The following is a 72089-nucleotide window of genomic DNA, read 5'->3' as shown; positions in this document are numbered from 1 at the left end:
CTTTCATTTTTGAACTGTATTCAGAAGGCATTGTGACATATTCCTGGGTACAGTGCCAAGGTTATGTGAGTCTCCTGCTTGCACTTTGCCCACAAACGGCATTGTAACGTATCTTTAGACCTATCAACTATTTGATGTGACTTATTTTTTTAAAGTGAAAGCAAGTTTATTAGAGAAGTAAATAAAAGAATATCTACTCCATAGACAGCGATGCCCTGAGGGCTGCTCGTTGGCTTTTTTTATGGTTATTTCTTGAATACATACTAAACAAGGGATGAACTATCTGTGAGTTTTCCAGGAAATGGATGGGCAGCTTCCAGAAATCAGGGTGCCTCTCCTTTTTACACTATATAAGATACCCTCTTAACATTGTCATGACATTTGTAAAGTGTCATGGTGCTGTTGGGAGTGTCTTTCAGCATACTAATGCATTACATTTAGCATATAATGAGCAGTGAGGACTATCAGAGATCATTTTCATTGCCATTTTTCTTTTGGTGGGTTTCTGCTGTCTTTTGTACCACATCCTCTTCCATCAGAAAGATCTTTGTGAAAGGTACCTTATACTGACCTCTTGTCTTAGGTCCTGTGACATAGAATGCCTAATCATCTGGGAGTGCAGGAATTGGGTTACTTCCTTTCTTTTTGAGGTCCCAAGATAACTGATTATCTTGATCTGATTATCTTGCCTGTCCCCCTCTCACAGGTTAAATTTCAACCTATGCTTTTTCCCCAGCTCACGGGCATTATGTCCATGCTCATATAGAAAACCAGCCACTAGGAGTGATTTTGACTCTGTTAGCTAGACTTTGAGTAGTGTGTAAAGTCTTCAGTCTCCTACATTTAGAAGGATAATGGAAGTTGATAAAATGTAAGCATATTCTATAAATACTTTGAGTAATACAGACAGTATAATAAGGGCCCAGCACAGAGTGAGACTGTGACTCTCATAGGCATACCAAGCCAACAATTAGGATCATCACTTCCAAACAAGAAAGCAGCACACTGGTGAGGTCCTGAACCTCACATGCAGGTGCAGTCCACAGTTAAAATTTTGATTGTCACATGTAGATCTGAGAACAGGTTGAACAGTGACTGATTTCTTGATTCAGCTCAGAGGCATGGTGATGACTTGCATCCCCGGATCTAGCCATAGGAGATCTGTTGACTCTCGTAGGTAGCCTTAAAGCAATGGGCAAGGTCCTGAGCTTTCTACTTGTATGAAGGTCACAGAAGATTACAAAACTCACGCATATTGTATGACTCCTTGAGTGGTACACAGAGTGTCATAACAGACCCCAGCACAAAGTTAAAATTGTGATTCTTACAGGCATACCCAGCCAACAATGAGGATTGTCCCTCTCACACATGAACAGAGACCACTGGCGAGGTCCTGAATATGGCACATGGATGCGGTCCCCGGTTGAAATTGTGCTGTTCACACTCATCCATTACTGGGTGCTGGGTTCATGGTATATGCATTTTGTAAAAATTTATAAAGCTGTTATTTTATAATATATGTGCTTTTTATGTGTGTAAAATTAAAAACATAATTTTTGATTTTTCTATGTATCTCATATTTCTTCCACAATCAATTTTTGTCACATACTTTTCTGGAAAATAGATAATTTCATCTAAATTTTCAAGTTTAATGTCATGACATTTAAAAAAAAATTATGTTTGAATCTTGAATGTATCTCTAAATATCCTCTTTTGTCCTTTGTAAAATTTTTATTCCCCTTGAAAGTTTATCTACTTTATTATTACATTCAAAGAACAGCACTACTTTTACTCACATGTTATTATCGCTGAGTAACAAATGAATCAGAGAAGTTGAGAAACTTGCCCAAGGTTACACAGGTACTCTGAGCCTGTTCTAACCATTGTACACATGGTGTCATCCAGGAAAACACATGCAATACTATCTCTAAAGGTCCATAAAATCACATCTATACACATGCAAATTTGTGTAAAAACAAAATGAACTTATACAGAGTATTCCTGCAGAAAGGCACTGGTTGAGGGTCTAGAAGGTCACATAGAAGAAGCCTTCTCTGTTTTTGTTGTTTTGTTGTTTGTATAAAGATAAGGTCTTGCTATATTGTCTAGGCTGATCTCAATCTCTTTGGCTCAAGCAATCCTTCTGCTTCAGACTCCCAAAGTGCTCTCTGTCATATTTTAAAAAGTACTTATTGGGTCAAGTGTGCTGGCTCATGCCTGTAATCACAACATTTTGGCAGGCCAAGGGGAATAGATTGTTTGAGTACAGGAGTTTAAGTCAAGCCTGGGCAATGTAGTGAGATCTCATCTCTACTACAAATAGAAAAAAAAAAAATAGCTGGGCATGGCGGCACACACCTGTAATCTCATCACTTTGGGAGGCTTTTTCTTCTATGATTAAAAACAAATCTTGGTGTCTGGCAGCCGGGCACAGCCAGGTAAGGTGAGGGCAGGAGGCAGAATCTTGCAATCCATGGGCTGCATTGGCTTTTTCAACATTTCTTTTTCTCCCCAGCTACACAGAGAATTTCTTCAGTGTTTGATCTTATGCATCTTTGAATCCAAGCATCTCATTCTTTGCCTTATACATATTAAAAATGTATTCACAGTTCGTAAAACATAATCTATCAAGAAATATTCTAAACAAAAACGGTCTCTTTATAGAACCTAGTAATGCACCTTAATTCCTTACAATTTGTGTTAAGAATTACTAGTATAGTGATGTTTTCTAACATGTAATAAGTACTTTTAGATGTTTAGCGCTTGTGATATATTATAAAAACCTTCTCAAAATTAACCTGCGACTCCAAAGAATATGTATGGCCCAAACAGTTGTTTTCTTCCCAACACCAAGGAATGGCATACAAGGCTGTCTTCAAGTTGAGGTCAGGTCATAAAGACAAATTTTTAAAAAGAGAAAAAACTGTCTGCAAACTTGTTTCTACACATTGGTCTTACATACATTTCTCCATCAATTTTATTAATTCTGAATGAACCACATCTCCTGAAGTGGTACAAATAATTGTTTCAAATTGTAGAATCCCCAGGAAACAGAAAGAAGCAAAAGCAAACTCTCCCAAAGAAAGTCACATCTATTCCAGACCTTGATGAACCTTGCAAATTTTCCATTATGTGCAATGACTAGCAAGCAATCAAATATAACAAAGTTGACAATAAATCAGATAATGTGAAAGACACCAGAAAAAAATATAACAGAAACAAATTTGCAAAGACATCCAATATTAGAGTTATTAAACACAAAAACTCAAAAACAACTACGCTTACCATAGCTAAAAAAGACAAATGAAAGTTTCTGCAGGAAAGAAGAAATGATATAAAGATTCTAAAAATAAATTGTAAAATGAATAATACAATAATTAAAAACTAACCACATTTGGACTTACATGTACAAGACAGAATCAGTAAACTAGATGCTAGATCAGTAGAAATTAGCACATATGCAACAAATATCAGTCTCAGAAAAATGCCTGGTAAGTATTGCAAGCATTCAAAATTTAAAACTGAAAAACATAAGGTTGATAGTACTTAACCTTTCTCAAAAGTAAAAGCACTGCACAACTCAATTCCTGAGTTAATATTAAAGCTTGACTGAGACAAAACAAGGACAATTATAGACAATCTCATTCATAAAGACAAAAATTTTTTTTTTTTGAGACTGTCTATTGCTCTGTTGCCCAGGCTGGGGTGCAATGGCCCAATCTCAGCTCACTGCAACCTCCGCCTCCCGGGTTCAAGCGATTCTCCTGCCTCAGCCTCCTGAGTAGCTGGGATTATAGGCACATGCCAGTATGCCAGGCTAATTTTTGTATTTTTAGTACAGACGGGGTTTTACCATGTTGGTCAGGCTGGTCACGAACTCCTGACCTCATGATCCACCCGCCTTGGTCTCCAAAAGGGCTGGGATTACAGGCGTGAACCACTGCACCTGGTCAAGACAAAAATTTTTTAAACCAATTACAAACAAAGTGACTCTTTCTCTGTATAAAATGAATAAAACCATCAATAAGTTTATCTCAAGAGTACAGGATAAGTTGAACACTGTATAATCTACATGTCTACATAAAATAGGCACAGTCTACATGTAGACACAGTTACATGTCTACATAAAATAGGCTTGGTAACTAGAAATAAAAGAATATTTTATTTTACTTTCTAAATATACAAGGTATTTCAAATAAAGTACAGCAAACGTACATAATAAACTACTGAAAGCTTGTATTTTAATGTCATAAATGTAATAACTACGTTGGTGTTCAAGATTTTTATTAAACATTGCATCCATGGTTTTAGCCAACAAACAGGTTAAAATGAGAAATCAGTTACACGATTATACTGGCAAAGCAGAACTAGTCGATAAACTAATAAACTATTGGTTCTACCTAGGTAGATTGGATCCTTGTAAAGCAACTAACACAATAATTGTGCATATATATCGAGGATTTAAAACTTCTAGGAGAGGCCCGGTGGGGTGGCTCATGCCTGTAATCCTCGCACTTTGGGAAGCTGAGGCGGCAGATCATGAGGTGGGGAGTTCGAGAACAGCCTGGCCAATATGGTGAAACCCTGTCTCCACTAATAATACAAAAATTAGCCGGGCATGGTGCCTTGGGAGGCTGAAGCAGAAGAATCGCTTGAACCTGGGAGGCGGAGGTTGAAGTGAGCCAAGATTGCACCACTGCATTCCAGCCTGGGTGACAAAGTGAGACTCTGTCTCAAAAACAAAAAACAAAATATAACAAAAACAAAAATTTCCATGAAAACATGAAGAACAATATTGTTATTATAATTGTGGGAAAATAAAAACTTCTTAGACATCGCACAATATAAAAATTATACATAGGCTGGGAGCGGTGGCTTGTACCTGTAATCCTAGCATTCTTTGAGGCCCAGGCAGGCAGATCACTTCAAGTCAGGGGTTCCAGACCAGCTTCACCAACATGGTAAAACCCTGTCTCAATTAGAAACACAAAAATCAGCAGGGTGTGCTGCGCATGTCTGTTGTCCCAGCTATTCGGGAGGCTGAGGCATGAAGAGCGCTTGAACCCAGGAGGCGAAGATTGCACAAAGATTGCAGTGAGCTGAGATTGCGCCATTGCACTCCCTGGGTGATAGAGTGAGACTTTATCTAAAAAAAAAAAGCATTAAAATATTTATAAATTAGACTATATCAATTTTAAGAATTTTTGATTATCAAAAACATAAAAGCCTGTTTTAATAAAGATGGTGAAAAGGCAAATCATAACTGGGGGAAAATCGTTTAAAAACACATAGTACAAAAAATTAGTATTTAGAAAATATATATTACAGAATATGTATGAATAAACAAGGAAATGGAAAACATAAATAGGACAGATGACAAGTCTTAAAGCACAAACTTATGAAAAATGTTAACTTCATTAGTAACTATGGAAATGCTCAATAAAACTATAAATAGTATGTCTTTCTAATTAACCATTTTGTCAAAAAATTATGTCTAGCAATTCCAAGAGTTGGTAAAAGCTATGCAATATCTGGAATGCACAAATATCCACTGGCAATAGACTTGATTTATAAATTGATGTATATTTACACTATGCAATAGTGAAAATGGAGAGCTATAGCTAGGCAAAGCAACATGAAAATAAAACAATTATAAATAAAAAAGCAAGTCAGATGAAAACTCATGCTAGCATGTATAGACAGGCAAATAGTATGTAACGCTGAAACATATACTGTTAATAGACAAAATTGCACAAAGTACATAATAACACAAAATTCAGATAGAGGTCACTATTGGGTAGGAGGTTAATAGAAGACTTTAGAGGTATTGACAGGAGTGTGTGAGGATTTTATGCAGCAAGACTGAAAGTTTTATAAGAATAAAGAGCAAAATTTATTTTTTCTCCATTTTATCTCCTAAGGCTAGCAGAAAGTATGGCACAACGTGTGTGCTCCACACACATTTATCAGTTAAATGAATAAATTCCCCTTGTAAACGGTCGAGCTGTGCAAACCAAGACTTTATTATTGTTTAGTTGATACAATCAAATAGAAGGTAATAAACTGTAAAATTCAGAAAGCACTGTTGAAAGTTTGATGTTACTTCGGCATTCTTAGGTAAAATAGAGTAAAATTTTTAGTTTCTAAGTTTGTGACCATTATAAAATTAAATTGCCACGTGAGAATGAAAAATGAAATCTTACTTTAAGCGAGCATAATTTGAGAGGAAAAGGTGAAAAGAGAAAAGAAAAACTGAAAACTCGGTTAGGTCAGATATGCCAGTTCTATTCTATACTTTCTTTTTTTGGAAATAGTTCCCTCCTGACGCAGAGGGAGGCTGGCTGGGGCACCCTGGGCCCCTCTGTCCTTGTCGCGGTGGCAATGACTGATATCTGCTTAGGCGCGAGGGGTGCGGCCCTGCGCTGGGCTTGAGCCTGCCCGGTCCAGCCCCTCCTCACTTTCCTGGACTCTTCACGATGTCTACCCGCCCCCGCACAATCGTGAGCGTCCCTCTGGTGGAAGGGGAGGTGGCAGCAGAAAACCAGTGGGAGGAACTGGCCCCGCAGGTCCAGGAGGGCTCGCCCAGCTGTGGGAAATGCCCTGGTTGACGGCGGATTTCCGTGCACCGAGCTGAGCCCCGACCCCGGCTTTGAGCCCAGGGGTCCCCGCGCTGGGCGACCTTAGGCGTGGGTGCTCCGGCTGCTGCGGTGGTTCCTGCTGTGCTCAGCTGGGTCACGACTGGAACTGGTGCCCGCCAGAAGGGAAGGAGGTGCCCCGCAGGCGGGAGGAGGCGGTAGCCGTGGTCCCTGTAAACCAGGCCTTGCTGACAAATCTCAGACGCCAAGAACAGAAGAACGGAGAGTTTCAGCCAAATGGACGAACTGTTGGAGCGGCTGAGGGTGAAGCTGCCCAAACTCCTCAAAGCGGAGCAGCGAAGCGAACACCAGAGGAGAAGAAAAATGAAAGTCAAAGAAAATTAGCAGGAACCAAAGGCAGATGCTAACGCAGTGCAAAACAGTTCACACCATGATAGAAAGAGTTGATGAGTCTCAGAAACTAATCTTAGTGACAGAGCGAAAGGACAGCAGTGAACGTGGTAAGGTGCTGACGATTCTGGTCCACTAGGACAGTAAATACCATCACAGTCACCACACAGTGAGTTACACCTGCATCATTTCCTATTTATTCCTAAATGAATAAAGGTGATTCTCATCACAAGTGCAAATAAAAAGTTATTTATCTTTTTTTTTAAACTGAAGTGTCATGCTTTAACTTTTTTTTTTTAGTTCTTATAATTTTGAAAATGAAATTGACATTTGTATGGCTTATGAAGTTTTCGATAGTCTTGCATTAGTTGAATTGTTCTAAGTAAGTATATTGTAAACTAAGAAGAGTAAACTGTATGTGTTTTACATATTAAAGGCTCAAAGTAACAAATAATGTATCTGTTTATGATTTGAAAAGTTCAAAGTTTGATTATTTATCCATACATACACAGAATAGTGTATCATGCTAAAACATTTGTTTTTTAAAGTGGGAGCCATAGTTCCTGCCTGTCTGGATATATTTTGGACTTTTGTATGTTAAATATAAAGCAAAAAAACTTTATTATGTTTCAGAAAATCTTAGATTGGTATACACAAACAAACTTCAAAGGAATATCATATGGTGTTCCTTTAAATTAAGCATTTAAATGAAAGCACAGCAAGGCTTTCTTAAGATGCTAATCTGCTCTATATAAAAATTTCTAAAAGATTGTAAAAGATTTGTAAAAATCGGAGATCCATTCCAAGATAGCCAAATAGGAAGAGCTGTGGTCTGCAGCTCCCAACATGATTGAAGCAGAAGATGGGTGATTTCTGCATTTCCAACTGAGGTACCTGGTTCATCTCATTGGGACTGGATGCACAGTGGATGCAGCCCATGGAGGGTGAGCTGAAGCAGGGCAGGGCATCACCTCACCCAGGAAGCACAAGGAGTTTGGGGATTTCCCTTTCCTAGCTAGGCAAAGCCGGAACAGACTGCACTTGGAAAAACAGGACATTCTCATCCAAATGCTGCACCTTTCCCAAGGTCTTAGCAACCAGCAAACAAGAAGATTCTCTCCTATACCTGGCTCAGCTGGTCCTGCACCCATGGAGCCTTGCTCACTGCTAATGCACCAGTCTAAGATCAAATGGCAACACAGCAACCTGGCTGGGGGAGATGCATTCAACATTGCTGAGGCTTGAGTAGCCAAACAAAGTGGCTGGGAAGCTCGAACTGGGCAGAGCCCACTGCAGCTCAGCAAGGCCTACTGCCTCTATAGACTCCACCTTTGTGGGCAGGGCATAGCTGAACAAAAGGCAGCAGACAGCTTCTGCAGATTAAAACGTTCCTGTCTGACAGCCCTGAAGAGAGCAGTGGTTCTCCCAGCATGGCATTTGAGCTCTGAGAATGGACAGACTGCCTCCTCAAGTCAATCTCTGACCTCATGTAGCCTAACTGGGAGACACTTCCCAGTAGGGGTCGACAGACACTTCATATAGGCGGGTGTCCCTCTGGGACAAATCTTCCAGAGGAAGGATAAGTCAGCAATATTTGCTGTTCTGTAATAATTGCCATTCTGCAGCATCCACTGGTGATACTCAGGCAAACAGGGTCTGCAGTGGACCTCCAGCAAATTCCAATAGACCTGCAGCTGAGAGACCTGACTGTTAGAAAGAAAACCAGCAAACAGAAAGGAATAGAAGCAACATCAACAAAAGGACATATACACCAAAACCCCATCTGTAGGTCACCAACATCAAAGACCAAATGTAGATAAAACCACAAAGATGGGGAGAAACCAGAGCAGAAAAGCTGAAAATTCTAAAAACCAGGACACCTCTTCTCCAAAGGATTGCAGTTCCTCACCAGCAATGGAACAAAGCTGGATGGTGAATAACTTTGATGAGTTGACAGAAGTAGGCTTCAGAAGGTCGGTATTAACAAACTTCTCAGAGCTAAAGGAGCACGTTCAAACCCACCACCAGGAACCTAAAAACCTTGAAAAAGGGTTAGACAAATGGATAACTAGAATAAACAGTGAAGAGAACACCTTAAATGACCTAGTGGAGCTGAAAACCATGGCATGAGAACTTCGTGACACATGCACAAGCTTCAATAGCTGATTCAATCAAGTGGAAGAAAGGCTACCAGTGATTGAAGATAAAATTAATGAAATAAAGTGAGAAGACAAGGTTAGGGGAAAAATAGTAAAAAGAAATGAACAAAGCCTCCAAGAAATATGGGACTATGTGAAAAGACCAAATCTACGTCTGATTGGTGCACCTGAAAGTGATGGGGAGAAAGGAACCAAGTTGGAAAATGCTCTTCAGGATATTATCCAGGAGAACTTCCCCAACCTAGTGAGGCAGGCCAACATTCAAATTCAGGAAATACAGAGAACACCACAAAGATACTCCTCTAGAAGAGCAACTCCAAGACACATAATTGTCAGATTCACCAAGGTTGAAATGAAAGAAAAAATGTTAAGCGTAGCCAGAGACAAATGTCAGGTTACCCACAAAGGGAAGCCCATCAGACTAACAGCGGATCTCGCAGCAAAAATCCTACAAACTAGAAGAGAGTGGGGGCCAATATTCAACATTCTCAAGGAAGAGGATTTTCAACCCATAATTTCATGTCCAGCCAAACTAAGCTTCATAAGTGAAGAAGAAATAAGATCCTTTACAGACATGCAAATGCTGAGAGATTTCATCAGCACCAGGCCTGCCTTACAAGAGCTCCTGAAGGAAGCAATAAAAATGGAAAGAAACAACGGGTACCAGCCACTGCAAAAACATGTCAAACTGTAAAGACCATCAATGTTATGAAGAAACCATCAATTAACCAGCAAAACAAACAGCTAATATAAAAAAGACAGGATCAAATTCACACAAAACAATATTAACCTTAAATGTAAATGGGCTAAATGCCCAATTAAAAGACACAGACTGGCAAATTGGATAAAGAGTCAATACCCATCTGTGTGCTGTATTTAGGAGACCCATCTCACATTCATATACACACATAGGCTCAAAATAAAGGGATGGAGGAAGATCTACCAAGCAAATGGAAAACAAAAAAAAAGCAGGGGTTGCAATCCTAGTCGCTGATAAAACAAAATTTAAACCAGCAAAGATCAAAAGAGACAAAGAAGGATATTACATAATGGTGAAGGGATCAATACAACAAGAAGAGCTAACTATCCTAAATAGATATGCACCCAATACAGGAGCACCTAGATTCATAAAGCAAGTCACCAGAGACCTACAAAGAGACTTAGACTCCCAAACAATAAAAACGGGAGACTTTAACACCCCACTGTCAACATCAGACAGATCAACAAGACAGAAGGCTAACAAGGATATCCAGGACTTGAACTCAGCTCTGCACCAAGCAGACCTAACTGACATCTACAAAACTCTCCATCCCACATCAACAAAATATACATTCTTTTCAGCACCACATCACACTTATTCTAAAATTGACAACATAATTGGAAGTAAAGCATTCTTCAGCAAATATAAAATAACAGAAATCACAACAAACTGTCTCTCAGACCACAGTGCAGTCAAATTAGAATTCAGGATTAAGAAACTCACTAAAAACTGCAAAACTACATGGAAACTGAACAAGCTGCTCCTGAATGACTACTGGGTAAATAATGAAATGAAGGCAGAAATAAAGATGTTCTTTGAAACCAATGAGAAAAGACACAACATACCAGAATCTGTGGTGCACATTTAAAGCAGTGTGTAAAGGGAAATTTATAGCACAAAATGCCCACAAGAGAAAGCAGGAGAGATCTAAAATTGACATCCTACAATTGCAATTAAAAGAACTGGAGAAGCAAGAGCAAACAAATTCAAAAACTAGCAGAAGGCAAGAAACAACTAAGATTAGAACAGAAGTGAAAGAGATGGAGACACAAAAAACCCTTCAAAAAATCAATGAATCCAGAATTTGTTTTTTTGAAAAGATCAACAAAATTGACAGAACACTAGCAAGACTAATAAAGAAGAAAAGTGAAGAATAAAATGGATGCAATAAAAAATGATAAAGGAGATATCACTACTGATCCCACAGAAATACAAACTACCATCAGAGAGTACTATAAACACATCTATGCAAATAAACTAGAAACTGTAGAAGAAATGGATAAATTCCTGGAAACATACACCTTCCCAAAACTAAACCATGAAGAAGTTGAATCTGTGAATACACCAATAACAGGTTCTGAAATTGAGGAAATAATGAATAGCCTACCAACAAAAAAGGACCAGGACCAGATGGATTCACAGCAGAATTCTACCAGAGGTACAAAAAGGAGATGGTACCATTCCTTCTGAAACTATTCCAATCAATAGAAAAAGACAGAATCCCCCCTAACTCAATTTATGAGGCCAGCATCATCCTGACAAAAAAGCTTGGCAGAGAAACAACAAAATAGAATTTTACACCAATATCCCTGATGAACATTGACGCAAAAACTCTCAATAAAATACTGGCAACCCAAATCCAGCACCACATCAAAAAGCTTATCCACCACAAGCAAGTCAGCTTCACCCCTGGGTGAAGACTGGTTCAACATGTGCAAATCAATCCAAATCAATAAACGCAATCCATTACATAAACAGAACCATCGACAAAAACCACATGATTATCTCCATAGATGCAGAAAAGGCCTTTGACAAAATTCAACAGCCCTTCATGCTAAAAACTCTCAATAAACTAGATATTGATGGAATGTTTCTCAAAATAATAAGAGTTATTTATGACAAACCCACAGCCAATATCATACTGAATGGGCAAAAACTGGAAGCATTTCCTTTGAAAACTGTCACAAGACAGGGATGCCCTCTCTCACTACTCCTATTCAACATAGTGCTGGAAGTTCTGGCCAGGGCAATCAGGCAAGAGAAAGAAATAAAGGGTATTCAGTCAGGAAAAGATGAAGTCAAATTGCCCTTGTTTGCCGATGACTTGATTATATATTTAGAAAACCCCATCATCTCAACCCCATGTCTCCTTAAGCTGATAAGCAACTTCAGCAAATTCTCAGAATACGAAAGTTTTCAATGTGTAAAAATCACAATCATTCCTATACACCAATAACAGACAGAAAGCCAAATCATGAGTGAACTCCCATTTACAATTACTACAAAGAAAATAAAATACCTAGGAATACAATTTACAAGGGATGTGAAGGACCTCTTCAAGGAGAACTACAAACCACTGCTAATGAAATAAGAGAGGACACAAACAAATGGAAGAAATTTCCATGCTCATGGAAGTCCTTGCCCATTCCTATGTCCTGAATGGTATTGCCTAGGTTTTCTTCTAGGATTTTCTTCTAGGGTTTTTATGGTTTTCTGGTTTTAGGTCTAACATTTAAGTCTTTAATCCATCTTGAATTAATTTTTGTATAAGGTGTAAGGAAGGGATCCAGTTTCAGCTTTCTACATATGGCTAGCCAGTTTTCCCAGCATCATTTATTAAATATGGAATTCTTTCCCCATTTCTTGTTTTTGTCAGGTTTGTCAAAGATCAATGATTGTAGATGTGTGGTGTTATTTCTGAGGCCTCTGTTCTGATCCATTGGTCTATATCTCTGTTTTGGTACCAGTACCATGCTGTTTTCGTTACTGTAGCCTTGTAGTATAGGTTGAAGTCAGGTAATGTGATGTCTCCAGCTTTGTTCTTTCTGCTTAGGATTGTCTTGGCAATGAGGGCTCTTTTGTGGTTCCATATGAACTTTAGTTTTTTCCAATTCTGTGAAGAAGGTCAATGGTAGCTTGATGGGGATGGCATTGAATCTATAAATTACCTTGGGCAGTATGGCCATTTTCACGATATTGTCTTCCCATCCACGAGCATGAAATGTACTTCCATTTGTGGTGTCCTCTTTTATTTCATTGAGTAACTCTGCTTGAAGAGGTCCTTCACATCTCTTGTAAGTTGGATTCCTAGGCATTTTATTCTCTTTGAAGCAATTGTGAATGGGAGTTCACTCATGATTGGCTCTCTGTTTGTCTGTTATTGGTGTATAGGAATGATTGTGATTTTTGCACATTGAAAAATTTTGGGCCGGGTGCGGTGGCTCAAGCCTGTAATCCCAGCACTTTGGGAGGCCGAGACGGGCAGATCACGAGGTCAGGAGATCGAGACCCTCCTGGCTGACACAGTGAAACCCCGTCTCTACTAAAAAATACAAAAAAACAGGCCGGGCGCGGTGGCTCAAGCCTGTAATCCCAGCACTTTGGGAGGCCGAGACGGGCGGATCACAAGGTCAGGAGATCGAGACCATCCTGGCTGACACGGTGAAACCCCGTCTCTACTAAAAAATACAAAAAAAACTTAGCCGGGCGCGGTGGCGGGCGCCTGTAGTCCCAGCTACTCGGGAGGCTGAGGCAGGAGAATGGCATAAACCCGGGAGGCGGAGCTTGCAGTGAGCTGAGATTCGGCCACTGCACTCCAGCCTGGGCGACAGAGTGAGACTCTGTCTCAAAAAAAAAAAAAAAAAAAAAAAAAAAAAAAACTAGCCAGGCGAGGTGGCGGGCGCCTGTAGTCCCAGCTACTCGGGAGGCTGAGGCAGGAGAATGGCGTGAACCCGGGAGGCGGAGCTTGCAGTGAGCCAAGATCACACCACTGCACTCCAGCCTGGGCGGCAGAGCGAGACTCTGTCTCAAAAAAAAAAAAAAAAAAAAAAAAAAAAAGAAAAATTTTGTATTCTGAGACTTTGCTGAAGTTGCTTAGCAGCTTAAGGAGATTTTGGGTTGAAACGATGGGGTTTTCTAAATGTACAATCATGTCATCTGCAGACAGGGACCATTTGACTTTGTCTTTTCCTAATTGAATACCCTTTATTTCTTTCTCTTGCCTGATTGCCCTAGCCAGAACTTCCAACACTATGTTGAATAGGAGTGGTGAGAGAGGGCATCCCTGTCTTGTGCCAGTTTTCAAAGGGAATGCTTCCAGTTTTTGCCCATTCAGTATGTTATTGGCTGTGGGTTTGTCATAAATAACTCTTATTATTTTGAGATACATCACATTAATACCTAGTTGACTGAGAGTTTTTAGCTTCAAGGGCTGTTGGGTTTTGTTGTATGCCTTTTCTGCATCTATTGAGATAATGATGTGGTTTTTGTCATTGGTTCTGTTTATGCAGATTAAGTCTGCAGAAGCTGCCTTTTGTTCAGCTATGCCCTGCCCCCAGAGGTGGAGTCTAAAGAAGTAGGCAGGCCTCTTTGAGCTGCGGTGAACTCCACCCAGTTTGAGGTTCCCAATGGCTTTGTTTACCTACTCAAGCCTCAGCAATGGCAGACGCCCCTCCGCCAGCCTCACTGCTGCTTTGCAGTTCGATGTCAGAATGCTGTGCCAGCAGTGAGTGAGGCTCCACGGGCATGGGACTCTCTGAGCCAGGCATGGGATATAATCTCCTGGTGTGCCATTTGCTAAGACCATTGGAAAAGCACAGTATTAGGGTGGGAGTATCCCCATTTTCCAGGTACGGTCTGTCAGGGCTTCCCTTGGCTAGGAAAGGTATTACCCCAATGCCTTGAGCTTCCTGGGTGAGGCGATGCCCTGCCCTGCTTCAGCTCACGCTCTGTAGGCTACACCCAGTGTCCGACAAGCCCCAGTGAGATGAACCCAGTACCTCAGTTAAGAATGCAGAAATCACCCATTGTCTGAGTCACTCATGCTGGGAACTGTAGACTGGAGTTGATCCTACTTGGCCATCTTGGAACCTTTATCAACTAGTTATAAGTATTCTTAACTTACAACAATATAGTTGTTTGCATCAGTGAAACAAAAATCCATTTTCTATTTTTTTTTTTTTCTGGGACATAGTCTCACTCTGTCTGTGGTTGGCACGCAGTGGCATAATCTCAGCTCACTGCAACCTCTGTCTCTCAGATTCAAGTGATTCTCCTGCCTCAACTTCCTGAGTAGCTGAGACTACAGGCATGCACCACCATGGGCAGCTAATTTTTATATTTTTAGTAGAGATGGGGTTTCACCATGTTGGTTAGGATGATCTTGATCTCTTGACCTTGTGATCTGCCCACCTCAGCATACCAAAGTGCTGCAATTACAGGTATGAGCCACTGTGCCCAACTGAAAAATCCATTTTCTTCTGCAGTGAAACACAATAGAAAAATGCTAGTTCTTTTACCACAGCTTTAACTGGAAGGATGTGTTTTCCTTTAAGAAATCAAGTTTAAGTTGCAAAGCCAGTAACAGCCTCTTGGGAAAGCTGGTCTCATACCTTGTCTACACAGTCCTCATACAGAATTCCTGGCCTATGGTGAGTAAAAAAAACGTCACTTTGTAACAGAATCAGAAACAGTCTGCTCTTGGAGCCTCAGAAACACAGGAGTTTAACCAACTCACAGGTATTTAAGCGTACAAATCCATGGCTTGGCCCAGCTTTAAAAAGTCCTATCTAAGATTTCTTTCGGAACAGAGTTCCATCAAAGCCTATCAAAAAGGCCTATGGAGAGATAGTTATTCTTGCTGCACTATGGCCAAATAGGCTGAGCATAATACTAAAGTCTATTTTGCAAACAATTCAGACTCTTGTGAGTTGTTTTTAACAAAATCTTAAAAAAAAATTATGCTTTAAAACTTATCATACATTTCTCGTGAACTTCTAGTCTCATTCATTGTTTTAAAGTTTTTGATGACATTTTAAACTAACCCTGCTTATTCCTGAAAGCCAACCAGAAATCTCTGCCTGTGGCTCAGAAAAAAAAGAAAGGGATGGGTAATGTAAAAATCTAAATCAATACTCTAGTTCTAAGCAATTATTCTGTAAATCTGGCTGGGTGATGGTAATAAATAAGGTGCCAATAACTCACAAGTTTTTTTTTTTTTTTTTTTTTTTGAGACGGAGTCTCGCTCTGTCGCCCAGGCTGGAGTGCAGTGGCCGAATCTCAGCTCACTGCAAGCTCCACCTCCCGGGTTTACGCCATTCTCCTGCCTCGGCCTCCCGAGTAGCTGGGACTATAGGCGCCTGCCACCTCGCCCGGCTATTTTTTTGTATTTTTTAGTAGAGACGGGGTTTCACCATTTTAGCCAGGATGGTCTCGATCTCCTGACCTCGTGATCCGCCCGTCTCGGCCTCCCAAAGTGCTGGGATTACAGGCTTGAGCCACCGCGCCCGGCCCACAGGTTTCTTTTATCAGAAAGTAAGATCAAGGGAGCTAACCAAAGCCAAGTCTCATGCCCCCAAATCTTAGCAAACATAACTATAGCTACCAGTTATCGGGGTGTGTCAGCAGCCTCAACATTTTTAGACTTTTCCTACCCTCCTTATTTCATTTCATTGCATGTCCTCTACTAAACCAGATTGTTTATTTTTCCCTAAAAACTATCAAGCTCCAAGTGGTAATGCAAATGGAATGATGCATAAACACGTTTCTTTTGAGACACTTAAACCAGCCCTGGAAGAAATTCTAGCTGCTGTTTTCTACACAGCACCCCTCTCCAGCGAGGAATAGCCAAAAATATCAATGCCTATTCTCCCTAACAGAAGTTAGGGTCTCCACTCCTGAGAGGTGACTGAGAGGGATTAGCTAGCTAGCCTAAGGTAGACAGCGAGGGAAGGGTCCTCAGAGAGCCCCCAACCCATGAGTCAGTGCCTCATAACCACATACCTACCAACCTAGGCAAAATGGCACACACCTGAAATCCCAGTGACTCAGGAGGCTGAGGTATGAGAATTGCTTGAACCTTGGAGGTGGAGGTGGCAGTGAATTGAGATCACGCCATTGTGCTCCAGCCTGGGTGACAGAACGAGACTCAGTCTCAACAAACACACACACACAAAAACCTCATCTTTCATCAATATTTTAATAGTTTTATGTCTGAGTACTTAAGCCTCAAGGACAGGACCCTGGATGATGATAAGAGCATATTTAAATTCATAAAGTAAAAAATGACCATCGGAGTCTAATAAGTGATGAATACAGCAACATAATACTTCACAAAATCATTCCGGGTATGTTTGACAAACAAGAAGGTTGCACAGGACCTTCTTCTGCTACTCATGTGAAGTGTTCTTCTCTCTCACTTTAGTCTCAATTCCCAACCTTACAACTACCTCATACTCACATACACAGAATGAGAAAAATTAAGAAGGCCATGATTCACATTTTATTCTATTATGTCGTTTCCATATTGCTGTTATAATTGTGTTGAAGTGCACCCTCTTTCACCAGAACACTTTTGTGAATGTGAATACACTGACACTGGAGAAGACCAGCTCAGCACACTCACCTGAACGATCCCTTTGCTTTACAGGCATTAAAAATGCCTTCGAGGAGTGACAGTGACTGCGGATTGAGTAGAGTTATACATTGAAAAACATTTGTCAATTGTTTGAAGATTACATTGCACAGTCTACAACTTTTAAAATATAAAATGCATAGCATAAACACTGCAGAAGAAAATAGAATAAAAATGAGGGAGTTGACCACAAAAGACAGCCAAAGCTGTATTATAGCAATATAGAAAAATATATACCTACTGTCAGAAGAAGGTAACTTGAAGTATTTCAGAGATGTTCTCTAACAAACTAAAAATATTTTTAGTTTTAGATTCTGTAAAAAATATTTAAGCATTTTTAATTTTCCAAAAAATGTGAGTGCATACTTTGTCAACTTAGTTTTTCTGAACAATTTAAATATAATAGAGTAAAATAATGTATTTAAAATACCTTTTCTGCTAATAGAGCAGTTTAAAGATTAAAAAAGTAAAATTTTACAAAATTATATGCTGACCAATTTAATCAGAAGCTTCTTTCTTACAACTGTGAGAAATGACACAAAGATTCAACTTTTATGTTGGGCAGAAGAGAAAATGATTACTGGGGCTAGAAAATTGTTGTTTCACTAATCAATGTTGATTTTTATTGCTATAATGTCTCAGATCATGTTAATAATAAAGTAATGGCCTTGATCCAAAAATTTGTTTAAAAATTTATTGTTTCAATCAGCCAAAATATTAACGAAAAGAAGGCATAGAAATAAAGGCATTTAACAGTCAGAATTTATAGTATAAAATTAAAATGTGTCTAGAAATACAAAGAAAAAAAGAGATGTATAAATAAGAAAAGGAAAAAAAGTAGATTACTTACAATAGCTAAGGTATGAAATTAACCTAAGTGTCCATCAACAGTTGAATGAACTTTAAAAAGTGGTATATTTACACAATGGAATGCTCTTTATTCCTTAAAATGAAAGAAGTCTTAGAGGTGGGCTCAGCAGTCTGTATCTTAGTAAGCCTTGCAGGGACTCTGGTGCATGCTGAAGTTTGAGTATCACTGAAATGGATAGTGTCAATTTGATTGCTGGGTCACCATGTCTGAATGTTAAGAACATCTGGAGACAGACCAGTAAGTATATTGTAGCTCTTTCTCCAGCCATAACCAGAAAGTCTTTGCTTTCCCTTTGCCTTGCACCATGATTGTAAGTTTCTTGAAGCCTCTGCAGCTGTGTGAAACTAGAAAAAGATGCACACCCAAAAGCCTCATTACAGTTTTAAACACAGTTGTGGAAAAGAAAGCAACCCAACCTGGTGTGAAGATGAATGAATACCTTTATGATGATCTACTTCCAGTTAATAGTGATTCGAGAATTCTTAAGACAGCACTCAGCCACCAATGCCAATGAATAAGATTTTGCATCACAGTTGAAATCTGTTCACCACTCCTTTTGTAGATGTTCTGAATTGTGTACCAGAAGTCAAGCGTTATTGGGATCCCACCCCCAATATTTCAATGTAGCTTCTGTTTTCCCTAAGTGTCGGGCAGTCTGAGAAATAAAAAGAGTACAAAGAATTACAAAGAGTACAAAGAGAGGAATTTTGCAGCTGGGCCTCCAGGGGTGATGTCACATATTGATAGGACCGTGATGCCCACCTGAGCTGCAAAACAAAGATCATATGCTTCTGATGAAACAGGGCAAGGACAAAAGCAAAGATCACAAGGCAAAGGGCAAAAATTAGAATTACTGATTTTTATTTTCTGAAAGATCTATTGACAGTAATTGCACCCTTAATGCTTTTATTTAGTATGAACTCTCTGATGTTTAATAAGATGTGAGAAGATATTAGTGGCATTCAAAATTTTTTTTTTCCAGAGTTGCCCAGGCTAGTATAAATGCTTTCCTTTGCAATAAGGCATGAGCATTGGTTAAATGTTTTGCCACACTGTTTATTATAGCAGTTTTCTTCAGTATGAGTTATTTTACCTACAATCAAGTGTGACAGCCATTTAAAGGCTTTATCACATTCTTCACATTCCTAGGATTTCTCATCAGTATGATTTCTTTTATATTCTTTTATATTCAGAAAAGTCTTGAGGTGTTGCCAAAAGCATTGTCACATCTTTCAGGTTGTAGAGTCTGGTTTGTAGAGTCTGTTAAGAATTGAGGATCTATTAGAGGCTTTCCCACATTCTTCACACGTGTATGGTTTCTCTAGAGTGTAAGTTGTCTTATATGTAGTAAGCCTTAAGGACTGGTTAAAGGCTTTGCCACATTCCACACAATTGTAGGAATTCCCTCCAGTATGAATTACATGAATGTTTAGTAAGGATTGAGGAACAGTGAAAAGGCTAGCCACGTTTTTCACATTTGTAAGGTTTCTCTCCAGTATGAATTCTCCTGTGTTTAGTAAGGCTTGAGGATCAGTGGAAGGCTTTGCCACATTCTTCACATTCGTAGGGTTTCTAGTATGAATTACCTTGTGTTTAGTAAGGACTGAGAACTTACTAAAGGCTTTGCCACATTCTTCACATTTGTAGGGTTTCTCTCCAGTATGAATTACCTTATGTTTAGTAAGGATTGAGAACATACTAAACCCTTTGCCACATTCTTCAAATTTGTAGAGTTTCTCTCCAGTATAAATTTTCTTGTGATAACTAAGGTTTGAGGGCCACTTATAGGTTTTGCCACATTCTTCACATTTGTAGAGTTTCTCTCCATTATGAACTACCTTATGTTTAGTAAGGATTAAGAACATACTAAAGCCTTTGCCACATTCTTCACATTTGTAGTGTTTCTCTCCAGTATGAATTACCTTATGTTTAGTAAGGATTGAGAACATACTAAAGCCTTTGCCACATTCTTCACATTTGTAGGGTTTCTCTCCAGTATGAATTTTCTTATGATAACTAAGGGTTGAGAACCAGTTAAAGGCTTTGCCACATTCTTCACAATTGTAGGGTTTCTCTCAAGCATGAATTCTCTTGTGTTTACTAAGGCTTGAGGGCCAGCTGAAGGCTTTGCCACATTCTTCACATTTGTAGGGTTTCTCTCCAGTATGAATTTTCTTATGTTTAGTAAAGATTGAGAACGTACTAAAGCCTTTGCCACATTCTTCACATTTGTAGGGTTTCTCTCCAGTATGAATTACCTTATGTTTAGTAAGGATTGAGAACATACTAAAGCCTTTGCCACATTCTTCACATTTATAGGGTTTCTCTCCAGTATGAATTTTCTTATGATAACTAAGGGTTGAGGGCCAGTTATAGGCTTTGCCACATTCTTCGCATTTGTAGAGTTTCTCTCCAGTATGAATTTTCTTATGATAACTAAGGGTTGAGGGCCACTTATAGACTTTGCCACATTCTTCACATTTGTAGAGTTTCTCTCCAGTATGAATTACCTTATGGTTACCAAAGACTGAGAAAGAGCTGAAGACTTTACCACATTCTTCACATTTGTAGGGTTTCTCTCCAGTATGAATTTTCTTATGTTTAGTAAAGATTGAGAACGTATTAAAGTCTTTGCCACATTCTTCACATTTATAGGGTTTCTCTCCAGTATGAATTACCTTATGGTTACTAAAGACTGAGAAACAGCCGAAGGCTTTACCACATTCTTCACATTTGTAAGATTTCTCTGCAGAGTGAATTTTCTTATGAAAACTAAGGGTTGAGGACCACTTACAGGCTTTGCCACATTCTTCACATTTGTAAGGTTTCTCTCCAGTATGAATTTTCTTATGATAACTAAGGGTTGAGGGCCACTTATAGGCTTTGCCACATTCTTCACATTTATAGGGCTTCTCTCCAGTATGAATTTTCTTATGATAACTAAGGGTTGAGCGCCACTTATAGGCTTTCCCACATACTTCACATTTGTAGAGTTTCTCTCCAGTATGAATTACCCTATGTGTAGTAAGGATTGAGAACATACTAAAGCCTTTGCCACATTCTTCACATTTGTAGGGTTTCTCTCCAGTATGAATTTTCTTGTGACAACAAAGGGTTGAGAACCACTTAAAGGCTTCGCCACATTCTTCACATTTATAGGGTTTCTCTCCATCATGAATTCTCTTGTGTTTAGTAAGGTTTGAGGACCAGCTGAAGGCTTTGCCACATTCTTCACATTTGTAAGGTTTCTCTCCAGTATGAAGTACCTTATGTTTAGTAAGGCTTGAGAACACACTAAAGCTTTTGCCACATTCTTCACATTTGTAGGGTTTCTCTCCAGTATGAATTTTCTTATGATAACTAAGGGTTGAGCGACACTTAAAGGTTTTGCCACATTTTTCACATTTGTAGGGTTTCTCTCCAGCATGAATTCTCTTGTGCTTAGAAAGGTTTGAGGACCAGCTGAAGACTTTGCCATGTTCTTTATATTTGTAGAGTTTCTCTCTGGTATGAATTACCTTGTGTTTACTAAGGACTGAGAACTTACTAAAGGCTTTGCCACATTCTTTACATTTGTAGGATTTCTTTCCAGTATGAATTCTCTTATAATAAGTAAGTGTTGAGGACCAGTTAAAGGCTTTGCCATCTTCTTCACATTTGTAGGAATTCTCTCTAGTACAAATTCTTTTATGGTGAGATAGGTGTGAAAGCATGCAAAATGATCTGACATATTCTTTACATTTCAAAAGTTTCTTTCCAGTATGTCTTGTCTTATGTCTGTTTGAATTTGAACGTTTATTAAAGACGTTTGCATATTTGCCACATTGAAATACTTTGCTCTGTGTAGTTGTCAAACTCTGGTTAAGCCGATTATAACCTTTTTTGTGCACCTTACACTCATCCACATTGGTACAATCAATTTTTAACTGTAAATTCTCACGTCCACATTTTTCATATTTTCTCAATATCACTTTTTGGAGAGAATCTTCTATGCCCTGCTCTGGACAAAGGTCTTGAGCAAAATGAGAACATATAACTGAAAAGAAATAAAAACAACAAATTAGTCCACTTATTAGACTCAGATAAATATAGTTTCCAAATCTAACCTATAAATTATTCAAACTACATAAGCAAGATGACATTGCAAATGACACAGGCCCTAATTCTTCACAGACATATAAATGTAATGAAAACATACAGACCAAAATACGTATGAGGATAATTTATACATGAGTTAAGTGTGTGCAGTGCCTGAATTAAGCCCAATGCAAAGAGCCACATAGAAAAAAGAAAAGTTTGTTAAATTTACCCAATACAACTCTTTCTGCTCCTCAATATTACCTAGTCCCTTCAGAAGTAAATTGTCAACTTGTTTGTTTGTTTGTTTGTTTAAGGAAAGTAAAATATTGGCATATACGATTTAATTTCTGTCTTCCACGGTCCTTACCACACACTGGTTTCTGTCTCCCACGACAAAAAGTGCTGACAGATATGGTGATATACTTTGAAATGACACTTTTGAGTCTGCTGAGACCAAAGGTAAATGCACTGCAGCAGAGCACTGCAGTGCTGCAGAGAGAGAACAGGTGTACCAAGTGATTACTTTTCAGAAGAAACATAAATAATCTCTCTTAACTAAAACTAAACACAAAATTTCAGACAAGACAAATCTGAAGACGTTTGAGAGACCCACATAATCTCTAGCCAAGATCATTATTTTCTGACTCAGGACAAAGCTACATTATAAACTTTGTGACAGGTAGCCTTTTTAAATGTCCAAATCTCAAAGATTACAATCTATACAAAATAGGGCAATATAATCTCATCAAAAATATTATAAAATTTTCATAAAGAAACCATTAAAATGTATACACTAATTTTAAAAACTGAATAACATTTGGTGAGTGAAATAGGAAAACAAAAGAGTATAGAAAATCAGAAAATGAGGATAAGAACAAAAATAACCAGTGAATTGTCAATAAAAGATTTGCAGGCCAGAAGAGAACTGCATGATATAGTCAAAGTCCTAAAAAAAAAAAAAAAAAAGAAAAAAAAATAGCAAACAAGTGAGAATAATACCATCAGCAAATCTGTCCTGTCTAATAGGAAAAAACAAACAAAAGAAAGAAACTTTCATAATAACTAAATTCTTAAGAAGTATATTGGGACTGCATATGTCTTCCATAGGAAACATGCCGAAAGCAGTTCTTACCACTGAAAATAACATAATGCAAGAAAACAACATCTAATCATATAAAAATACATTATTTTCTAGAAAAGATATGCACATACAAAAAATTGAATTTCTAGCATTATTCTAATGGTGCAGAAAACATTTTTAATTATTCTCTAATATTTGAGAGATAAAAGCATAGGAATTATTATAAACATCTGTTAATGAATATACAACATAAATAGATAAACTTAGCAACATCAGTGACAAATTTAAGGGCAGACATAATCAGGAAGAATTTTTTATGCAACCAAAGTTAATTTTTCACCTGATTAAAATATGTTGTTGTATTTTTAGAGGTTTTATGTAATCCCCAAGATACCACACACATAAAAACTATATACATATACAAAAGAAAAATAAGAAAGTGAAAGCATATCAATACAAAAATCAGAAAGAAACAAAGGAAGACAGAGAGAGAAAATGAGGGACAACATGCAAGAATCAAATAGAATAGGTAATAAAATAAAAGTAACGCCTTCACTTTCCAAAATGTATTTAAATATATGGAAAATTAACTTTCAAATCAACAGATTTTTTATAGATTTATTAACATTTTTTCTTTTGAGACAAAGTTTTACTCTTGTCGCCCGGGCTGGAGTGCAATGAGACTATCTCAGCTCACTGTAACCTCTGCCTTTCAGGTTCAAGAAATTCTCCTGTCTCAGATTCCCAAGTAGCTGGGATTACCAAAGTCCACCAACACGCCCAGCTAATTTTTGTATTTTTAGTAGAGATGGGGTTTCACAATGTTGGCCAGGGTGGTCTGGAACCCCTGACCTCAGGTGATCCACCCACCTTGGCCTCCTGAAGTGCTAGGATTACAGGCATGAGTCACTGTGCATGGCCTATTAAATATTTTAAATATCAAGAACCAACTTGCCTTTCTACAAGGATCAGTTGAAATCTAATATTAAAAAGGCTCAAAGTAGCAAGATGGAAGTAGACATTTCATGCAAATATTAATCAAATGAGAGTAGAATAAGTCAAAATAATATTACACAAGCTAAATTTTTAGTCAAGGACTCATATTTTATAAAATGCACTTGACAGTGAAACTCCAAAGAGACAAAGAAAGATATTAAAAATAATAGATTAAGTGGGAACCTGTGAAAACTTTGAATACGTGTGTGTGTGTGTGTGTGTGTGTGCGTCACACAGGATTACAAATATATAAATCAAATACTGACAGAATAGAAGAAACACAAGGAGAGCAATATAATTATAGTAGGATATTATTATACCACACTTTCTGTAATAAAAATCAAAATAGAGGAGGCTGGCAAGATGGCCGAATAGGAACAGCTCTGGTCTGCAGCTCCCAGGGTGATCGACACAGAAGGTGGGTGATTTCTGCATTTCCAACTGAGGTAGCCGGTTCATCCCAGTAGGACTGGTTGAACAGTGGGTGCAGCTCACTGAGTAGGAGCCAAAGCAGCGTGGGACATTGCCTCACCGGGAAGTGCAAGGGGTTGGGGAACTCCCTCTCCTAGCCAAGGGAAGGGTTTAGGGACTGCACCATGAAGCACAGTGCTCTCCAGCACAGATACTGTGCTTTTCCTGTGGTCTTCATAAGCTGCAGACCAGGAGATTCCCTCCGGTGCCTATGACACCAGGTCCCTGGGTTTCGAGCACAAAACTTGAAAGCACAAAGACTGAACTGGGTGGAGCCTACCGCAGTTCAGCAAGATCAGACTGTATCTCAAGATTCCTCCTCTTTGGGCAGGGCATCTCTGAAAAAAGAGGCAGCAGCCACAGTCAGGGGAATATAGATAAAACACCCCTCTCCCTGGGACAGAGCACCTGGGGTAAGGGACAGCTGTGAGTGCAGCTTTAGCAGACTTAAACATCCCTGCTGGACAACTCTGAAGAGAGAAGTGGATCTATCAGCACAGCATTCGAGCTCTGCTAAGGGTCAGACTGCCACCTCAAGTCTCCTGATGCTCTGCTAAGGGTCAGACTGCCACCTCAAGTCTCCTGATTGAGACTCCTGATTGCCACCCGTGTCTCCTGATTGAGAGACACCTCCCAGTAGAAGCTGATAGACACCTCGTACAGGAGAGCTCTAGCTGGCCTTTGGCGGGTGGCTTCTGGGACAAAGCTTCCAGAGGAAGGAACAGGCAGCAATCTTTGCTGTTCTGCAGCCTCCACTGGTGATACCCAGGCAACCAGGGTCTGGAGTGGGCCTCCAGCAAGCTCCAGCAGATCTGCAGCAGAGGGTCCTGACTGTTAAAAGGAAAACAAACAAACAGAAAGGAATAGAAGCAACATGTACAAAAAGGATGTTTACTCAGAGACCCCATCCGAACGTCATCAACATCAAAGACCAAAGGTAGATAAATCCATAAAGATGGGGAGAAGTCAGCGCAAAAAGGCTGAAAATTCCAAAAACCAGAATGCCTGTTCTCCTCCAAAGGATCACAACTCATCACCAGTAAAAAAACAAAACTGAATGGAAAATAAGTCTGATGAATTGACAAACTCAAATTTGACAAATTTCAGAGGTGGGTAATAACAAACTTCTCCAAGCTAAAGGAGCATGTTCTAACCCAATGCCAGGAAGCCAAGAACCTTGAAAAAAAGGTTAGATCGATTGCTAATGAGAATAACCACTTCAGAGAAGAACATAAATGCCTGATGGAGATGAAAAACATAGCATGAGAACTTCATGAAGCATGCGCAAATATCAACAGCTGAATTGATAAAGTGGAAGAAAGGATATCACAGATTGAAGATCAATTTAATGAAATAAAGCAAGAAGACAAGATTAGAGAAAAAAAAGAATAAAAAGAAATAAACAAAGCCTCCAAGAAATATGGGACTATGTAAAAAAAGACCAAATCTATGTTTGATTGGAGTACCTGAAAGTGACAGGGAGAATGGAACCAAGTTGGAAAACACTCTTTAGGATATCATCTAGGAGAATATCCCCAACCTAGCGAGACAGGCCAACATTCAAATTCAGAAAATACAGAGACCACCACAAAGATACTCCTCAAGAAGAGCAACCCCAAGACACAGAATCGTCAGATACACCAAGGTTGAAGTGAAAAGAAAACGGTAGAGGGCAGCCTGAAAGAAAGTCTGGGTTACCCATCAAAGTAAGCCCATCAGACTAACAATGGATCTCTCTACAGAAACCCTACAAGCCAGAACAGAGTGGGGCCAATACTCAACATTCTTAAAGGAAGGAATTTTCAACCCAGAATTTCATATCCAGCCAAACTAAGCTTCATAAGTAAAGGAGAAAATCCTTTACAGACAAGCAAATGTTGAGAGATTTTGTCACCACCGGGCCTGCCTTACAAGAGCTCATGAAGGAAGCACTGAACATAAAAAGGAAAGACTGGTACCAGCCACTGCAAAAACATACCAAATTGTAAAGACAATTAACACTATGAAGAAACCGCATTAACTAATGGGCAAAATAACCAGCTAGCATCATAATGACAGGATCAAATTCACACATAACAATATTAACCTTAAATGTAAACATGCTAAATGCCCCAATTAAAAGACACAGAATGGCAAATTGAATAAAGAGTCAAGATCCATCGCAGTGATGTATTCAGGAGATCCATCTCACGTGAAGAGACACACAGAAGGCTCAGAATAAAGGGATGAAGATCTACCAAACAAATGAAAACAAACAAAAAAAGCAGGGGTTGCAAATCTACTCTCTGATAAAACCAGACTTTAAACCAGCAAAGATCAAAAGAGACAAAGAAGGTCATTACATAATGGTAAAGGGATAAATTCAACCAGAAGAGCTAACTATCCTAAATATATATGCACCCAATACAGGAGCATCCAGATTCACAGAGTTAAGTCCTTAGAGACCTACAAAGAGACTGAGATTTCCATATAATAACGGGAGATTTTAATACCCTGCTGTTAGATCAATGTGACAGAAGGTTAACAAGGATATCCAGGACTTGAACTCAGCTCTGCACCAAGCAGACCCAATAGACATCTACAGAACTCTCCACCCCAAATCTACAGAATATACATTCTTCTCAGCACCACATCTAAAATCACTCCTCAGAAAACGGAAGAGAACAGAAATTACTACAAACTGTCTCTCGGACCACAGTGCAATCAAATTAGAACTCAGGATTAAGAAACTCACTCAAAACTGCACAACTTACATGGAAACTGAACTACCTGCTCCTGAATGACTACTGGGTAAATAACAAAATGAAGGCAGAAATAAGATCAAGTCAGCTTCATCCCTGGGATGCAAGACTAGTTCAATATATATAAAACAATTAACATAATCAATCACATAAACAGAACCAGTGACAAAAACCACATGATTATCTCAAAAGATGCAGAAAAGGTCTTCAACAAAATTCAACAGTCTTCATGCTAAAAACTCACAATAAACTAGATATAGATGGAACGTATCTCAAAATAATAAGAGCTATTTATGACAACCCCCACAGACAATATCATACTGAGTGGGCAAAAACTGGAAGCATTCCCTTTGAAAACTGGCACAAGACAGGGATGCCCTCTCTCACCACTCCTATTCAACACATTACTGGAGGTTCTGGTGACGGCAATCAGGCAAGAAAAAGAAATAAAGGATATTCAAATACGAAAAGAGGAAGTCAAATTGTCTCTATTTGCAGATGACATGATCGTATATTTAGAAAACACCATTGTCTCAGCCCAAAATCTCCCTAAGTGGATAAGCAACTTCAGCAAAGTCTCAGAATACAAAATCGATGTGCAAAAATCATAAGCATTCCTATATCCTATACATCAATAATAGAGAGTCAAATCATGAGTGAACTCCCATTCATAATTGCTACAAAGAGAGTAAAATACCTAGCAATACAACTTACAAGGGATGTGAAGGACCTCTTCAAGAACTGCAAACCACTGCTCAAGAAAATAAGAGAGGACACAAAAAATGTAAGAACATTCCATGGCCAGGCGCAGTGGCTCATGCCTCTAATCCCAGAACTTTGGGAGGCCGAGACGGGCAGATCACAAGGTCAGGAGATCGAGATCATCCTGGCTAACACTGTGAAACCCCGTGTCTACTAAAAATACAGAAAATTAGCTGGGCATGGTGGCGGGTGCCTGTAGTCCCAGCTACTCGGGAGGCTGAGGCAGGAAAATGGTGTGAACCTGTCAGGCAGAACTTGCAGTGAGCTGAGATCGAGCCACTGCACTTCAGCCTAGGCAACAGAGTGAGACTTCATCTCAAAAAACAAACAAACAAACAAACAAAAAACAGAAAACAAAATGCAAGAACATTCCATACTCATGCATAGAAATAATCAATATCATGAAAATGGCCATACTGCCCAAAGTAATTTATAGATTCAGTGCTATCCCCATCAATCTCCCATTGACTTTCTTCACAGAATTAGAAAAAACAGCTTTAAATTTCATATGGAACGAAAAAAAAGCTCATATAGCCAAGACAATCCTAAGTAAAAAGAACAAAGCTGGAGGCATCATGCTACCTGACTTCAAACTATACTACAAGGCTATAGTAACCAAAATAGTATGGTACTGGTATCAAAACAGAAATATAGACCAATGGAACAAAGAGGCCTCAGAAATAACACCACTCATCTACAACCACCTGATCTTTGACAAAGATGACAAAAACAAGCAATGGGGAAAGGATTCCCTATTTAATAAAAGGTGTTGAAAAAAATGGCTAGCCATATGCGGAAAACTGAAACTGGTCCCCTTCCTTACACCTTATACAAAAATTAACTCAAGATGAATGAAAGACTTAAATGTAACACCCCAAACCATAAAAACCCTAGAAGAAAACCTAGACAGTACTATTCAGGACACAGGCATGGACAAAGACTTCATGACTAAAACACCAAAAACAATGGCAACAAAAGCCAAAATTGACAAATGGAACCTAATTAACTAAAGAGCTTCTGCACAGCAAAGGAAACTATCATCAGAGTGAACAGGCAACCTACGGAATGGGAGAAAAATTATGCAATCTATCCATCTGACAAAGGGCTAATATCCAGGATCTACAAAGAACTTAAACAAATTTACAAGAAAAAAAAAAAAAACCACCCCACCAAAAAGTGGGCAAAAAGGATCTAGAACTAGAAATACCGTTTGACCCAGCAATCCCATTACTGAGTATATACTCAAAAGATTATAAATCATTCTACTATAAAGGCACATGAACTCGTATGTTTTTTGCAGCACTATTCACAATAGAAAAGACTTGGAACCAACCCAAATGACCATCAGTAATATACTGGATAAAGAAAATGTGGCACATATACACCATGGAATACTATGCAGCCATAAAAAAAAAAATGAGTTCATGTCCTTTGCAGGGACATCGATGAAGCTGGAAACCATCATTCTCAGCAAACTAACACAAGAACAGAAACTGAAACACAGCATGTTCTCACTCATAAGTGGAAGTGGAACAATGAAAACACAGGGACACAGGAAGCGGAACATCACACGGGGTCCTGTCAGGGGGTGGGGGACTAGGGGAGGGATAACATTAGGAGAAATACCTAATGTAGATAATGAGTTGATGGGTGCAGCAAACCCCCATGGCACGTGTATACCTATGTAAGAAACCTGCACGTTCTGCACATGTACCCCAGAATTTAAATTATAATAAAAAATCATGGCATAAACCCAGGAGGCGGAGCTTGCAGTGAGCTGAGATCCGGCCACTGCACCCCAGCCTGGGTGACAGAGCAAGACTCCGTCTTAAAAAAAAAAAAAAAAAAAAAAAAATCAAAACAGAATATCAATAAGGAAACAGACTAATTAAAAGTGGTATAAAACAACTATTTCTGACAGAGGTATAAAGAACACTCGTACACACCTTTCTCAATAGTTCATACAATATATTTCTTGATAGACCATCTCTTAGGCCAAACAAGAAGTCTCACCAAATTTTTTAAAACTGAAATTTTATGAATTATTTTCTATGACTAAACTCGAATGTGAGTATACAACAACAACAACAACAACAACAACAAAACCTGAAAAACAAACAAATGATCAAAAAAAACCCAAATATGCCAGGCACGGTGGCTCATGCCTGTAATCCCAGCACCTTGGAAGGCCAAGGCAGGCAAATCACAAGGTCAGGAGATCAAGACCATTCTGGCCAACACAGTAAAACCCTGTCTCTACCAAAATACAAAAAACAAGCGAGGCTTGGTGGCACACACCTGCAGTCCGAGCTACTTGGGAGGCTTAGGCAGGGAAATCGCTTGAACCCAAGAGGTGGAGGTTGCAATGAGCTGAGATCATGCCACTGCACTGCAGCCTGGTGGTAGAGCAAGACTCCATCTCAAAAAAAACAAAAATAAGGGCCGGGCGCGGTGGCTCAAGCCTGTAATCCCAGCACTTTGGGAGGCCGAGACGGGCGGATCACGAGGTCAGGAGATCGAGACCATCCTGGCTAACACGGTGAAACCCCGTCTCTACTAAAAAAATACAAAAACCTAGCTGGGCGAGGTGGCAGGCGCCTGTAGTCCCAGCTACTCGGGAGGCTGAGGCAGGAGAATGGCGTAAACCCGGGAGGCGGAGCTTGCAGTGAGCTGAGATCCAGCCACTGCACTCCAGCCTGGGTGACAGAGCGAGACACTGTCTCAAAACAAACAAACAAACAAATATATACATATATATATGAATTTAACAAAACACTCGAGCATGCTCTTAAGCAAAGGTTGTAATGTTAATATTGTAAAGAGGTTCAAACTGCTCAATATATTCTACAAATTTAATGAAATGTTTTTCAAATTTCTCATTGCATTTTTGAAAAAATAGAAACAGCACCCTAATACACTTAAACTATCTGATAAAAGAGGAAGAAAACAATCTTATTTACAATAGCACTAAAATAATAAATATCTGAGAACAAATTTAACTGAGGAGCTGAAAAAGTTTTCAAGTGAAATATTTATCAATGAAAAATAATGAGAACACAAACAAATTTAAATATATTTTATGTCTATCAATTCAAAGAATAAACGTTAAAATGCCATATTATCCAAAATGATCTCCAGATTCAATGAACTCTCTATCAATATTACAGTTTTTTTTTCACAGTAATAAAAAATACAATCATAAAATTTACATGAAACTACAAGAAAGTGAATAGGCAAAGCAATCTTGAAGAAAAAGAAAAAAGCAGGACATCATACTTTATACTTTCAAACTATATTTCAAGACTATAGTAATAAAAACAGGAGAAATGTGCAGAAAAATGAGCCAAAAAAACCCAATGATACAGAAACCACTAGTCTCACATTTCAGAGATGATGGAAAAAGAGAATGTAAAAGATAGTTTAACATGAAGTATCTTAAAATTATGCAGATATCTGTGTGTCCACAAACACAAACAAACAAAAGTCAGATTGTATACTCTCTTGTACGCCATGAACAGTACTTTGGCTGTCACTGTAAACTTGAAGATTACTGAAGGGAAAGAATTCTTAGAAATTTTGAAAGCATAAGACAGAAGATGCCCCTGTGTGAGAGAAAATTTAAAAAATAAAAATAAAAATTAGGCTTTCCAGAAACTATTTATTTGGAACACAGCTTCCGTATCACTTTAAGGACTGGCTTTCTCCTTGACCTTGGACCTCTCATGCATGTCATCTATTGTATTCATTCTCACCTACCTGGGGGTTCTTCCACCATCTCATATCTCTTCACATTCCAGGGCTCTTTTCCTTGCTCCAGAAAAATGATCAGGTCTGGCTTAAAGGCAGCAATACCTGTTTTATTAAAAATGAACAACATGTATCTTGCTCATATTCTCCAATTACCAACTTGGTAATGTGCTCAGTAAAGAGGATGTAATAGAATATTCTAATACATTTATCCCAAAATACTAAACTATAAAACGTTGGGAAAAAGGTTTATGGGGTGCCTGTATAAACTGGCCACAAAAATATGGGACAATGAGTTGTGGAAAGACACAGGAGGTCTCTGAGGAAAGCCTCCTTACTACCGTCACGTTCCCATGACCACAGCGTGACCTGCTCTCTTATTTATAAACACCGTGCTCAAGGAGAAAGATACTCCTTTGAAGCATTGGAATGTGGCCAGATATGCTGGCTCCCAGTTAGGCCCACTCCCCACAGCTGCTCTCTGATAAGTTAAAGAATAAATCAGTAGTTAAGTTTATGCTGCTTCAGCACAAAGAAAATTTACCCAGACTACCACTACTCTAGGTGTATGACACACCACCTCCCTTTCACCGTTTCACCCCTGAACATCTGCTTCTTAGATCTAAGTGACTGTACTCCATAAATAGTGTGGAGTCCAGAACTTGATGCCTTTTGCAGCCTCCAAAAGTGCAACTGGCCTCCTGGCACCCCACCCTTCATGCACTCTTAACCTGACTCTTCTCATTTCTTCATCGCCACTGGACTTCATGTACCCTACAGGTGGTGTTGAAGCTGGTCCCCAACAGTAACAGAAATTTCTAAATATTTAGAAAATACTCTAATTTTGCAGGTTCTTAATTTTATCACCTGGTACTACTGAATTAAAACTTGGGGGTTGCCAGTTAACATTTGAAATTACCATTAATCTAAAGTGAAGGACACAGATCAGCTCAAAAATGTGGTAAGTTCAGGTCAAGATGAAACATCTTGAAATTTTTTTTCTATATGGAAAAATCCCCATGATTTTCTTGAAAACAGAAATCTGTAAGCATAAATTATCAAAAAGAAATTATACAAAAAAGAAATGGTATTGGGAGCTGAAAGCCGGAGGGTTGTGACCCACTCAGCATTCCACTGGAGGCTATATGATCAAACAGTAAACTGTTTATCATGAATGCAAAATGTGGGCAAACTCGCTTCTGCTCCTGCCACCAGAAGGTACACTGAGGGCAGTCACTCCCTGGTGCCATGCTTCTTGAGGTTATCTACTGTAACATCTGGAGACTACTGTTCAAAGAATGGAGTCATGCAGGCCTGCACTAAGCCAAGCAGCTGAGCACAACCTCCCCCTTCTCCCTATCTCCTTGATTCAATAAATATGAAGGGCTATAGAGGCTCAGGGCCCTTATTACTAGAAGCAAAGAGGCCCCTGACCCCTTCTTCCAAATATACTCTTTTGTCTTTGTCTTTATTCCCACATTCGTCCTCCTTTGTTCAGTCCAATAAGGTCCGCAGCAAAGTGGCATCCACACACAGGGACTTTGAGGACATGAATGAAGAAGGTCTGCTGGAGCAGAAGTGAAATTGACCGGATGAACGGGGACCCTGGGACAAAACTGCCAGCAGTGGATATAAGGTCAGTGTTCTAAAGAAATACTGGGAATGGGAACTTTCTGAATCAAGGTAACATGAGCAGAATTTGTCTGTTGAAGAAACACGTTATGTGCAGTTGCTTAAAGTTCTGTTGAAACAGTCTGGAGCTCAAGTTAATTCACAGACATTAAGCTTCTGCAGGAGGTTATTAAGCATAACTTATGGTTTCTGCAGGCAGGCACTATCAATGAGGAAAACTGGAATAGAGTAGGAGACAGATTGAAATTGGCTCATCAAAAAGGTCTTAAAGTAGACCCTTCTGTTTTGTCTGCTTGGGGTTTGGTTTGCACAGTCCTACTGCCGCTGTCTCCTTCTTATTCTGTCAGACAACAGGAGTCAGGTTCTGAGTCTCAAGAATTAAAAAGATTATTTGTTCCTCCGACAATGCCTATTGAAAATAATGAGCAAAAGAAAGGGGAGAATTGGCCACTTGCTAAGCAGGAAACAGGAGAGAATTGGTCTCTGCCACCCCCTGCAATAACAGAAGTAGAAACCCCCATACAAAATAATTTTGCATGCTGCTGCTGTGGCTGGGGAGCCTTTAGGACCTTGTGCTTTTCCTATTACTGTGAGGACTGATCCAAACAATCCGCAACGTCTTTTACATGAGCACACTCCTGTACAGTTTAAATTACTAAAAGAATTAAAAGCTAGTGTGGTTAATTCACTATAGGGCTGTTAGAATCGGTGTTTAGTGTCATGCACCTCCCACCCTTTCATATAAAACATTTGGCTGCACTTGCTTATCCACCAGGGCACAGCTGACATGGAGCTTAAATTGGCAAGAAATGTGTGCAGACCAGGCGAGGCAGAATCAAGCCGCTGGTCAAGGAAACATTACAGAGGAAATGATGACAGGCAGTGGCCCATTTTCAGATCTGGTACAACAATTAACATTCCCAGAGGCTGCCTGCCTTAGCCGCCAAGCACACTTGGAGAAAAATTCCTGAAGAGGGAGTTCCAGTGCAGTCTTTCTACATATCATGCAGGGATCATGAAAGCCTTATGCACAATTTATTGCATGGCTGCTAGAGGCAGTGTGGCATCAGATCCCTCATGCCCCGGCTCCAGAAATGCTTACCATAATTCTAACCTATGAAAACCCAAATGCAGATTGCAAGCGAGTAATGTCTCCCGTGAGATCCACAAAAAGCTTGGGGAATTATCTTAAAGCTTGTCAGAATGTAGGAATTTGATTTCATTGTTCTACAATGTTAGCGCAAGTAATAGCTAGTTTAGCAGTTGACAGATCTAAAAGGAGCCAAGAGTCAAACCTTCAAGTGGAAAAATGTTATAATTGTGGAAAAACCGGACATTTCAAAAAGGGATGTCACCAGATCTCAGGACAGAAAGGACCTCACAATGCAGTGCCCCCAACCCTGAGCAGAAAAAACACCAGGACTCTGTCCTCACTGTAACAAAGGGAATCACTCGGGTGTAACAATGGCAATCATTGGGCTAATCAGTGCTGCTTGAATGACACCCCCCTGTTGGGAATCGAGAAGGGGCCCTGGACCCAGGCCCCTCAAACAATGAAGGCGTTCCCAGTTCAGACCACAACCCCATTTAAAGGGTTGGTCCCAGGAGAAACATTGATTTCCTCTCCCCAGGAACACCAGGAAGTACTGGATTAGATCTCCCAGTCAGAGAAAGAATTACATTAGTCGCAGGAGACAAACCTACCAAAGTACCCAATGTTATTTGGGGACCTATACCAGCAGCATACATGGGACTAATTTTAGGCAAAAGCTGCCTTAACTTGCAAGGCATCACTGTAGTCCAAGGAGTAGTTGACTCTGATTATGAAGGAGAAATTCAAGTAGTTTTAATGTCACAACATCTTTGGGTTTTTGAACCAGGGGAATATGTAGTGCAAATATTGCTTATGTCCTGCAAATTACACCCTTCTCCACAAAAGGAGAAATGAGGAAATAAAGGGTTTGGGAGCACAACTACATGAGAAACCCATCTATCACAACCCATAGTCTCTAATAGACCCAGCTGTGTAGTGCAAATTAAAGGAAAGAAATTTTATGGGCTTATTGAAACAGGAGCTGATGTGTCAGTAATATCTGGTAAAAATTAGCCCCAATTTTGGCCCGTTTTGGGTCGAATTCCTGGGCTATGGATTCCTGTTAATCTGTCCAAGTCTTGGGCTGCCACCCCTTCTTTGCACTTCATGAAACTTCTTCTAACTCAACTTACTCATCGTGTCCATAGAGCCTTAGGCATGATAATTTTTGCTATTGTTTCCTTGGTCACACTAATAACTTCTGTTGTGATGTCCTCTGTAGCTTTGCATAGTTCTATTCAACAGTTCTATGTTGAGGAGAACAAGTACAAAGCTTCAATTGCAACAGCAATTGTGTTGTCATTTAAATCACACTCATATTTGTGTAACCAACTTAGAATATAACCAAAGCGAGTATCCATGGGAACTTATGAGAGCCCATTTGCAGGGAGCTTTCACATCCAACATCACCTTTGACACTGGTGAATTACAAAACAAAATTCTTGATTTAAATAGGTAAACTCAAGAGTTTCAGCCTTCTTTAGAAGACTGGACCGAATTCCAGAAAGGCTTGGAGAGCCTCAATCCTTGGACCTATCTAAAGCACCACATTAAAATCTCATATGTAGTTCTTGGGGTAATGCTGTTCTGTCTCTGTTTTCTGTTCATAGTCTGTAAAATTGGATGGACCAGCAATCAGAAAATGACAGCTGCCCAACCTGGCCTTACATTTATTCGATTAATGCATAAACAGAAAGGGGGAAATGTTAGGAGCTGAAACTCTGAGGGTCATTCCACTGGAAGGAATATGATCAAACAGTAAACTGTTTATAATGAATGCAGAATGTGGGCAAACTCGCATCTGCTCCTGCCACCAGAAGGTACACTGAGGGCAGTCACCCCCTGGTGCCATGCTCCTTGTGGTTATCTACTGGAACATCTGGAGAGTACTGTTCAAAGAATAGTCATGTAGGCCTGCATTAAGTCAAGCGGCTGACCACAACCTCCTTCTGCTCCCTGTCTCCTTTACTCCATAAATATGAAGGGCTATAGAAGCTCCGGTCGCTTGTTCACTAGAAGCAAGGAGCCCCCTGACCCCTTCTTCCAAATATACTCTTTTGTCTTTGCATTTATTCTCGCGTTCATCCTCCTTTGTTCAGTCCAATAAGGTCTGCAGCAAAAAAAAACCTGTAGCGTATACTAGGAATTGCATATTAAAGTTATTCTCACCCAGGAAGACCAGGTTTCTGTAGTTCTCTAACATCACATTTCTATATAAATTCTGCTGTGCAGTGTCCAGGAATTGCCACTCCTCCAGAGAGAATTCTACGGCCACATCCCTAAATGTCAGAGATCCCTGGAAAACACAAACAAACACTCATACTTACCAATTGGTCATGGGCAGAATTTTTAATTTCACTCAAGGTAAAATGGAGAGAGTAAAGAGAGCTGGTTCTGACTCATAAGCAGGATGGAAATTATTCAATAAAATAGTTTTCAACACAGAAATATTCTCTAATGTTTTCTCTAACTCTGACAAAAGAAAGTGGTATAAGATCCATAACATCAGTGTATATGTAATATTTTTCTGGATAATAAAGTATAAATTGGGGAAATAAACACTAGCACATACAATTTTGAGTGCTGTATTTACATCATACAGAATTAATTGTGTACCAGGCATGGTGGCTTACGCCTGTAATCCCAGCACTTTGGGAAGCTGAGGCGGGCAGATCACCTGACGTTGGAAGTTCAAGACCAGCCTGACCAACATGGAGAAAGTCTCTACTAAAAACACAAAATTAGCCAGTCGTGGTGGCATATGCCTGTAATCCTAGCTACTCAGGAGGCTGAGGTAGGAGAATCACTTGAATCCGGGAGGTGGAGGTTGCGGTGAGCCAAGATCACACCATTGCACTCCAGCTCGGGCAACATTAGCGAAACTCCATCTCAAAAAAAAAAAAGGAATTAATTGTATTTTTCAGATGAAAAAGACATAGTTTTATATATTATTCAGATGGAATAGACATGTTAAGTTAGAAGGTATCAGTCCAATTTTAATGTGTACAATAAGGTAGAGATCCTGTTAACGCAGCTTTTTTTTTTTTTTTTCAGAAGTTCTAGGATAAAGTCTGAGTTGCTGAATTTCTTTTTTTTTTTTTTTTTTTGAGACGGAGTCTCGCTCTGTCGCCCAGGCTAGAGTGCAGTGGCGCGATCTCGGCTCACTGCAAGCTCCGCCTCCCGGGTTCACGCCATTCTCCTGCCTCAGCCTCCCGAGTAGCTGAGTAGCTGGGACTACAGGCGCCTACAACCGCGCCCGGCTAATTTTTTGTATTTTTAGTAGAGACGGGGTTTCACCGTGGTCTCGATCTCCTGACCTTGTGATCCGCCCGCCTCGGCCTCCCAAAGTGCTGGGATTACAGGCGTGAGCCACCGCGCCCGGCCCGAGTTGCTGAATTTCTAATAAGCTCATCAGTATGCCAATGATTTTGGCACAAAAAGATTATTTGGTCAAACATCCAGTAATTGAATGAGCCTGTGTTTTTCTCAATTTTTCTGGTTTGTAGACAAAGGTGAGAGCCTTCATTTTCCAAAAACAGACAAATGCAAAGGAAACCTAAGAAAGAAGGGCAGCTGCCAGATTAAATGTGGTGGTTTGTTCACATCAGCTGCATAAAGATACCTAATAATGAAGAGAGGCCGGGTGCGGTGGCTCACACCTGTAATCCCAGCACTTTGGGAGGCCGAGGCAGGCGGATCACGACGTCAGGAGATCGAGACCATCCTGGCTAACACGGTGAAACCCCGTCTCTACTAAAAAATACAAAAAACTAGCTGGGCGAGGTGGCGGGCACCTGTAGTCCCAGCTACTTGGGAGGCTGAGGCAGGAGAATGACGTGAACCCAGGAGGCGGAGCTTGCAGTGAGCAGAGATCATGCCATTGCACTCCAGCCTGGGCGACTGAGCGAGACTCTGTCTCCAAAAAAATAATAATAACTAAGAGAAAAATAATTCTATAGTGAAAAAATGTGTCAGAGACCTTATCGACTAAGTGATTTATTAAAATCAACTACACTAGAACAAACTTTTATAATGTCCTGATGCACCCAGAAGGACACAGCATTGCTGCTGAGATACTGCACCCTGAAAGGTAAATCATAGTGTGAATTTGACCATAAGGAAACATTAGTTTTATGGAAAGTTCAAGATAGAGATATCTCCCATGTGCTGTAATGTTTAATAGTGATTTTAAGTAGTCTTTCTTTAGCACTGTAGAGAGCAGGTATCTCCTAACAATTCTTTAAGAATTTTCTCAGTAACAAATACCATACTGCTTCAATGAGTGTTTTCTTAATCCTGTACTGCATAGACATAATAAAGAACACAGATGAAACCTCAACATTACATGTTCTCTGTCTTCACTAAAAACACCAGGTTTTCCTCGATAGGTATTTGGAGTATCTACACCTTCCATGTTCAACAGCCACAAAGGGACATTTTTAATATTGCAGATTATAAATTCACAGTGATATTTCTGCATGGCATATAAGAAGCCGTAATATAGAGAAGGCTCTGGTATATAGAAAAATATATATTTTTCAGAGACTTTGATTATTGTAAGAATTTTTTAAAGTAGTTAAGAAAAACTCATTAGGGAGTAAAAACACAAGTACAGAAGTACACGTTTGCAAGTACTAAACGCATGTTTCCTGGAGGAAGCAGAGTGGACACAGATCTTGATCTGAGACATGTTTAGCTGTAAAAGAAAAGGCCATTTTTTTTTTCTCTTTCTCCTCCTTCTCTAGGATTCTTTCTCAGATAAAATGTTCTGGACAAGTTACACCGGCATCTTGAGAATATGCCTTTAAAAGTGTCAGTACCACAGGTCTACCTGCTGTCACCACATCCACAGGCAGAAGGACCAACACAGAAAAACTCCAACCATTTGTGTCCTTTATAGCAGAAAAGACTAACAAAGAGTAGCTCCACAGAGATAAAAATATGCTTTTCTTTATTTTGTCCTCAGGAGCCATCCCCTGACACAGGCACCAGCAATTTCTGCTACAGATCTCTGACATTAATGGAAATAAGGGCCATGCTGTACTGTTCCTACCAAATCCAAACAGAATAGGTTCTTGGACCACCCTTTAATGCAAAGATGGAACTTAACTGTCATGAATGTATTTTGAATTCCTCATACTTGATTCTGGCCTCACCTTAGAGTCACATGAGCCACTTAATTACAACAACATGGATGCTTCCACCTGAACAATAAACAGAATCCATGGGCAGGGCACAAGTAAAAAGGGTTCTGCAAAATGGCCAGGTGATACTAATTAGAAGCCTGGGCTGATAACCCCTTAATTAAGCATTTCCTCTCAAGCTCTAATGAGCTTATAAAATCACTTGGTAATTTTGGTCCCACTCTATGAAACGTAATTCTGAGGTATGGAAAGGGTCCATAAACGGGTCTTTTAAACAAGTGCCCTGTCAATCATGATGTTGCTCCCCCTGGGCTTATTATTAGCATTAGTTAGAGAAATGAGGCACAACAGAGTCCCTTACATGCACCACTCTTGTCACAACACAAATACTTCTGGTACAAATGAAAACAATCATTCTTCATCCTAAAGTATTATATTCTTTGCTGTCTCTTTAAAGTTTACAGAGAAATAAAAAGCAATTTCTGAGTAAGTCTGCGTTTGGAGAACATGTGCACATGTACTAATGCAGTCTTTATTAAGCAGGTACTATGGGCTCAATAGGATGTTACAGAGCACTGTGATAGCACATTATGTGGTTTAATCCTAATAACACCCTGTGAGTTGATACTAAGTGTTCAATAATTCCAAGGCTTTAAAGGACCCAGCATTTTTATTTCTATTTCTGTTGATCTGTCACTGATTTTTTTCAAAAAATGCATAGAATAAAAGCTAAATATACACAGATGAAAGGGATACAGATGGAAAGAGTTTAATAAAATTTAGATAAATTTTTATTGTGTTTATATTTACTTTCTTGTGACTTGTGAATCAACTACTAGATCTGCAGGAACAGAAAACAAGCTGCTAAATAATGTCTCTGCAAGCTCTGGTTTTAATAAAAAATTTGAAAAGTAAGATCCTATAATGCGTACTTTATATTTCCCATTTATCTGTTTTTAAGTTTCAGAAAATATTGAGCACCAGCTCTAAAAAGGCAACAGGATTCATGACCCAAAACTCTGATCTCTTCTAATCAGTTCTTTGAGGCAAGACTCCAGGGTAGAGCCAGACATAAATAAGGACTCCAAAAAGGGTGAATATGAACAAGGCTGGGGCAGAGTGTAGAGCCGATGTACAATTCTGTTCTCTATGCCACTGGGGGGTATTGTCAGTTCTTTTTTTTTTTTTTTTTGAGACGGAGTCTCGCTCTGTCACCCAGGCTGGCGTGCTGTGGCCGGATCTCAGCTCACTGCAAGCTCCGCCTCCCGGGTTCCCGCCATTCTCCTGCCTCAGCCTCCCGAGTAGCCGGGACTACAGGCGCCCGCCACCTCGCCCGGCTAGTTTTTTTTTTCTTGTATTTTTTAGTAGAGACGGGGTTTCACCGTGTTAGCCAGGATGGTCTCGATCTCCTGACCTCGTGATCCGCCCGTCTCGGCCTCCCAAAGTGCTGGGATTACAGGCTTGAGCCACCGCGCCCGGCCAGTTCTTTTTTTTAAAGCTTACTTAAGTAAACTTAAATCTGAATTTGTATAATTTTAATCTTTTTTAGCCACTGCCCTGTAAATTTTATATATAATATAATATACTTATACTAATACTAATATACTAATAGGCAGTTCAAAAAAAAAATCCCTTAAGGTTTTCTAGAATAATTTCTTTTAGAAGAAAAATAAGTATTCACCCAGGCTGGAGTGCAGTGGCCGGATCTCAGCTCACTGCAAGCTCCGCCTCCTGGGTTTACGCCATTCTCCTGCCTCAGCCTCCCAAGTAGCTGGGACTACAGACGCCCGCCACCTCGCCCGGCTAGTTTTCTGTATTTTTTAGTAGAAAGGGGGTTTCACCGTGTTAGCCAGGATGGTCTGGACCTCCTGACCTCGTGATCCGCCCGTCTCGGCCTCCCAAAGTGCTGGGATTACAGGCTTGAGCCACCGCGCCCGGCCCGAAAAATAAGTATTCTTAGCAGGGTAAAAGAAATACAAATAATAATAACAACTCTTCTGTTTATAAGTTCAGGTGTAGACATCAGAAACCACAATATAAAGAAAGTGGCTCAAATAAAGCCCAAGTTTTTTGTACATATCTATCTATTGTACCCACCATCTGATGCATAATTCAACCACTTTTCCAGTTGCTATTCTAGACTAAAACTGCCAGGATGGTAGGAACCATGACTGCTTCATCTATTTTTCCTCTTTTTTCTGTCTTTCTTTAATTTTTTTTTTCTTTTTCTGAGACTGAGTCTCACTTTTTTGCCCAGGGTGGAGCGCAATGATGTGATCTTGACTCACTGCAGCCTCCTCCTCCCAGGTTCAATAGATTCTCCTGTCTCAGCCTCCCAAGTAGCCCGGACAACAGGCATGAGCCACCACACCCGGATAATTTTGGTATTTTTACCAGAGATGGGATTTCACCATGCTGGCCAGGCTGGTCTAGAATTTCCTGACCTCAGGTGATCCAACCGTCTTGGCTTCCCAAAGTGCTGGGATTACAGGTATGAGCCACTGCACCCAGCCTTTTTCATCTATTTTTTTATGACTATATAAAATGGAAACAATTAGTTTATCTGTTTGAGCCTCCAGCCCTCCTGATTTTTTACCCAAGTACCAGGGAACTGGAAAAACTCTCATCTGGGTACCAATCAAAGATACTTCTTGTATAAGGGGAGAAACAAACACAAGATGACTCATTTCTCTCACACTGGGACAGAAGTAGAATTAACCACTCTTATCAGCCTGACACAATTCTGTTCTGGACATCCTCAAATGTCTCAAAGATTCACAGGTGATTGTGAGAGGGTTCCCAGTGACCCTGGGCTGATGGTCCAACGATAAGCCAGGCACAGAAGACTCAGGATGATTCTAAATAAAAAATAGAACTACTTTGGCTGAACTCCAGAATCTGGGTTGTCTGTCCTGATTTGCTAGCTGTCCTGATTTGCTAGCTGTTGGGTAAGTAGAAGGACAAGAATACTTTACTCCAGTATCACATTTTACAGGTAGGTATAGTTGTGGTCGTGGCTCTGGATACTTTGTGGCCTTAAGATGCTTGTTTACACTTACAGATTCTGCCATCAGATTCTATTTATTCCTGGAGCCTCTCACATAACTGTGGCAGGTTAATGACGAAGATGTGAAAAGGTCAAAAAGACACATCAAAAGAGGAATTTAAAAATGTCCACGTTGATATCTCACAATGCAGAAAATATCTCCTGTTGGTTTTCTGTAAATTCTCAATCCAAAGTCAGGCCCTGCCTTGTAAATCCCAGCAGAGGCCAGACCTAATTTGCTGATTCTAGTTGAAATCAACCTCACTCTGCATTTTTGGGTGACACAGCAAGTAGAGTGAAATCAAAGGAGAAATCCCCTCATAGAGGCTGCTCTAGAATATTCTAAATAATATTTTACCTTTAAAAAGCTGACACAAAATGAACATAAGAAGACAGTTTATTTGGGTCAAGCTTAAAGATTTTAACTTGAGACAAAATATTCAAATTGCCTGGAACCTACATTTTGATTAGCAGCACTTACAAGTGGATTTGTAAAGGTAAAAAAGAGGAACAGTGAGTGAGCTGACACAAAATTGGTTGTGAGAGATTCTTATTTATGCAAAATAACTTTAATAATTGATTGGATAAACATCGTTAAGGTTAAGGATATGGAATATAGTGTCCAGTGTGGAATTATTAGTTTAATTTTTAGCTACTTGTGGCAATAGTGAGCAGTCTCAAGAGATACATATACAGCTAAAAAAAGGGGGTGAAAAACACAATTGTGCTCTCATTTTAATGTCTGAGTTTGATACCTAAAAGGACTTGCATTCCTCATATATAAAATTTTTTTTTCTTTTCAATTCTGAAGACCTAGATTTAGAATATGGAGCTGCAAATTCAGGTCCTGCATGGGTAAAGTAGCAGCAATGTTCAGGTAAATGTTACCTGAACATTTGTGAGCACTTTAGCATGAGGAGGGAGGGAGAAGTGGAGATTCTCATGTCTACAGGTCTACTCAATGCACATATTTTACTCTGATTGGGTTTCGGTGCCCCATGGTCACTGAATCAGTTTCAGGTCTGAAGACACAAGTCATGGAAAGAGGTAAAATGGTTAATATCTGACCTATGAAGTTTGTAGAAATCTGTTCTAGCCTCTCTAAAAGTGACTGTAGAGGATGATAGATACCAAGTAGGTACAGACACAATTCCACCTGCATATTTAGGGGACAGCATGCACTTCGCAGCACAATTGTGAATTGACTGGAAGCCTGAGCAGAAAAGGCCTATCTAGACTAAAGCTTAGTTGGCACCTTATGTGTTTACATTACGTCTGGTAATTCTAGACAAGGTTTGGAAAATATAATTAAAAGCAAACTTTTCTTCAGTCCCAGAGGAACTCCACAATAACAGAACAGAAAGAAAACTGTTTTATTACACAATTATATGTGAATGTAACATGTATTAACAGTCAATTTGCTCAAGAGATTGCAAAGACAGAAAGACAGTCATCATAATTCATCTAAAAGTAGAATTTACAACACCATGTCATACATAGTTCATCATAAATTCACCTGGTAGTTAGGAAGGCCATCTCTGTATGCTAATCCGTTATAATCAATGACAAAATAAACTTTTCACATCTTCATGACTGGAGGTAGTTTTCAACTTGAACCCCGGTGCCTGCTGAAAGTAGGCTTTAACTGTTCGACAAAAATTGTTGATTTGGGTGCTATCCTTTTGGCTATTTACATTTTAAAGCAATAGCTCTCTACTCCCTGAGCACTGGGCTAGAGTACTCCTGCTTTCCCTCTCCTGGTGGCTAGTGTACTCTCTTGACCCCATCATCCGCCACTGAGGAACAGCCCACAGCACAGGGCTCACAGCTGGAAACTGGCATCTTAGGTGAACCCCAATTGCCACAGCAGCACTCCAGCGCCACATCAGAGAGTGAAGCCTGAGCAGCAGGAGGAGAGCCTGCAGACCTCCTGGGTAGAATTGCACCTTCACAATAATAGAAAAGGGAGAAGTGTTTCAGCCTTAGTTTTTATTTAGAACGGTGACATGAAAAAATACTGCCGGGTTTTAGCATGAGTCCAGATAGAGACAGCTCTGAGAGTTCTCACTGTGACAGCCCACGTCTTTCACAGACACCATGGAATACTAATAGGGTTTCTGAAACAGACACACAACACATTCGAGAGAAAAACAGCTCTCATTCTGAGAAAGATTATATTGAGAGAAAAATGTTACAGCGTCTTAAGAAAAAACTGAGATTAGATGTAAGATTGATCAAGTTGGCCAGAAAATATCTCCCAAAGAAGAGTATCTTTCCAAATACCCAAAGTGCATAGCTACTCCCAGCAAAAGAAACATGAGCATTATTGAATAAAGGGGGCATATTCTCACTAAAATTTTTTTTTTCTTTTTTAAGATGGAGTTTCATTCTTGTTGCCCAGGCTGGAGTGCAATGGTGTGATCTTGGCTCACTGCAACCTCCGCCTCCGGGTTCAAGCGATTCTCCTGTCTCAGCCTCCTAAATACCTGGGACTACACGCACACACCACCACAAATGGCTAATTCTGTTATTTTTGGTAGAGAGGAGGTTTCACCATTGTCCAGGCTGGTCTCAAACTCCTGACCTCAGGTGATCCACACACCTTGGCCTCCCAAAGTGCTGGGATTACAGGCATGAGCCACAACACCCAGCTCTCAGCAGAATTTTAAAAGATTTATCCTCCATCTCTGCTGTTCTCTTATTTCCTAACCATTGAATGTGAGATCTATATTGGAATACATCTGACAACTTCCACCGGCGCATTTTTATAAAAAATTGAAATCTCACTGTGTTAATATAGTAGAATATATTAGAGCTTGCAACATAGCTGACTGGAGAGCTATTACGGTTTCTGGGTAGCCATATCACCTGTCTTCATTTGTCCTGTAATAGCAGCACACTAATCTGGTAAAATAGATGACACTAAAATTATTGACACAACAACAAAGTTGTGTCTACTTTAAAGACTAAAGATAAAAAAAAAATAATCTTACCTATAATTATTCCCACTGGATACATTAATAAGCATGTCAGACTAATATCTACTGTAACAATTTAATGGTAAACTTTTTGGATATCAGATATAAATATATAAGTATCAGTAATTTTATGTACTAGTCATAATGTATGTAAGATTTTAAAAAATTATCTGAACTATAATTCGGTTGAAACTATATTTCAAAAGTATGAATAATAATGTTAAAATAACTAAGGAATTCAATCAAAGTAAATATTGTGGTCTTAAATTCATACTATTGTAGAAAATACTGTTTAATTTATATGAATGCAGGTTGCCTACAAACACTACACATAACTACACTAACTGTACTGAAGTAACCCAAGTACAACAGACTCCACTGTTCAGTTTATACACTGAACTCTTCTGGCTTTTGCAGTGCAAGTATGTCAGCCTGCAAATAATCACCTTGGATAACCAGGTTTCTGCCAAAGAACTTACTCATTATCTTTTAGTCTTTCTTATTCTGTATTGCTAAATTTATTCCTATCTTTGTGCTCAACTTTATTATGCTCTTGAAATGAACTTTACTCTGAACAAAGTTGTGTCTACTTTAAAGACTAAAGATAAAAAAAAAATAATCTTTTGCCAAGACAAAAGGAAAGCAATGAATCTCAGGTCCCAGATAAAGACAATTCTGAGTCAAAAAGAATGGCAAAAGGTTTACTTCATTGCTAATATGATTTACATATATTTCAAAAAGCAAAGAAAATATATACATATAATCTAAACCTTTTATAAAAATCAGGTAGTTATCCTCCCTTATTTTCATATATGAGAATAAAGCCTCTTATTTATAATTTATATTTTCTCTTAAAACAGCCAGGTCTCTGGACAGGTTCTTGAACTCTTGGACTGAATTTTGCACACTGTGTGCACTTGAAAGAATGCTTATGGGGGGAAAAGCAGAAGAGAGAAAGGTGTTATTAAAAAATCCATAGGTTCACATGAATAAAGCAAGTTCTTAGAGACCTATGAAGAGACTTAGAATCTCACACAGTAATAATCAGAGACTACATCTCACAGGCACTGACGGACAGATCATTGAAGAAGAAAATTAACAACAATATTAGGACCTGAACTCAACACTTGACCAGATAAATAGTCCTAATAGACATCTACAGAACTCTTCATCTAAATATACCATAAAACACATTCTTCTCATCACCACATGGCACATACTCAAAAACTGACCACATGATCGAAACAAAACAATTCTCAGCAAATTCAAAAATCCCAAAATGATACAAACGACACACAGATTACAGCTTAAGAAAAATATGTTTCAATACCAATAAAACAATTGGAAACTATACAATTAAATAAAATTAAATGGCCTACACTTGAATAACTTCTTGGTAAATAATGAAATTAAGGCAGAAACCAAGAAGTGTTTTGAAACAAATAAGAATGAAAATACAACACACCAGAACCCCTGAAATACAGCTAAGGCAGTGTTAAAAGAAACATTTATATCATTAAATCCTCACATCAAAAAGTTATAGAAAGATCTCAGTTTAACAACCTGACATCATAAATAAAAGACTGAGAGCAATAAAAGCAAATCAGCCCCTAAGCTAGCAAAAGACAAGAAATAACCAAAATCAGATCTGAACTGAAGGAGATTTAGACATGAAAAACTACAAAATATCAAGAAATCCAGATATTAAATCTATTTTTAAAAAAGGTAAATAAACTACTAGCTAGATTAATGAAGATACAAATAAATACAATTAGAAATGGCAAAAGGAGACATTACCACTGACCCCACAAAAATATACTGAAGTCTGCTATGCACATAAACAAACAAAAATCTAGAAGAAATGAAAAAATTCTTGAACAAATACATCTTCCCAAGACTGAACACATACACAAAAAAAATCAAAGCCCTTAATACATAGATAAGCTCAAAAAATTGAATGAGTAATAAATAGCATACCAACCAAATGAAGCTCAGGACCAGACATATTCACAGCTGAATTCTACCAGATGTACAAATAGAAGCTGATATTATTTCTACTAGAACAATTTCAAAAGATTAAAAAGAAACTCCTCTCCAACTCATTATGTAAGAAAAGTACCATTCTGATATCAAAACCTAACAGAGATAAAACAAAAAAAAAGGCAACTTCAGGCCAATATCCTTGAAATCTTCAACAAAACCGCTGGGTCCGGTGGCTCATGCCTGTAATCCCAGAACTTTGGGAGGCCAAGGTAGGCTGATTTCTTGAGGTCAGGAGTTCAAGACCAGCCTGGCCAACATGATGAAATCCCATCTCTTCTAAAAACACAAAAAAATTAGCTGGGCATGGTAGCACACACCTGTAATCCCAGCTACCCAAGAGGCTGAGGCAGGAGAATCACTTGAACCTGGGAGGCAGAGGTTACAGTGAGCCAAGATCACACCACTTACACTCCAGCCTGGAAGACACAGTGAGACTCCATCTCAAAAAAAAAAAAAAAAAAAAAAAAAAAAAAGAAAAAAAACCAGAAATCTTCAACAAACTACTGGCAAACCAAATGCAGCAGCTTATCAAAAAGCTAACCCACTGTGATAAACTACAGTTTATTTTTGGGGATTCAAGGTTTGTTCAACATACACAAATCAATAAATGTGATTCATTGCATAAACAGAATTAAAGAGAGCAACCACAAGATTATCTCAATAGATGCACAAAAAGCTTTCAATAAAATTTAACATTTTTCATGTTAAAAACCCTCAACAAACGAGGCAGGGAAGGTACATACTGAATGGACAAAACCTGGAAGCATTCCTTCTTGATAACTGGCACAAGACAAGGATGCCTTCTCTCAACACTCCTATTCAACATAAAATTGGAAGTCTTAGCCAGAGCAATCAGGCAAAAGATAACAATAAAAGACATTCAAACAAAAAGAGAGAAAGTCAAACCATCCCTGTTTGCAAACAACATGATTCTACATCTGGAAACCCATATACTCTCAGCAGAAAAGCTCTTTAAACTGACAAACCTCAGTGAAGTCTCAAGATACAAAAGACATGTACAAAAACTAGTAGCAACCCTATATATCAAGAACATCCAGGCCAAATCTAAATTGAAAACACAATTCCATTCACATCTGCCAAAGAAAAGAATAACATATCTAGAAATACAGATAGCCAGAGAGGCAAAAGATCTCTATGACAAGAATTATAAAACAATGCTTAAAGAAGCCAGAGATGACAGAAACAAATGGAAAACCACTTTATGCTCATGAATAAAAAAAATCACTATCATAAAAACAACCATACTGCTTAAATAAATTTACAGATGTAATGCTAACTTAATCAAACCACCAAAATATTTTTTAACAGAACTAAAATAACAAACTATTTTAAAATTCACATGGAACCAAAAAAGAGCCTGAATAGCCAAGGCAATCATAAGCAAAAACAACAAAGTTGAAGGCATTACATTACCTGACTTCAAACTACACAACAGTGCTACAGTAAACAAAGCAACATGGTACAGGCACAAAAACAAACTCATAGGCCAATGCGACAGACTAGGAAGCCCAGAAATAATGCCACACACCTAAAGCCATCTGATATTCAACAAAGGTGACAACAGGAATGTGGGAAGAATTTCGTATTTAATAAATGGTGCTAGAATAACTAGCTAGCACTATGTAGCAAATTGAAACTGGACCCTTTTATAATACCATGTAAAAAAACCAACTCAAGGTAAATGAAAGACTTAAATGTTAATCCTAAAAATTATATATAAAGAAGAAACCCTGGAAGGTAAGAAGTGCCATTCTAGACACAGAAACTGGCAAAGATTTCATGACGAAGATATGAAAAGCAATTGCAACAAAAGCAAAAATTGACAAATGGGACCTAATTAAACTTTTTCAGAACGAAGGAAATTATCAACACAGAAAAGAGACATCCTACAAAATAATAGAAATATTTGCAAACTATGCTTCTGACAAAGGTCTACTATCCAGAATCCATAAAAAACTAAAACAAGTTTACAAGAAAAAAAAAAACTAACTTAAAAGACAAAAAAAAAAAAAAAAAAAAGAAAAAGATGTTTGTCTTCAAAAGGAGACAAACATGTGGCTAACAAGCATATAAAAAGGCCCATCACTAATCATTAGAGAAATGCAAAAGAAAACCACAATGAGAAATTACCTCAAACCAGTGAGAATGGCCATTATTATAATTCAACCATTGTGAAAAGCAGTGTGGTGATTCCTCACTAAACTAAAAACAAAATTACCATTTGATCCAGTAACCTCACAACTGAGTATATACCTAAAAATATATAAAGTATTCTATCATAAAGACACATGCACAATCACATTCATTGCAGCGCTATTCTCAATAGCAAAGACATGGAATCAACCTAAATGCCTATCACACTGGTAGACTGGATAAAGAAAATATGGTATGGTTGGGCAGGATGGCACATGCCTGTAATCCAGCACTTTGGGGGCTGAGCCAGGTGGATTGCCTGAGTTCAGGAGTTTGAGACCCGCATGGACCACATGGCAAAATCCCATCTATTAAAAAAAAAGTACAAAAATAAAAATTAGCTAAGTATGGTGGCACAAGCCTTTAGTCTTAGCTACTTGTGAAGCTTAGGTAGAAGAGGATTTCTTGAGCCTGAGAGGTTGAGATTTCAGTGAGCCAAGATCACACCACTGCACTCCAGCCTGGGAAAAAGAGTGAGACCCTGTCTCCAAAAATAACAAAAAATTAAAAACTTAATAAACTTAATAAAAACAAAATATGGGCTAGGTGTGGTGGCTCACACCTGTAATCCTAGCACTTTGGGAGGCCAGGGGGGTGGATCACCTGAAGTCAGGAGTTCGAGACCAACCTGGCCAACATGGCAAAACTCTTGTCTATTCTAAAAATACAAAAATTAGCTGAGTGTGGTGGCACACACCTGTAATCCCAGCTACTCTGGAGGCTGTGGCAGAATTGCTTGAACCCAGGAGGTGGAGGGTGCAGTGAGCCGAGATCATGCCACTGCACTCCAGCCTGAGTGACAGAGCGGGGCTCCATCTCAAACCAACCAACCAACTAAATATGGTACATAAACATCATGAAATCATGAAATACTGTGTGGTCATAAAAAAAAAACAAAAACAAGATTATGCCCTTTGCAGCAACATGGATGAAGCTGGAGATCACTATTCTTAGAAAGTTGATGCAGAAACAGAAAACCAAATGCATGTTATTATTTATAAGTAAGAGCTAAATAATAACACAAGAACACAGAGGAGAAAAAGACACTGAGGCCTAGTTGAGGGTGAAGGGTGGGAGGACTAAAAGGGTCAGAAAAAAATACCTTTTTGGTGCTATGATTAGTACTGCAGGGACAAAATAATCTGCACACCAAACTCCCATGACACAATTTTAGCTGTATGACAAAGCTGCACGTGTACCCTTGAACCAACCAAAAATAAAAGTTAAAAGAAAAAAAAGTCCCTGCATTGGAGAGAGTACAAGGCAGGTAGAAGGACTGGTTTGTGCTACAGGTAGTGGCCCAGGTGGGGCTGTACTCTGATTTATTTCTGGGTCCATGCAGGCAGATAAGATTATGAACCCTAGGCTGGTGGAGAAAACAAAAAGGTTGCTATTGCAGATTCAGTGTCTGAAAATAGACATATGCCAGGAGACTCGTAGACACTTTTGTAGGTTTCTGGCCAAAAAAACCAGGCCGGGCGCGGTGGCTCAAGCCTGTAATCCCAGCACTTTGGGAGGCCGAGATGGGCGGATCACGAGGTCAGGAGATCGAGACCATCCTGGCTAACACGGTGAAACCCCGTCTCTACTAAAAAATACAAAAAACTAGCCGGGCGAGGTGGCGGGCGCCTGTAGTCCCAGCTACTCAGGAGGCTGAGGCAGGAGAATGGCGTGAACCTGGGAGGCGGAGCTTGCAGTGAGCTGAGATCTGGCCACTGCACTCCAGCCCGGGCGACAGAGCAAGACTCCGTCTCAAAAAAAAAAAAAAAAAAAAAAAAAAAAAAAAAAAAAAAAAACCACTAGGATCAAAAATGCTGTGGTAAAATTCCTGAGGGTGGTGCCTTGTCCTGAGAGGGGTGTGGACACATCAATGTCTAGTGGGAGTTTGTGAGTGGGTGGAAATCCTCTGCTGGCAGCTGTGGAAAAGGGGATTTGTCATCAGATCTCCTTTAAGTTTTCAGTCCTCTGTCACCCTGGGAGGAATTCTGAAATTAAAGAACAAAGGACAGTGTGACAGCCTGTGTAGAGGAGAGCAGAGCCTCCCATTCCCAGACACCTAGAGTTTCATTCCAGGCCAAAAGTCTGTGCTATCTTTCTTCTGGCACCAAATCTGCAGAGTTTGATGAACACCAACAATTCTCCAACACCAACTCATTGTCTAACACTTGAATTCTGACACCACCCAGAGTCAGCACAGACCTGATTCAGGGCTCAGTCCCACAACACTGTCCTCACTGCAGATGCCAGTCACAAACTCCATGGGCTCATCTATGCTTCTGACCTACTGTTTAAAAAGTGGGGACTCTCCTTTTTGAAATCCAATAATCTGAGAGAGCTACTCACAGAACTCAACAGAACACTATAGTTATATTCACTGGCTTCAAATAAAATATACAAACCCCAAAAAGTCAAATGGAAGAAAAGTATAGAACCAAGGAAAGAGGTGGGAAAAGATGAAGCATACAGATAATAAACAGCTGTGATTAATAAAATTCTCTATCCTCTGTGTTCTCCAGGAACATTTTACGAAAAGACACACCCTTTCCATTATGACTTAGATGCTGCTCTCTTTACTTACCCAATACACAGCCAGGAAGACACTCTGCATATTTTCCTCTTCTCATTAAAAAAATCAGCTAAATTTGCCTTCAGTGGTCAACATAAAATACTTTTTAATCAAACTTAAGTTTATTTTCTTCCCACAGGATCCTGAAATCTAAGCTATGCTCAGTGTGAGTCACTATACAACCTCATTTTATGCTACTGCAAATTAAGTGTCTGAAGAACACTCCTAAACATTCTCTGGTCTAAAATCTGAGTATTTCACCCTTCATTTAAACATTCCCCTCACCTTCTTTCTAATCTTATTTGCTTTTCCCTAGGAAAAAAAGTCCTTTTCTACCTAATCTTTGCAATCCTTAAAGATCTTATAGTTGGAGCTTCCTCCTGTTGCAATACTCCTTTGGAATTAAATTTTTTTTTTATGTACATCTAACTGGTTTATTTTAAAACCTCTTGAAACTGCCACAAAACAGTAACAATTTTATCTTCAGTAAGACCCCCAAACCCCTTCTATCCTAATCTTAACTGCTTCTGCCTATGGGGCCCCAGCTTTCCAGGGCTCTGTAGCTTCTCTCACTATGGAGGCTTCTTCCACCGCTGGGGTGAGCAGGCTGGGACATCTGCAGGAAAGGCTTTCCAGAAGGAACTAACGGGGCCTTTAATAACCTCCTTTTGCCGGCTCAAAATTAACCTCAGCTTGCAGTCATGGGGCTCAAGCTTTAATTACCATGTCAGTCATTCACTTAATTTTTGAAACTAAGTGTTTGAAAAATCCAGCAAAATGATTCAAAAAGTGTCCATATAAGAAAAATTTAAGGTGCTTACCTTTTGTACCTCAGTAAAAGAAGCAAATGTATTTTTCTGACAATAAAGCACTATTTTACTTATTCTATTAAAAATCATGTGGTAAACAGTTATACGGGAACACTTCTAGGAGGTACCAAGTTTCATCACATAAAATTTACCATTAAATTCAGAAATTGAAATAACAGGATATAGAACAAAGATATTTATTTTTGCAAATTCACTGCAAAAAAAGAAACTGATGTTTCCACGAATCTATGTAACTCACCAATTATCTACCACATTTTCTTGTGGAAATATATTAATTCTCTATAGCCGAAATGGAAGAAAAATTTTGATTTTTTTCCTCGGTAGCTAACATTCTAAAAGCTAGATGGAATTCTGTTTGAAATCACTCAGAAATAAAAAAACACACCTGAGGGCCAGGCGCGGTGGCTCGTGCCTGTAATCCCAGCACTTTAGGAGGCTAAGGCAGGCAGATCATGAGGTCAGGGGATTGAGACCATCATGGTAAACACGGTAAAACCCTGTCTCTACTAAAAATACAAAAAAATTAGCTGGGCGTGGTGGCAGGCACCTGCAGTCCCAGCTACTCGGGAGGCTAAGGCCGGAGAATGCCATGAACTCAGGAGGCAGAGCTTGCAGTGACTGAGATCCCACCACTGCACTCCAGCCTGGGTGACAAAGCAAGACTCTGTCTCTAAAAAAAAAAAAAAAAAAAAAAAAAAAACACACACACAAAACAAAAAAAACAAAAAAAACCCTGAAAAAACTCCTAAATTCACTGAGAAAAAAAAAAGGTGAATGAGAACTTCAACAAATAAAACATATTAGATATTATTTTTTTGAAACTCACCTTTTTTATGGCCTTTGTAAATATTTTCTTACCTTTCAAGACCTACTAATAAAATGCAATGTACAGTTAAAAAACTGAGGTCGGGCACAGTGGCTCACACCTGCAATCCCAGCACTTTGGGAGGCCAAGGCGGGCAGATTACTTGAGGTCAGAATTTTAAGCTCACACAGCCTGGTCAACATGGCAAACTCGCATCTCTACTAAAAATACAAAAAGTAGCCAGGTGTGGTGGCGGACACCTGTAGTCCCAGCTACTCGGGAGGCTGAGGCATGAGAAACACTTGAACTCGGAATGAGGAGGTTTCAGTGAGATTGCACCACTGCACTCCAGCCTGGGGGACAGAGGAAAACACTATCTTAAAAAAAAAAAAAAAAAAAAAAAAAAAAAAAAAAGGCCGGGCGCGGTGGCTGACGCCTGTAATCCCAGCATTTCGGGAGGCTGGGACGGGCGGATCACGAGGTCAAGAGTTTGAGAACAGCCTGACCAATATGGTGAAATTCCATCTCTACCACAAATACAAAAATTAGCCGGGCTTTCTGGTGCACGCCTGTAGTCCCAGCTACCCGGGAGGCTGAGGCAGAAGAATTGCTTGAATTCGGGAGGCGGACGGCGGTTGCAGTCAGCAGAGATCCTGCCACTGCACTGCAGCCTGGGTGACAGAATGAAACTCTGTCTCAAAAAATTAAAAAAAAAGGCCGGGCCCGGTGGCTCCAGCCTGTAATCCCCCAGCACTTTGGGACGCCGAGACGGGCGGATCACGAAGTCAGGAGATCGAGACCATCCTGGCTAACACGGTGAAACCCGTCTCTACTAAAAAATACAAAAAACTAGCCATGCGAGGTGGCGGGCGCCTGTAGTCCCAGCTACTCGGGAGGCTGAGGCAGGAGAAGGGCATAAACCCGGGAGGCGGGGCTTGCAGTGAGCTGAGATCCCGACACCTGCACTCCAGCCTGGGCGACAGAGCGAGACTCCCGTCTCAAAAAATAAATAAATAAATAAATAAAATAAAAATCAAAAATTAAAAAGAAAACTGAGGTCAAAATAAGTGAACAAATCATTTAATCATTTCAAGGTACAGATATGTCTGACTCATGTGTCAAGTCAGGTCATCCAATTACTTTAGAGATTCTCTCACCCCATCCTGTTCACTTAAGTGCTCAATAATCATTCTCTGAACTCTGCCCCAGTGAGTGCCCCAGGTACATTTTACTTTGCAAGTTCTCGCACCATCTCACTGGGGTCATTTTTTTTTTCTTTGTCTTTGGAGAGCTATTTCTTTTCACAAACTTTTTGCCATTTTTATTTCACTATTTTTCTGTCCCCTAAGAGAATCTAGGGGCAAAAATTATTTTGGTTTCCCCTTCAATACCAGCATCTGATTGTCTGAACAGCAACGCGTCTCCAAGAAATGGAAGCTGGGTTGGGTAAAGACAATATTAATATCTCAAGGGGGTAGCTTTCCAAAAAACAGCGCACCGGAAGATGCTTCTCAGCCCCAGGGCATTCACCTGTTCTCTTGAGAGGCTACACTCCATATCTCAGTTTGTGTTATGGGAGAAGAGAGGCTACACTCTGTACTTCAGGGTGTCTTATGGGAGAAAATGATCCAGGAACTGATACTCACTAGACGCTCTGGCAGACAAAGCTATGGCGGGTACTTTGGTTTTTCCCCAGACAGCACTGAATCTCAGGTCCAAGAAAAAACTGAAGGGTGGCTGAGGACATAGCTCCCTATAAAGTTGCCAAAGGGAAACCTTGACCCAAAAACATTCTCATATGTGTCTAGGGAAAACAGAAGAAAAAATATTAACAAACAGAAAACAAATCTTTTTAAATGTGCCATCAAATGCTGTGTCAAAATATGATTAAAATAGGTATCAAAACATACACTAAAGGACAAATAGTTGATAATGTGAACAAGGGAGGGGAAATTGGCTTTTGGGAATGTCAGAAGGAAGTGGAAATTAAGTATTTTACTGCAAGCCAGTCAGGCTGAAGAACTAGGGGGTGTCGGAATGACTTGAGGCCCTGCTTGGGACTCATGTGAAAAATGCAATAAACAGCAGTTCCTTGTGGGGTGTGAAAATAATTAAGTGGCTGGCAGTTAGACTGAGGAGGCTCTAGTTCCTAATTTCTACTTTTAAAACATCTACTTCGGCCAGGTGCCGCGGCTTGCACCTGTAACCCCAACACTTTGGCAGGCCGAAGCAGGTGGATCACTTGAAATCAGGAGTTCGAGACCAGCCTGACCAACATGGTAAAACCCCGTCCCTGTTAAAAATACAAAGTTAGCCAGGCATGGTGGCGCATGCCTGTAATCCCAGCTACTTGGGAGACTGAGGCAAGAGAATCGCTTGAACCTGGGAGGCGGAGATTGCAGTGAGCCCAGATGGCGCCACTGCACTCCAGCCTGGGCGACAGAGTGAGACTTGATATCAAAAAACAATATCTAGGCCGGGTGCAGTGGCTCACGCCTGTAATCCTAGCACTTTGGGAGACCGAGGCGGGCGGATCACGAGGTCAGGAGATCGAGACCATCCTGGTTAACACGGTGAACCCCGTCTCTACTAAAAATGCAAAAAATTAGCCGGGGGTGGCGGCGGACGCCTGTAGTCCCAGCTACTTGGGAGGCTGAGGCAGGAGAATGGCGTGAACCCGGGAGGCGGAGTTTGCAGTGAGCCGAGATCGCGCCACTGCACTCCAGCCTGGGCGACTGAGCGAGACTCCGTCTCAAAAAAAAAAAAAAAAAAAATCTAATACAAATACATTTTTTGTAAATTACTACTTTGGGGGGAAAAATTCAGGCTTAACAGACTATAAACTGCCAATTAACTCTGATTACATAACCAAGAAATTTCCATCTTGATGTTACAAATTAAGAAACTACAAGGCTCACGCCTATAATCTCAGCACCTTTCGAGGCCGAGGCGGGCGGATCACGAGGTCAGGAGATCGAGACCATCCTGGCTAACGAGGTGAAACCCCGTCTCTACTAAAAATATACAAAAAAAATTAGCGGGGCGCGGTGGCAGGGAACTGTTGTCCCAGCTATCTGAAGGCTAAGGCAGGGGAATGGGGTGAACCCGGGAGGCGGAGCTTGCAGTGAACCAAGATCGTGCCACTGCACTCCAGCCTGGGCGACAGAAGGAAGACTCGGCCTCAAAAAATAATAATAAAACAAAACAATAAACTAGGTAACTGTACCTAACCAATTATTGAATGTGGTCTTCTTCATTATGCACCTCATAAAACTCTTTCCGTCAAACCCCTTCAATAGGCCATAAACTACAACCCATAGCTGGGTGCTCTACAATTTTGGAATCACTCTTTGATTAAATTCTTTAAAATTTTTGCAGTGACTTCCATAAATTTTTAATAAGAGGAAACAGGAACTGGGACCCTCGCGGACCAAAGCTCTTCCCATTCATGAACCCACACCCCGAGTCAGGATTCTCCTCTGACTACCCTCCCACGGTCCCTGCACATCTGGGAGAGACTCCGCGCTGCGGGTGCTGAGCTGCCCCAAGAGGGCTCCAGGCCAGGGCACAATTACAGCGCAGGGAAGAGACACGACGCCCGGGGCCGGCTGTCGGCGCAGCCGCCATCTTACGGCTGAAGGGGACTGAGGTCCAGCTAGGCAAGGAGAACTCGGGGCGCAGATGTGGAGCTGACTGCGGGGAGGCCAGAGTCCCGCCACAGCCACTTCCCGCCAGTTCCAACCACCCCCGCCACTCCCTCGGGACGTCGGACCCGGCACACTCACCATTTCTAGGCTTCCAGGGGGTCCTGGCGACTTAGTTGTGGATCTCCCAACACCTGCAGGTCACAGGGCCGCAGATCTGGACCTCTAGGAGCAGAGGATACACAGCAGTAAGGAAGAGACCTTGACCTCGGGCTGCAGGGAAAGCCTAGGGTTCCTACGTCCCCGGAAACCGCCCTTTCCGCTCCAGCTGCGTGCCTGATTGGACGTTCGCAGCCCAGAGTCCTTGATTGGATAACGTTTAAGGCCCCGTCCCTTCAGGCCCTGAGTGACAGAAGATGTGATCTGAGGCAGGGCTGAATGAAGAAAGAGTGGCAGCCTAGGCTGCAGCCTTTTCAGGCAGGGCTTCCTCCCTGAGCTGAGCCAGGCCCACCCCAGAGCATGGGAAAATTCTATCTCTTCTTTACTCTCTCTCTTTTTAAATGTATTCGAAATGTGAACAAATGTATTGTACTGTCATGTTAATACATAAAACTTTTGTTCAAGAGTAAACCAATTTTTACTTTAGTAATAGTGTATTATCAATACTGAAGGCCGGGCGCGATGGCTTACGCCTTTAATCAGAACAGTTTGGGAGGCCTAGGCGGGCGGATCACTGGAGGTCAGAAGTTCAAGACCAGCCTGGTCAACATGGTGAAACCCCCTTCTCTACTAAAAATACAAAAATTAGTTGGGCATGGTGGTGGGCGCCTGTAATCCCAGCTACTCAGGAGGCTGAGGCAGGAGAATCATTTGAACCCAGGAGGTGGAGATTACAGTGAACTAAGATCTGGCCATTGCACTCCAGCCTAGGCAACAAGAGGGAAACGCCATGTCAAAACCCAAAACAAAAAAACAACCTAATTTTAGTAAAACCTTATAAATCCATCAAACTTGTCATTTTTGAACACCCTAGATTTTCATATATATTTTATAATTTCACTTTTTGACTTTTTATATTTTAATTTAATAGACTTTTTTTTTTTTTAACGTGAAACAACCTTAATTTTTTTTTTTTTTTTTTTTTGAGACAGAGTCTTGCTCTGTCAGCCAGGCTAGAGTGCAATGGCATAATCTCAGCTCACTGTAACCTCCGCCTCCTGGTTTCAAGTGATTCTCCTGCCTCAGCCTCCAGAGTAGGTGGGATTACAGGTGCCCGCCACCACACCCAGCTAATTTAGCATGGTGACCCGAACCTGTAGGGGCTGAAGTAGGAGGATTGCCTGAGCCCAGGAGGTTGTGGCTGCAGTGAGCCCTGATCAAGCCACTGCACTCCATTCTGGGTGACAGAGTGAGCCCTTTCTTAAAAAAAAAAAAAAAAAAAAAAAAAAAGCCAAAGCATATAAACTTAAACTTATGGGAGTTTGGGGATTTTTTATTTTTGTCTTAAATTATTATATTTCAATAGTTTTGGGGTATAGGTAGTATTTGGTTACATGGATAAGCTCTTTTGTGGTGATTTCTGAGATTTAGGTGCACCAATCTCCCAAGCAATGTTCGCTGTACCCAAAGTGTTGTAATACCTGACCTTGTTTTTTACTAACTTTGTTTTTAAACTCTCCCTTTCTTCCTTAATCACCTAGCCTTGTTTCCACATGAATAAGCTCTCCCTTAGCTGAAAAAGCCGGATGAACTCCATTTGGCTCCATCATTTGCAAGGCTTCAAGGACTCCTTACCCACCCCCTTCCTCAAGGAGTTAACTTGTATGAGCAGACTCAACATATCAAAAAGTCCAATTAACTGATAACGTACTGAAGCAAGAAATGTAGGAAGTTCCCAGGATTTTGCTGAAGAGATAACAACATAAAGCCTTGAGTTTGTGTCCGGCAGAGCCCACATATATAACATCTTATGAAAGATTTAGAGCCCCTGCACCTGGAAACTGTTTCTCTGTAACCATCTGTCTTTTTAACTTTTTTACATGTTTTTACTTCTGTAGAATTGTTGCAACTGAGCTCCCCGCTCCCCTTCCTAACCCTAAGTATAAAAGAAAATCAAGCCCCTTCCTCGGGCAGAGAGAATTTCGAGCGTTAGCCCTCTCTCGGTCGCCGGCTAATAAAGGACTCTTAACTTTGTCTCAAACTATGGCGTTTCTCTAACTCGCTCAGGTACAACAGTGTAGTCTTTCTTTTTTTTTTTTTTGAGACAGAGTCTCCCTCTGTCGCCCAGGCTGGAGTGCAGTGACCAGATCTCGGCTCACTGCAAGCTCTGCCTCTCGGGTTTACGCCATTCTCCTGCCTCAGCCTCCCGAGTAGCTGGGACTACAGGCACCCGCCACCTCGCCTGGCTAGTTTTTTGTATTTTTTAGTAGAGACGGAGTTTCACCGTGTTAGTCAGGATGGTCTCGATCTCCTGACCTCGTGATCCGCCCGTCTCGGCCTCCCAAAGTGCTGGGATTACAGGCTTGAGCCACCGTGCCCAGCAACAGTGTAGTCTTTCATCCTTCACCGCCTCTCCCACCCTTCCCGCTGAGTGCCCAGAGTCCATTATATTATTTATTTATTTATTCATTTGTTTATTTATTTTGAGACAGAGTTTCGCTCTTGTTGCCCAGGCTGGAGTATAGTGGCATGATCTCGGCTCACCGCAACCTCCGCCTCCCAGGTTCAAGCGATTCTCCTACCTCAGCCTTCCCAAGTAGCTGGGATTACAGGCGTGCCCCAACATACCTAGCTAATTTTGTATTGTTAGTAGAGACAAGGTTTCTCCATGTTGGTCAGGCTGGTCTTGAACTCCTGACCTCAGGTGATCTCCCGTCTTTGCCTCCCAAAGTGCTGGGATTCCAGTCGTGAGCCACCGCACCCGGCCCCATTATATTATTTTCATGCCTTTGCATCTTTACAGCTTAGCTCCCACTTATAAGTGAGGACATAAAATATTTGGGGTTTTATCCCCTATTTCTTTTTTTTCTTTTCTTTTTTCTTTTTTTTTTTTATTTTTTTGAAACGGAGTTTGCGGTGATTACAGGCATGAGTCACTGTGCCTGGCCTATTTTTTGATGTTTTAATTATGGTCTTTTCTGTTTGTTTGTTTGCTTGCTTGCTTGCTTGTTTGTTTCTGAGATGGAGTCTCGCTCTGTTGCCCACACTGGAGTGCAGTGGTGTGATCTCAGCTCATTGCAACCTCCGCCTCTGTGGTTCAAGCGATTCTCCAGCCTCAGACTCTGCAGTACCAGGGATTACAGACACATGCCGTCGCGCCCTGCTAATTTTTATATTTTTAGTAGAGGCAGGGTTTTACCACTGGCCAGGCTGCTCTGGAACTCCTGACCTCAGGTGATTCACCCTTCTCAGTCTCCCAGAGTGCTGGGATTACAGGCAAGATCCACCATGCGCGGCCACTCATGGTCATTCTTGCAAGAGTAAGGTGGTATCACATTGTGGTTTTGATTTGCATTTCCCTGATTGTTAATCATTAGTGATGTTCAGTATTTTTTTTTTCTATGTTTGTTGGCCATTTGTATATCTTCTTTTGAGAACTGTTTAAGTCCCATCTGTCTTTGTTTTTGTTGCATTTGCTTTGGGGTTCTTGGCCGTGCACTCTTTGCCTAAGTCAATGCCTGGAAGAGTTTTTTCAATGCTTTAGAATTTGGGTAGTTTCAGGTCTTAGTTTAAAGTATTTTTCACTCGCATCCCTGTGAAGAGACCAGCAAACAGGCTTTTGTGTGAGCAACAAGGCTGTTTATTTCACCTGGGTGCAGGCAGACTGAGTCCGAAAAGAGTCAGCGAAGGGAGATAGAGTGGAGCCGTTTTACAAGATCTGGGTAGGTAAAGGAAAATTACAGTCAAAGGGGGGTTGTTCTCAGGCGGGCAGGAGTAGGGGTCACAAGGTGCTCAGTGGGGGAGATTTCTGAGCCAGGATGAGCCCGGAGAAGGAATTTCACAAGGTAATGTCCTCAGTTAAGGCAAGGACCAGCCATTTTCACTTCTTTTGTGGTGGAATGTCATTAGTTAAGGCAGGAACAGGCCATTTAAATTGCACTTCTTTTGTGATTCTTCAGTTACTTTAGGCCATCTGGATGTATACGTGCAGGTCACAGGGGTATGATGGCTTATTTGGGTTCACAGGCCTGACAGTATTTGATCCATCTTGAGTTGATTTTTGTATAAGGTGAAAGATGATGATCCCCTTATTTTATTTTTTTTTATTTTTATTTTTTTGAGGCAGAGTCTCTCTGTTCCCAGGCTGGAGTGCAGGGGCGCAATCTTGGCTCACTGCAACCTCTGGCTCCTGGATTGAAGCAATTCTCTCCTCAACCTCCGAGTAACTGGGATTACAGGCATCCGCCACCATACTTGGCTAATTTTTTTTTTTTTTTTTTTTTTTTTTTGGTATTTTTAGTTGAGACAGGGATTCACCATCTTGGCCAGTTTGGCCTTAATTTCCTGACCTCGTGATCCACCCACCTCAACCTCCCAAAGTGCTAGGATTACAGGTATGAGCCAATGCCCCCAGCCGAAGATCCAGTTTTATTCTTCAATATGTGGCTTCCCAATTATCCCAGCACCATTTATTGAATAGGGTGTTCTTTCCCCACCTTATATCTTTGTTTACTTTGTCAAACATCAGTTGGCTATAAGTATTTGGGTTTATTTCTGGTTTTCCTATTCTGTTTCATTGGTCTACATGTCTATTTTTATACCCATACAATGCTGTTTTGGTAACTATAGCCTTATGGTATAGTTTGAAGTCAGATAACGTGATGCTTTCAGATTTTTTGGTCTGTGTTTTTGGTTTGGTTTTGTTTTGTTTTTCTTAGTCTTGCTTTGACTATGGAGGCTCTCTTTTTAAATTATATGAATTTTAGGATTTTTTTCTAGTTCTGTGAAGAATGATAGTGTTATTTTGACAGAAATTACATTGAATTTGTAGACTGATTTTGGTAGGTTGATCATTGTCACAATAGGATTGCTACCCATCCATAAGCATGAAATATGTTTCCATTTGTTTTTGTTGTCTATGTCAGGACTCTGAGCCAAAGCTAAGCCATCATATCCCCTGTGACCTGCACGTACACATCCAGATGGCCGGTTCCTGCCTTAACTGATAACATTCTACCACGAAAGAAGTGAAAATGGCCTGTTCCTGCCTTAACTGAAGACATTACCTTTTGAAATTCCTTTTCCTGGCTCAAAAGATCCCCCACTGAGCACCTTGTGACCACCCCCCCCACCCCTCCCCGCCAGAGAACAACCGCCTTTGACTGTAATTTTCCTTTACATACCCAAATCCTAGAAAACGGCCCCGCCCCATCTCCCTTCACTGACTCTCTTTTCGGACTCAGCCCACCTGCACCCAGGTGATTAAAAAGCTTTATTGCTCACACAAAGCCTGTTTGGTGGTCTCTTCACACAGACACGCATGACAGTCTATGACTTCTTTCATCAACGTTTTGTAGTTTCCCTTGTAAAGATCTTTCACCACCTTGATTAGACATATTCCTAATTACTTTTTTTTGCAGCTATTTTAAAATAATGAGTTCTTAATTTAATCCTTAGTTTGGTCACTGTTGGTGTACACCAGTGCCACTAATTTGTGCACATTGATTTTGTGTCCTGAAATTTTACTGAATTTATGTATCAGATCGAAAAGGTTTTTTTGTTTGTTTGTTTTTCTTTTTCTTTTTGAGACAAGGTCTTATTCTGTCACCCAGGCTGGAGTGCAGTGGCGTGATCTCAGCTCACTGCCACCTCTGCCTCCCGGATTCAAGTGATTCTCCTGTCTCAGCCTCCCTAGTAGCTGGGATTACACCACTCCCCACCACGACCGGCTAATTTTTGTATTCTTATTGGAGACGGGGTTTTACCATGTTGGCCAGGCTGGTCTTGAACTCCTGACTTTGGGTAATCCACCTGCCTCCACCTCCCAAAGTGCTGGGATTACAGGCTTGAGCCACTGCACCCGGCCCTAAAAGCTTTTTAGATGAGTGTTTAGGGTTTCCTAGTAAGGGAGGAGACCACCCCTCATATTGTTTTATGCCCAATTTCTGCCTCCAAAGAAAGAAGAAGTAAAAACTAAAAGGCAGAAATGAAATCCACAGGCAGACAGCCCGCCGCCACACCCTGGGCCTGGTAGTTAAAGATGGACCCCTGACCTAATTGGTTCTGTTATCTATAGATTACAGACATTGTATAGAAATGCACTGTGAAAATCCCTATCTTGTTTTACCGGTGCATGCAGCCCCCAGTCAGGTACCCCTTGCTTGCTCAATCAGTCACGACCCTCTCGCATGCACCCCCTTAGAGTTGTGAGCCCTTAAAATGGACAGGAATTGCTCACTCAGGGAGCTCAGTTCTTGAGACTGAAGTCTTGCCGATGCCCCCGGCCGAATAACCCCTTCCTTCTGTAACTCGGTGTCTGAGGAGTTTTGTCTACCGCTCATCCTGCTACACTAGGTATACAACTATATCACTGGTAAACAGTGACAATTTGACTTCCTCTTTACCAATTTAGATGCTGTTTAATTTATTTTATTTTATTTTTATTTATTTATTTATTTATTTGAGACGGAGCCTCGCTCTGTCACCCAGGCTGGAGTGCAGTGGCACAATCTCGGCTCACTCCAAGTTCTGCCTCCCAGGTTCATGCCATTCTCCTGCCTCAGCCTCCCAAGTATCTGGGACTACAAGCGTCCCCCACCACGCCCGGCTAATTTTTTGTATTTTTAGTAGAGACAGGGTTTCACCGTGTTAGCCAGGATGGTCTGGATATCCTGACCTCGTGATCCACCTACCTCGGCCTCCCAGAGTTCTGGGATTACAAGTGTGAGCCACTGCCTCTGGCCGATGCTGTTTATTTTTTGCTTTACTCTGATTGCTCTGGCTAAGACATCCATTACTGTGTTGAATAGAAGTGGTGAGACTGCACATTATTATCTTGTTCCAGTTCTCAGAAAAAATCCTTTCAACTTTTTCCCATTCAGTATACTGTTGGCTGTTTATCATAGACGGCTTTTTTTTTTTTTTTTTTTTTCAGACGGAGTCTCACTCTGTCACCCAGGCTGGAGTGCAATGTCAGGATCTCTGCTCACTGCAATCTCTGCCTTCCAGACTCAACCGATTCTCCTACCTCAGCCTCCCCAGTAGCTGGGACCACTAGGCACCCACCATCATGCCTGGCTAAATTTTGTATTTTGAACAGACGAGGTTTCACCAGTTGACCAGGCTGATCTCAAACTCCTGACCTCAGGTAATCTGCCAACCTCGGCCTCCCAAAGTGCGGGATTACAGGTGTGAGCAACCGTGCCCGGCCTGTCATAGATGGCTTTTATGACCTCACAATATGTTCCCTCTATCCCAATTTTGCTGAGGATTTTAATCATAAAGGGATGCTGGATTTTGCCAAATGATTTTTCTATGTATATTGAGATATTTATATAATTTTTGTTTTAATTCTGTTTATTTGGTGTATAACATGTATTGACTTGCCTATGTTAAATCATCTCTGCATCCCTAGCATAAAATGTTCTCGATTATGGTGTACTATCTTATTAATATGCTGCTGTGTTTGGTTAGCTAGTATTTTATTGAAGATTTTTGCATTTATGCTCATCAAGAATATTGGTGCAAAGGCCGGGCGCGGTGGCTCAAGCCTGTAATCCCAGCACTTTGGGAGGCCGAGGCGGGCGGATCACAAGGTCAGGAGATCGAGACCACAGTGAAACCCCGTCTCTACTAAAAATACAAAAAATTAGCCGGGCGCGGTGGCGGGCGCCTGTGGTCCCAGCTACTCAGGAGGCTGAGGCAGGAGAATGGCGGGAACCCGGGAGGCGGAGCTTGCAGTGAGCCGAGATCGCGCCACTGCACTCCAGCCTGGGCGACAGCGTGAGACTCCGTCTCAAAAAAAAAAAAAAAAAAAAAAAAAAAAAAAGAATATTGGTGCATAGTTTTTTTTTATTATGTCTTTTCCTGATCTCGGTATTATAGTGATATTGGCTTCTTAGAATGATTTAGGAAGGATTCCCTTTCTCTCTATCTTTTGGAATAGTTTCAGTAGGACTGGTACCAATTCTTTGAATGTTGCATAGAATTGAGCTATGAATCCATCTTGTCCTGGACGTTTTTTGTTGGCAGTTTTTTTTTTTTTTTTTTTTTTTTTTCTTGCATCTTGCTCTGTTACCCAGGCTGGAGTGCAATGGTGCAATCTTGACTCACTGCAACCTCTGCCTCTTAGATTTAAGTGATTCTCCTGCTTCAGCCTCCCAAGTAGCTGGGATTACAGGCACAAACCACCATGCCTGGCCAATTTTTGTATTTTTAGTAGAGATGGGGTTTTGCCATATTGATCAGGCTGGTCTCAAACCCCTGACTTCAAGTGATCCACCCGCCTCATCCTACCAAAGTGCTAAGATTGCAGGCATGAGCCACTGCACCCAACTGGCAATTTTTTGTTACTAGTTTAATCTTGCTACTTGTTACTGGTCTGTTCAGAGCTTTTATTTCTTCTTGGTTTAATCTAAGAGGTTTGTATATTTCCAGGAATTTATCAAACTCCCCTAGGTTTTCTAGTTTGAACACGTAAAGATGTTCATAGTAGCTTTGAATGATCTTTTATTTCTAATTGATCATATTTGGATCTTCCTTCTGCTTTTCTGGGTTAATCTCACTAATAGTCTATCAATTTAATTTATCTTTTCAAATAACTACCTTATTGTTTTATTTATCTTTTGTATTTTTTTAATTTCAATTTTATTTAGTTCTGCTCTGATCTTTGTTATTTATTTATTTATTTCTGCTGGGTTTGGGTTTGGTGTCTTCTTGTTTCTCTTGTTCCTTGAGGTGTAATCTTAGGTTGTTTTTTGTGCTTTTTTGAACTTTTTGATGCATGTATTTAATGCTATGAATTTTCCTCTTAGCACCGCTTTTGCTGTATCCCAGAGGTTTTAATATGTTGTGTCACTATTATTCAGTTTAAAGAATTATTTAATTTCCATCTTGATTTCATTGTGGAACCAACAATCATTCAGGAGCAGTTTATTTAATTTTCATGTATTTGTACGGTTTTGAGTGTTCCTATTGGAATTGATTTCTAATTTTATTCCACTGTGGCCTAAGACAGTACTTGATATAATTTTGATATTCTTACATTTATTCAGGGGCTGAGCATGGTGACTCATGCTTAATCCCAGCACTTTGGGACACCAAGGCAGGTGGATCACCTGAGGTCAGAAGTTCAAAACCAGCCTGGCCAACATGGGGAAACCCCATCTCTACTAAAAATACAAAAATTAGGCAGGCATGCCTGTAATCCCAGCTACTCAGAAGGCTGAGGTAGGAGAATCCCTTGAACCTGGGAGGCAGAGGTTGCTGTAAGCCGAGATTGTGCCATTGCACTCCAGCCTTGGTGACAGAGCAAGACTCACACAAAAAAATTCAGACATGGCCGGGTGCGGTGGCTCAAGCCTGTAATCCCAGCACTTTGGGAGGCCGAGACGGGCGGATCACGAGGTCAAGAGATCGAGACCATCCTGGCTAACACGGTGAAACCTCGTCTCTACTAAAAAATACAAAAAAAACTAGCCGGACGAGGTGGCAGGCGCCTGTAGTCCCACCTACTCCGGAGGCTAAGGCAGGAGAATGGCATAAACCCGGGAGGCGGAGCTTGCAGTGAGCTGAGATCCCGCCACTGCACTCTAGCCTGGGCGACAGAGCGAGGCTCTGTCTCAAAAAAAAAAAAAAAAATTCAGACTTGTCTTGTGGCCTATCATGTGGTCTATCTTGAAGACTGTTTCATGTGCTGATAGAAAGAATGTGTATTCTGCAGTTGTTGGGTAGAATCTAAGGGACAACTTAGGTGAAACAAGAAAATTTATATTTCTGAAGCACAGAACTAACAGTTCAGGCTAAAAAATTTTCTTTTCTTTGAGATGGAGTCTCGCTGTGTTACCCAAGCTGGAGTGCAGTGGCATGATCTTGGCTCACTGCAACCTCCGCCTCCCAGTTCAAGTGATTCTCCTGCCTCAAACTCTTGAGTAGCAGGAACCGCAGGTGCCCACCACCACGCATGGCTAATTTTTCTGCTTTTAGTAGAAACAAGGTTTCACCATATTGGCCAGGCTGGTTTCAAACACCTGACCTCGGGTGATCTGCCTGCCTTGGCCTGCCAAGGTGCTGGGATTACAGGTGTGAGCCACCATGCCTGGCCTTAAATGTACTGTTTATTTTTTTTTTAATATATAAGATTATATGATTTGCAAACAGAAACTTTTTACTTATTTATCTTCAATTTCAATGGCTTTAAACAATTTTTTTGCGTAATTCTTCTGCCACATACTTCCAGGGTTATGTTAAAATAGAAGCATTGACAATGGAGATAATATAGTTTTGCATTACATTGGTTTTTGTAAATTTCATGGAGTAAAAACCTCTTCAAGTTTATATAAACTGGTTACAAGAGGTCAAGATCTTCTTTTGTTGGGCCTCCATATTTATAGAATGCCCTCTTTATTTGTAATACAGAGAAGTGGTAGGTTGGTCACAAGGCTGCTGCCTCTGTATAGGATTTACCTTTAGTTCGCTTCTTACAGAAGGCTTGGGTAGTGGTAATTCCCATTTTATTATTGGAAGACTGAGTATCTTTCAGGACTTTCATCTGCAGAGCAGGCACTAGGGGAAGTTGTTGCCGTCATAGCTGCATATGGTGGGCCTTACATCAGGATGTGGATGAGGATGCCTTTCACTGAGTACCAGAGGAGGTCTTCCCAGGTCACTGTGTGGGATTCTACCTCAGCAGAATTGGCCATGAACTGTGGCTTGGAGTTAGAACTAAAACATTAAACTATGGCTACAAATGGGTGTCTTCCTCCAGGCCTCTGGAAGGGCAGGAGCTCTCCCAGGCTGTGGCTGGGAGCAGTTTGGAATGGTTACAGGGTAAGTTCAGAATTCTCAGTGGGAGCAAGTTGGATTGGCTGTTTTTTGGTCTGTAGCCAAGAACAGAAGTCCTGTAGTTGCCATCTTAATGGAAGCCTGTCTCCTGAAAAGAACGTTCCTCAATCTTGAGCTTTAGCAAAGTTTCACAACTCCATCCCTGGATCTCACAGCTCTTTTGAAGGTACTTGTTTTAGAGATGAAGTCTTTCTACGTAACACAGTCTGCTCTTGAAATCCTGGCCTGAGGAAATTCTTCAACCTGAATATATTATGTAGCTATCATTACAGATATGAGTCAGGATGCCTGGATCTCTCCTAAGGACATTTTTGTCCAGGATGGCTCACAGTTTTCTTGCTGAAAATAGGTCACCTTTTTAAAAAAATTTTACTGCTGTCGCTCTCCCTATACATTTTTACTTTCTATTCTCTATTTCAAATTTCTCTGTTATTTTAGATTCAGACATTTAGGATAATATGTTAGAATTTACATGTTATGCCTGAAGTAAATTAGATGATTAGTAGGCATTCTATATTTACTAAAATATTTAGTTATAAATTTAAGTTTGCTGCAGGCAGAAAGGAATTATATGATTTCCATTCACTTTCTTCTGCCCATATTTAAATAATAAAATAAGTTCTTCCCAGATACTGGTTTCATATATCAGAGGCTTTAATTATATTCTGCAAGACATTTTTTTTTTAATTTAGCAAGGTGAGACTATTCTTTGCTTCTAAAGTTAAATTACAGCAGTTTCATTTTGTGTAAGAATAGCACATATTCTTTAAGAATATATGTAGCATATATTGCATAAGAACAGCATATATAATGATGAAATTTACCTCTAGTTTTATTTAATCCTTATTTATTAAAAGCTTATCATTAGAATCTTCTGTTTCTGATTATACTGCAATTTCTCTTAAATTTTACTGCCATGCAGTGCATGCCGATGACTCAAAATACCTGCCTTCCATGAGTACACAGATACAGTCAAATATTGCAGTTATCTAGGCAAATTTTTTTAATGGTACATCAATGTTGCATACCAGATCTTATGAGTAAACATTTCTCTTATTATTATTTGCAGTTCTGTATGTGTGCTTTTTAGTGTCAGTTTGTTAATATCAATGTATTGGGGTTTTTTGTTTTACTTGTGTATTATAATTCTAGACAATTTGCAATTCTGTTTGTACACTTTAACTCAATGTGGGGTTTAATTAAGAAATAAATTAGCCATATGTCTATCACAATCAGATTATATATTTGTGTGTTTTTATCTATAAATATCATCCCAATTATGGTTATGGCTTATCTTGTGTATATTCTTTCTTAGCAGATTTTCAGTGGTTTTATCTTGTCTAAGTGAGCAGTTGTGGAAATAACCTTATTTTCGCCCTGTGTTTAATAACGAATATATACTTCCTTTGTGTGAGGGAAACACTTTTGTGATTTGAAGGTAATTCTAGAAAAGATTTATAATTCTGCATTTAGTTTTTCTTCTAAAATAATTTTTGTAGAAACAGATAACATAAAATTAATTATCTAAAATCTATTTAAGTGTACATCTTATGACCAGGCATGGTAGTGGCTCACCTCTGTAATCCCAGAAATGTGAAAGGTCAAAAATAGAAGGATTACCTGAGCTCAAACGTTTGAGACCATCTGGGAAACAAACACCTGTTGTATCCAAAAAAAAAATTTTAATAACAAGCCATGGTGGTGTGTACCTGTGGTTCCAACAACCTGGGAGATTAAGGGACAAGGAGTACTTTATCCTGGGAGTCTGAGGCTGAAGTGAGCCATAATTTTGCCACTGCACACCAGCTTGGGTGACAAAGTGAGATCCTCTGTCAAAAAAAAAAACTGTGGATTTCAGGCATGTTAAAGTATACTCACCTGGTTATGCAAAAGGCTTCTAGAGGTTCTACATCTTGTAAAACTAAAACTCAATACCCACTAAATAACAACTGCCCATTTTACCCTCTCTCCAGCCCTTGGCAAACACCTTTCAACTTTTTGTTTTTATGAGTTTGACTATTTAACTTCTCTCATAAATGGAATCGTGTAGTATTCATTATTTTGTTACTGGTTTATTTCATGTGACATAATATTTTCAAAGTTTATCATAAAATGTGACAAAATTTTCTCTTTTAAGAATGAAATGAATAATATTCCATGTATGAATATGTTAAATTTTTTGTTGTATTTATAAATCAAGGGACATCTAGGTTGCCTCAGACATTTCGCTTTTGTGAAATCTGGTACAATAAGCATAAACGTTTACGTATCTCTTCCAGGTTCTGCGTTGCATACTTTGGAAATCAATTTGTAAATAAGATTGCTGTAGTTGATTATAATTTTATTTTTAATTATCTGAGGAACATTTATAACATTTTAAAATAATGGCTGCATCTTTGTTTTCTACCAAAAATCAACATAGGCTTCATTTTCATAGCATCATCAACAGATTTGGTTTTCTGAAAAAAATTGATAGTGGCCGTTCTAATGGGTGTGAAGTTATTTTGTATTTCATTGTGACATTTATGAATTCCTCTGCAAATTACTAATTTTGTGTGTCCTTTCAAATGATCTTACCATTTATACTTTTGATAAAAGTTTAGTTTAACTAGTTTTCCATTTCTAAATCCTGTTATTCAACGTTATTGTTCAGTTTTAAGAGTTGCTTATATGTTCTGAATATTAACTTCTATCACATGTGATTTGCAAATATTTTCATTGATTTCCTAGGAGGAATTGTCACTCTCTTGAATTTTTTTTTTTTTTGATGTGCAAAAATTTTGGCGTATATTTCAGTTAAATTTTTCTGTTCTTTCCATTGTTGCACATGCATTTAATGTTATCTAAGACAATGATTCCAAGGCTAATGTCATGTTTTTCTCCATTTTTTTAAAAGAGATTTGTGAGCTATTTTTTATATCTAAGTACTTTATTTAAAAATTTTTTGCATAGGGTTCAAGGAAAGAATTCAACCTTATCAGTATAGATATTCAGTTTTCAGCATTAATTTTTGAAGATATTATCCTTT

The 72089-nt window shown here is 40.0% G+C and overlaps 1 protein-coding gene across 1 annotated transcript; it reads right to left on the bottom strand.

Annotated features, from left to right (window-relative positions):
- Positions 1 to 18233: 18233 nt before the first annotated feature.
- On the bottom strand, positions 18234 to 58352 carry LOC126942187 (zinc finger protein 676-like). The gene is given in 4 exon segments (XM_050769484.1): positions 18234 to 22223; positions 32075 to 32170; positions 36960 to 37086; positions 58202 to 58352. Coding segments are annotated over 4 exon segments (3030 nt in total). The 5' UTR covers positions 58205 to 58352; the 3' UTR covers positions 18234 to 19419.
- Positions 58353 to 72089: the final 13737 nt, after the last annotated feature.

Source organism: Macaca thibetana, chromosome 19 (assembly GCF_024542745.1).
Source record: "Macaca thibetana thibetana isolate TM-01 chromosome 19, ASM2454274v1, whole genome shotgun sequence".
Classification (NCBI taxonomy): Eukaryota; Metazoa; Chordata; class Mammalia; order Primates; family Cercopithecidae; genus Macaca; species Macaca thibetana.
The sequence above is the reverse complement of the archived record's forward strand: the minus strand, read 5'-3'. Positions and strand labels throughout refer to the sequence as shown.